Raw genomic sequence first — 55903 nt, 5'->3', positions numbered from 1 at the left:
TGGGAAAACAGTTTGTGTGTGAATAGATCTAGCAAAGCAAGTTAGGAGAGGGCAATTTCAAGAAACCCATCAAAGTAGGTGAATCCTATGAATCAAAATGCTGAGTTTATTGCATAGGTACATACAATAATGTTAGCATCAAAATAAAGTGGAAGCAACTATCACCACCATAATACCATTAAATAATTGCTAATTTGAATCAGTGGCTATGTAATTTTTTTGTAAGTTTACTTGTGGTAAAACAGATTTAATTTAATTGACATAAATAATGTTTCAAATTGATAAAGATTCATGGCAAAAAAGAAGATACTAATATTCATTGTAAAGCACATGTAACTATTATGATATTTGCATATGCAAACTGCAAAAACTTGTATAAGTGATTAAAAGATTAAATTTACCATTTCTTTAAAAATTCTAATATTGCATTTATTAGCACAAAGTGAACTACTTGTTCCTTTTGTATTTTTATTAGTTCACAGGGTCTGGTTCATTATTTCTCAAATAATCAACTATTACTTTGCAAAAAAAAAAAAAAACAGTGATTGTGCTCAATCAAGCGAGCATCTCTAGTGCCATTAAAAATACTAAAGTATATATATACAAAAGCAGAAAGCCAATTCAGTGAACCAATAATGCAAAAAAGGGTGTTGCTCCGTTGGTAGTTGCTGCTCGCCACTAGTACAAGGGATGCTCTGCCCAACGCCATCAGGCGCCCACAAAGGTTGTTGTGTCGTCGGCAGAATCAGTTCTACTGTCGGCTAAGAGGCTATGCCGTTGGGCCTGCTACTCCGACAACAAGGGTGTTGCTCCGCCAGGCAACATCTCCTCCTTGAGGTGTTGATCGGCTGGCCAAAAGGGTTGCTGCAGGTTGAGAAGATGTGCCATCGACCACCGCAACAAAGGTTGCTGCAAGTGGTGGTTCAGCTGCCTAACGCCTACTGAAGGGAGTTGATCTCGCCGGCTAAAAAGGCTACCGCCACCTAGCTTCAGTCCGGCTGAAGATAGCTGCCATCCACCCATATTCCACCTCCCCTGGCTACTGTTCCGGCTAGAAAGGGTTGTTGTCGGAACTTTGTCGGCGCTAGACCTGCTATCCCTTGTGAGTAGCCAGAGTTTTTGTTGAATCGGGTGGACCAGCTAGAGGGGGTGAACAGCCCTACAATCACAAATTAATACTTCTCTTGCTACTTATTTAGCAAAGACACAATTTAATTAATTAAAAACAAATAACATAAATAAAATAAGAATGGACTCTGGATTTACTTGGTTTAAAGTCGAGGCAATGAAAGCTCAACAACAATCTCCATTGTGAAGGCAGAATAACCTCTTACAAACTTTGAAAACACAAAAGGAAATATAGAAAATGAATACTGAGTGCAGTACAGGTGAGTTTTCAACTCCTAACTAGACTCGACCCTGGGCCGGGTCTGGCCCGGACCCGGCCCGGGCTCGTAACCGGGTCAACGGGCCGGTTGCCCGTTGACCCGGTTCGCCGGGTCGAACCGGAACCGGCCCGGCAAGTTGCCGGGCCGGTTCCGGTTCATGGGCTGTAAACCCGGCGAACCGCCGGTTAACCGGCGGGTTGAACCGGCGGTTCAGCCTCAAACAATTTTTTGTTTTTTTTAAACGGCTTGAACCGCCGGTTAACCGGCGGTTCATAGCCGTTGGAACCGCCGGTTAACCGGTGGTTCTTAGCCGTTGGGAGGGTTTTTTGGGTATTTTTTTTCAACGATTAGGATCATTTGACCGTTTTTTGATCAATGGCTATGATTTAGTCTTCGTTACTATCAAAACTCTATAAATAGAGAGCTCATTTCATCAAATCTCTACACGCTTTCGTTTTCAATTTTCAATTACAATGGAAGGAGGCCGCGGAGGTGCATCATCTCGAGCTCGGAAGGGTAAGCAAATAATGAATCCACGGGAGGAGGACCCCAACATTTAATCCACCGATGATGAGATCGAGCATCTTCCGAATCCGACACCCGAAACACAAGGAAGTACCGATGCAATTACTTCTAAGGTTCGGGAACTTCCTCCTCTAAAGTCTTCTATTTTTACTAAACATTTTGAGAAGGTCACTCTTCCGTCGGGAGAAATGCGTGCAAAATGTAAGCACTGCAATGCTTCCTACAAATTCCAAGCCGGCGGCGGCTATGGGTCGTTGAAACGACATGTAGAAACGAAGCACCCGACGGAATATGGACTCGACCGTTCTCAAACACAATTATCAAGATTTTCTTCAACTAGCGGTAGTACCGATTCCGGTTTATTTTTATATTCGGATAATAAATTAAGAGAATCATTAGCTAAATTTGTTTCCGTAGAACATCTTTCTTTTAGTTTTGGATCTAAATGCACATTTGAAGATTTTTGTAAAGAATCTCTTAATCCATGTGCTAAACGTGTTCCTAGGACTACACTTACTCGTACAATTAAAAAATTAGTAAAACAAGGAAAAAAGAATTTAATTGATGAATTTAGTAAATTAGATAATAAAGTTTTTTTATGTTCCGATATTTGGAGTGATCATTGGCAAACACATTCGTATATGGGTGTGACTTGCCATTGGATCGATAACTCTTGGAACCTCCAAAAAAGATTATTAGCTTATAGAGTTTTTGATGAATCACATAATGCTCATAATATCGCACAATTATTATATTTAATTTTAGAATATGGTTTAACTCATAAAATATTTTCAATATCATTAGATAATGCTAGTTCTAATACCGCTTGTATAGATGATCTAAAATTTGTTTGTCAACCTATTATTGGAGGTTTATTTTTTCATATTCGTTGTGTATAGACCCGACCCCGGGCCGGGTCTGGCCCGGACCCGGCCCGGGCCCGTAACCGGGTCGAACCGGAACCGGCCCGGCAAGTTGCCGGGCCGGTTCCGGTTCATGGGCTGTAAACCCGGCGAACCGCCGGTTAACCGGCGGGTTGAACCGGCGGTTCAGCCGCAAACAATTAACCGGCGGTTCGTAGCCGTTGGGAGGGTTTTTTGGGTATTTTTTTTCAACGGTTAGGATCATTTGACCGTTTTTTGATCAATGGCTATGATTTAGTGTCCGTTACTATCAAAACTCTATAAATAGAGAGCTCATTTCATCATTTTTCACACACATCTTCTCTACTCTTAATCTCATTTTCGTATTCTCTAATCTCTACACACTTTCGTTTTCAATTTTCAATTACAATGGAAGGAGGTCGCAGAGGTGCATCATCTCGAGCTCGGAAGGGAAAGCAAATAATGAATACCGCGGGAGGAGGACCCCAACATTCAATCCACCGATGATGAGATCGAGCATCTTCCGAATCCGACACCCGAAACACAAGGAAGTACCGATGCAATTACTTCTAAGGTTCGGGAACTTCCTCCTCTAAAGTCTTCTATTTTTACTAAACATTTTGAGAAGGTCACTCTTCCGTCGGGAGAAATGCGTGCAAAATGTAAGCACTGCAATGCTTCCTACAAATTCCAAGCCGGCGGCGGCTATGGGTCGTTGAAACGACATGTAGAAACGAAGCACCCGACGAAATATGGACTCGACCGTTCTCAAACACAATTATCAAGATTTTCTTCAACTAGCGGTAATACCGATTCCGGTTTATTTTTATATTCGGATAATAAATTAAGAGAATCATTAGCTAAATTTGTTTCCGTAGAACATCTTTCTTTTAGTTTTGGATCTAAATGCACATTTGAAGATTTTTGTAAAGAATCTCTTAATCCATGTGCTAAACGTGTTCCTAGGACTACACTTACTCGTACAATTAAAAAATTAGTAAAACAAGGAAAAAAGAATTTAATTGATGAATTTAGTAAATTAGATAATAAAGTGTTTTTATGTTCCGATATTTGGAGTGATCATTGGCAAAAACATTCGTATATGGGTGTGACTTGCCATTAGATCGATAACTCTTGGAACCTCCAAAAAAGATTATTAGCTTATAGAGTTTTTGATGAATCACATAATGCTCATAATATCGCACAATTATTATATTTAATTTTAGAATATGGTTTAACTCATAAAATATTTTCAATATCATTAGATAATGCTAGTTCTAATACCGCTTGTATAGATGATCTAAAATTTGTTTGTCAACCTATTATTGGAGGTTTATTTTTTCATATTCGTTGTGTATAGACCCGACCCCGGGCCGGGTCTGGCCCGGACCCGGCCCGGGCCCGTAACCGGGTCGAACCGGAACCGGCCCGGCAAGTTGCCGGGCCGGTTCCGGTTCATGGGCTGTAAACCCGGCGAACCGCCGGTTAACCGGCGGGTTGAACTGGCGGTTCAGCCGCAAACAAATTTTTTTTTTTTTAAACGGCTTGAACCGCCGGTTAACCGGCGGTTCATAGCCGTTGGAACCGGCGGTTCGTAGCCGTTGGGAGGGTTTTTTGGGTATTTTTTTTCAACGGTTAGGATCATTTGACCGTTTTTTGATCAATGGCTATGATTTAGTGTCCGTTACTATCAAAACTCTATAAATAGAGAGCTCATTTCATCATTTTTCACACACATCTTCTCTACTCTTAATCTCATTTTCGTATTCTCTAATCTCTACACACTTTCGTTTTCAATTTTCAATTACAATGGAAGGAGGTCGCAGAGGTGCATCATCTCGAGCTCGGAAGGGAAAGCAAATAATGAATACCGCGGGAGGAGGACCCCAACATTCAATCCACCGATGATGAGATCGAGCATCTTCCGAATCCGACACATGAAATACAAGGAAGTACTGATGCAATTACTTCTAAGGTTCGGGAACTTCCTCCTCTAAAGTCTTCTATTTTTACTAAACATTTTGAGAAGGTCACTCTTCCGTCGGGAGAAATGCGTGCAAAATGTAAGCACTGCAATGCTTCCTACAAATTCCAAGCCGGCGGCGGCTATGGGTCGTTGAAACGACATGTAGAAACGAAGCACCCGACGAAATATGGACTCGACCGTTCTCAAACACAATTATCAAGATTTTCTTCAACTAGCGGTAATACCGATTCCGGTTTATTTTTATATTCGGATAATAAATTAAGAGAATCATTAGCTAAATTTGTTTCCGTAGAACATCTTTCTTTTAGTTTTGGATCTAAATGCACATTTGAAGATTTTTGTAAAGAATCTCTTAATCCATGTGCTAAACGTGTTCCTAGGACTACACTTACTCGTACAATTAAAAAATTAGTAAAACAAGGGAAAAAGAATTTAATTGATGAATTTAGTAAATTAGATAATAAAGTGTTTTTATGTTCCGATATTTGGAGTGATCATTGGCAAAAACATTCGTATATGGGTGTGACTTGCCATTGGATCGATAACTCTTGGAACCTCCAAAAAATATTATTAGCTTATAGAGTTTTTGATGAATCACATAATGCTCATAATATCGCACAATTATTATATTTAATTTTAGAATATGGTTTAACTCATAAAATATTTTCAATATCATTAGATAATGCTAGTTCTAATACCGCTTGTATAGATGATCTAAAATTTGTTTGTCAACCTATTATTGGAGGTTTATTTTTTCATATTCGTTGTGTATAGACCCGACCCCGGGCCGGGTCTGGCCCGGACCCGGCCCGGGCCCGTAACCGGGTCAACGGGCCGGTTGCCCGTTGATCCGGTTAACCGGCGGGTTGAACCGGCGGTTCAGCCGCAAACAAATTTTTTTTTTTTTAAACGGCTTGAACCGCCGGTTAACCGGCGGTTCATAGCCGTTGGAACCGGCGGTTCGTAGCCGTTGGGAGGGTTTTTTGGGTATTTTTTTTCAACGGTTAGGATCATTTGACCGTTTTTTGATCAATGGCTATGATTTAGTGTCCGTTACTATCAAAACTCTATAAATAGAGAGCTCATTTCATCATTTTTCACACACATCTTCTCTACTCTTAATCTCATTTTCGTATTCTCTAATCTCTACACGCTTTCGTTTCCAATTTTCAATTACAATGGATGGAGGCCGCGGAGGTGCATCATCTCGAGCTCGGAAGGGAAAGCAAATAATGAATACCGCGGGAGGAGGACCCCAACATTCAATCCACCGATGATGAGATCGAGCATCTTCCGAATCCGACACCCGAAACACAAGGAAGTACCGATGCAATTACTTCTAAGGTTCGGGAACTTCCTCCTCTAAAGTCTTCTATTTTCACTAAACATTTTGAGGTCACTCTTCCATCGGGAGAAATGCATGCAAAATGTAAGCACTGCAATGCTTCATACAAATTCCAAGTCGGCGACGGCTATGAAACGACATGTAGAAACGAAGCACCCGACGGAATATGGACTCGACCGTTCTCAAACACAATTATCAAGATTTTCTTCAACTAACGATAGTACCAATTCCGGTTTATTTTTATATTCGGATAATAAATTAAGAAAATCATTAGCTAAATCTGTTTCCGTAGAACATCTTTCTTTTAATTTTGGATCTAAATGCACATTTGAAGATTTTTGTAAAGAATCTCTTAATCCATGTGCTAAACGTGTTCCTAGGACTACACTTACTCGTATAATTAAAAATTAGTAAAACAAGGAAAAAGAATTTAATTGATGAATTTAGTAAATTAGATAATAAAGTTTTTTTATGTTCCGATATTTGGAGTGATCATTGGCAAACACATTCGTATATGGGTGTGACTTGCCATTGGATCGATAACTCTTGGAACCTCCAAAAAAGATTATTAGCTTATAGAGTTTTTGATGAATCACATAATGCTCATAATATCGCACAATTATTATGTTTAATTTTAGAAGAATATGGTTTAACTCATAAAATATTTTCAATATCATTAGATAATGCTAGTTCTAATACCGCTTGTATAGATGATCTAAAATTTGTTTGTCAACCTATTATTGGAGGTTTATTTTTTCATATTCGTTGTGTATGTCATGTTTTAAATTTATGTGTTCAAGATGGTTTAAAAATTTTAGAAAGTTATATTAAACCAATTAGAATTGCAATTTCTTATTTATGGTCTCATCCATATATAATGAAACAATAGGGTAGGTTTTGTAAAATTAATGGAATGAGACCTAAAAAATTTCCACGTGATGTACCAACACGTTGCAATTCAACATATCAATTATTACAAGATTCATTTCAATATAAAGAATTATTATGTTCATTTTTTGCACAAAACACTAATACTAATATATATTTATTTTCACAACAATGGAATATTTGTAGTAGTATTTGTGAAATTTTAAAAGTATTTAATGATGCAACCGAACAACTTTACGGTGTTTATTATCCCACTGCTCAATTAGTTTTAGAAAATTTTTCTAATGTAGTATTAGTTTTAAATGAACATATTAATAATGAATCTTTATCTCCTTGCATCTTAGCTATGAAAACTAAATGGGAAAAATATTTTTATTTAATTCCTGAAATTTATTTAATTGCATTTGCTTTAGATCCTAGATTTAAATTAGAAGTTTTACAAGAAATGTTAACTTTATATTATGACGCTTTAATTCCAATTAAAGATTCTTCTTCCCCTGATCCAGTTAATATTATATATAATGTTAGAATTTATTTATATGATATTTATAATCAATATTATGCAAAATATGGAACACAAATTAATATTTCTGAAATTCAACAAACTACTAGTAGTAATTTAAAACTTACAAAAGTACAACTCTTATTAAAAGAACGGACAAAACGTCCACGAGGATCCTCAAGTTCCACACAGGAACTTGAGAATTATTTTACGACTTCTTTTGATTTTAATGAAGCAGATAGCGAAAACTTCGATATCTTAAAGTGGTGGTCACAGAAGGCTCAAAGCTTTCCCGTTCTCTCCGTGATCGCAAAAGAAATTTTAGCTGTGGAGCAGACGTTCAGTGCCGGCGGCAACATATTAGATGAACGACGATCAACTTTGTCTCCCGACTCATTGGAAGTCCAAGCATTACTGGACGATTGGACCAGAGCGGAGAAAAGAATACAAGGAATGCAACTTTCAGATGACGAAGTTGAAGATTTTGATACTGAAGGAACAAATACGACAGGAACAGGAAATGGAAGTGAATGAAAATGTAAAAGGATAAAAATGTAAAAGAACTACGTGGGCTTTGATTCCCCTAAAGGGATACATAGGCAACTTAAATAAGTGCAAGCACTTTTTTTAATAAATTTTAATTTCTAATTTTTAATGTTTAATGTTTAATTTTTAATTTTTAATTTTTAATTTTTAATTTTTAATTTTTTTTAACATATTAATCTTGAACCGTGGCGAACCGTGACGAACCGTGAACCGTGAACCGTAACCGTCTTGGGCGGTTAAGGTTAAGGGTCGACCTGCCTGGAACCGTCGAACCGGCGGTTCCGAACCGTCTAACCGGCGGTTCCGAACCGTCGAACCATCGGTTCCGAACCGTGGTCAGGTCTACTCCTAACCCTATGGCACAATTTATAGTGCACCTTTCAAAATGACTGTTTTGTTGACGTGGAAACTCGAGGCGCCTCCAATGGATGAATTTTAGCAATGTTCAGCTTATTTGATTGAATGGAGCTGCATCAGTTCATCAGAGATGCCTCGGCAGATGCTGAGTTGGATTCCAATGCTTATCCACTTCGCAATGATTCTTCATCATCAGAGGCACCTTCAATTGATCCGAGGTGGCTTTGCTACTATTCATCCGAGGCGTCTCTAATTAACAACGACGCCTCAGGTCTCTTCCACGGTAGCTAATTTTCTAGGCATCCGAGGTGCCTTAAGTTTTCGAGTCTTCATGGTCAACTTTCGTGTTGACCATTTTCCAACTCCGATCGCTAGGGCGATGCTTTGGTCGTCCAAATTTGAGTTCACCCGAACCCAACTCCAACCTTGTCATCGAGAAAACTTCCTCTCGGCTTCTCTCCCCTTGGATTCGTCGCGCGTATCCTTTTTGCTCTGCTGATGTACCCTTCCGCAGCTCCTCATCCCTCAGATGCACAGAGTCCATCGACTCCCTTTCCATTTCATCCTTCTCGCTCGTTGTGACTTCCACTTGACTTCTTGTGTTCCTAAGTCTCTTCACACTCAGACATAAGGGATCAAATACATAGGGTCTAACTTAACTTGGCTGATCATATCAAAACTAACCCAGGGTATTTACAATTGGTACGCCCGAAAGACCTTATACCAATGAAAATATCTTTATTTTTTAAACTCATGACATTTATCATATTTTTCCAATGTGAAACTTGGATTTTATTCCCAACGGTATTACCTTTAATGACAACAATAGTTGTTGCCATTCACCTCAATTTGTGTCGTCAGGTCACAATTGCCATCGAGTACAAATTGAGTCGTGATCCCTCTCTCAGATCGCTTCGTCTCTCCTCTTCCACTAGTACCGAAGAAGAGGCACGACTTATGACTTAGCAAAGTCACCTCGAAGATAATTTGACGTGGATACGAGTAGAGGTATGTTTGCTCATTGCAAGAAAAACACAGGTTTCAAGACCCAAAGTACTTTTCATTCCAATATCAACAATGCAAACATCGATCATTTATTAGATATGAAATACTCACTGTTTTTTTCCTGATCTCGATTAAGTATTCAACCTAATTAAGGATCCATTGTAGGCCTAAAGATAGATTATATGGTGGATGCAACAATATTATATTCCTCTCCTCACATTGCAGGACACGGTCCTTGCCCAGGACCTAAGCTATATAGCTATTGCTTCATCTCTTCCCCTGTGGTGGTTTCTACCCACACCACCTTTGGCGGAGCATGAGCTACTCGGTCTCTCCTCGAACCACTATGCATGCTTCGGAGAGGTACGACCTGGTAACTCGGCCTTTTCTGCACTCTCAGTCACCTTCATAAGACTAGCTTAGCTTCTTATCTCTCATGCCGACCTGGAATAGCATTCGCTAGGCTTTCAGTACTTATGCCACCCGACTAGTCCCATGTTGTAGACAAACCCCAATTAGTCCTTTAATCCTTGCACCTCGAAGGACTCCAGGTCACTGTAGCTCCGCCGCTTCTTCCCCTAGATCGCTGGTCTATCGCTCGGTGGGACAGAATCTTGGCATACTCGGATTCAAGGTCTCCCGGCCCATTGATAATTATATATATTAAAGAGCGAGCACTGGTATCAAAAAGAAATGTAAATGTAAATTGATTGCATCGAATCATCAGATTATGATCTCTTCAATCAATATAACGGCACGTGCAAAGTGAGGAACAATGTGTAATTCTGTGGCTTAATCATTATCATTACCCCTGAAGAAGAAGAACGTTGGAGTTTGGACTTCTTTGCTGACGTCGACCTCGATCGTGCTAGCCAGAGTACTTATAACTGACAGATAGTATTTCCCTAGCTCGAACAAACGGTGGTCGATGATTCATCAGCTAGATCGAGTTATGCTCGAATCCGTCAAGGACTGCGTCCGGAGAATAAGCTTAATTACGAGTCGTGGCTTTCTTCGGGACATGTCACAACGTTCTGACTCATCCTAATGCATGCCTGTATCTTGTCCGGCGAAGAAGGGAGAGTTGGTGGCGACGTTCAGTGGTTGCTTTATAACACGCTGAGGAAGAATCAGCAACGATCGAGAAGGTAAGGTCCACAACGTCCTTTAATTTATTCCCATGCTGATGCTGATCCAGGACAATGTAAGCAACAAATTAAAGCAGAGAGAGAACGTACAAGATCAAGAGAAGCTAGAGATTGAAGAACCAGGAGATCTGTTGGATATCGGAGATCATATTCAACTGGTACATCGTGCCATATTCCGATATTCGGGTGAGTAATTAGGAGCCACGTGATCAGATAAAGGGTTTGCAATAATGGATTGCACAATTGTTCGATGACTCGAAGATAGAACAAAGCAACTTGCAATTTATTACCAAGAAACACAATTTATTTATTGGATTTTCCAGTTTGCCCCTTTATTTATATATAGCACCATGTATAATTAATTTATAGTCCCGACGTGAAAGGAACGTCGGTGGCTGGTATCCACGAGTCGCCGGACAAGAAGCTTCCGACGGTGAATTTTTCAGCTTCAGACGAGTTATTGATCACGTGATGACCGGGCCAAGTCACCCTCCTACTCGTGTCGGCGCCGGCGCCAGTGTTCATGTACTCCCCGTAGTACAATGTGTTCGGCGCGGGGCGGTCGTCCCACTCCAACCACCCCGCTGGGTCGATCAAGTCGCCCAGCTCCGTCTTCATCACCACCGTCCTCGAATAGTTCCCCCACGGCCGACCGAGGTACGTCTTGAATAACCCCTGCACCGGCGCGAGGTCCGACGCTGCAGCCACGACGGAGTTGTGGATCGATATGCCGGTGGCCTCGTCCGAGCTGTTCCTGCCCTGAGCCGTCACGACGTTCTCCTAGCCGTTCATCGGCCGCCTCACGCAGAGGTTGCAGTTCTGGAAGACAACAGCAGCGTTGCCGAAGATGAAGTCGATGGTTCCGTAGACGTCGCAGTTTCGGTAGAACTGCGTTTGGGATTGGACGCAGAGGGTGTCCTGGTAACCCTTGAAGCTGCATCTGTAGAAGACGGACTGGTTGGACTGGGATAGGAGCGCCACCGCCTGTTCCTTTTCCGGCCCGGCCGTGTTTTGGAAAGTCATGTCGCGGGCGATGAATCCGTTGCCCGATACGCCTGATCAATGTACATTGAATTACAAACATTAAATGGATCCTGATCAATTTGAATAAATATTAATTAAATAGATCAATACGTAGGTTCTAGAAATTATTGATACAGTTGAGTTGACGATCGAGTAAAATGAAATCAAATAATTTTAGAAATTGTCGATTAATTAGAAGCTAGCAAAGTGAACATCTATTTCTTGTACGACTGTTTAATTTTGCAATTAATTCAACTAGTTCGCTGGTAAAAAAACTACAAACATATTAATTAATATGAGAATATATATTCTCATATTAATTAATTGTAAATTAAATCAATTGATTATTTATATATTCATAACTAACCGAAGGTGGGCGTTTGGAAGGTCCGGTAGCCATCTTTAACGCTCCTGTTCCCGGTCACCACGGTAGCATCTATCCCGTCGCCAGTCATCATTAAATTCTCCATCGAGCTAGGAATCCTCCATCGGCTCGCCGTAGCAGTGTTCTAGCCGTAGCAGCAGCAGGAGGAGGAGGAAAGCTAACAAAAAATTCGCCATGGATGCAGAATTCGCAGAAACTTGATGAAGAAGAATAATTAATTATATTAAACGTACGGCTGCATGCATGCTCTTAATTCGTTTATATATTATGAAATTGGATCAGTGTAAATCTATATATACCAAATTTATAGATATTTTATTTGATTTAATTGTCATATATATTTATATTTATATTTTGACGATCTCATTCCTTGTATAATTTATTTGTGCTTATCGGTCAATTTCATTAATAACATGCTCTTCATTTATACAAGGTAGGTTAATTCGTTTGTGCATCATCAATATATAATTATTAGATTGGATAAGTGCAAATCAATAAAAAAAATTATTGATATTTTATTTGATTTAATTGTCATATTTACATTATCTCATTCCTTGTATCATACATATATATATATATATATATATATATATATATATATATATATATATATATATATATATATATATATATATATATATATATATATATATATATATATATATATATATAATATATTTTGTTGAATTTATTTGTGCTTATATCATACAAAACAAATCGTGCTAATAACAGTACGGACTTAAGGGGGTGTATTCAATGTTGGACTTTTAATTACTTTGAATGACTTTTGTGGATTTTAAAAGTCTAGATGTATTCAATCTAGAATTTTATAAACTCTATAGAAATCTAATGGTATCCAAATTAGATTTTTATAGAGTTTTAAAAAGTCATGTGGTATTCAAACTCGACTTTTTAAAACTCCATGAAAATCTTTTGGTATTCAAAATTTTAATAGATTTTCATGAATTCTTTTAGAATTCCTTGGATATAAATTTTAACCAATGAGAGCTCTCCAAAATACTTGGTACAAGTTTAAATATAAAATAAAAAGTCTTCTCCTCACCCTTGAGATTTCTATAGACTTCAAATCATTTTAATTTTTTACGAATAAGTCCTTTCTCTTTCCGCTCCTCGATTTTGATTATTTCTTTGAGCCCCGTCCAAAGCCTACCAATACAATAGTATACAATACAACTTGACGCATATTCAACAAAGAATCTTCACCACCTTGATCAAATTTAACACTGTTCTCGATGTTATTCCTTCACCACCTTAATCACGTCGACGGTCTACCATAGAGATTACTTTAGGGATGTGTTACCCTCTGTTACAAAACTAACTATACATTTTTTTTAACTTTATTATTATTATTATTTTGAATTTTATGCTTTTTCTCTATTTTTTTTGTTTTTAAAGTTTACGTTTTTTTTTAATTTATGTTTTTTTTTAGTTTAGGTTTTTTTTTTAAGTTTTGACTTTACGTTTTTTTAGTTTAAGTTTTTTTTAAAGTTTATGTTTTTTCCTTTACATTTTTTTTTAAGTTTACGATTTTTTTAGTTTATGTTTTTTTATTAGTTTACCGTTTTTTAATTTTTCTTTAATTTTTTTTAAAGTTTACGGTCTTTTTTAAAATAAAATTTTTATTATAAAAAGTTTGGTTTGTGCCGGATTGTATAATTTTCTTCACAAGGAGTGTCGTTCTGATGAATTTCTAGTTGAACCAGATAATGAAGTTTCATCATCCTTACCAGAACAAGTTCATGGTGTAGATTACTTTGATCAATTATTTGATACTCAAGAACAACAACGAGCAAATGTCAATGCATGGAGAGATACAATAGCGGATCGAATGTGGAGCGATGTTTAATTATCATATTGGCAATAACGAAACGAATTTTTCTTTCTCATAAATCCACAAGTTTCCATGAAAAAGTTTATAAATGTATGTAAAAGTCTTGCAAAAAAAGTCTATAGAACTCCATAGAATTCTTTTCACAACTACGCGAGATTCTATATAAGTCAATAAAAATCAATCAACTGCACAAAAGTTTATCATTAAAAAAAAGTCAATGAAAGTCATTCAATCTCTTGATTGAATACACCCCCCTTAATTAATATTATTATTCTGTAAATTTTAATTGATTAGGCTTGACTCACTCATCTTATCGGACTTGGCATGAGCAACTTGGCCTAACTAGGCTTTGGTCATGCCCGATTGATTTGATTTGGTAGGATTGATTATGAATTTATCAAGTTAATTATTAATAGGGGTTGAGCTTGCATGGCCTATATATGTTACCTTATTGATGACTCATTATATATATCGATTGTTTAATTTGAGGTCGGTCCATGGAGTTCAAACAAGTACATCAGCAAACACACACACACACACACACACACATACACACACACATATATATATATGTTACGTGTTCGACTGTTGCTCCGGTCACTTGGGTGTGATTGTTTACTACTTTACTTGGTTCTTGTTGCATTATTTATGTACCTCGACTGCCCACGAGACAAATCATGGTAGTGTGGTTCGCTTGCAGTTAGTAGTTTATTTGTGTACCTTGACTACCCACGAGACAGGTCATGGTAGAGTGGTTCGTCTACAATCAATAGCTATATAGCTACTTACATATCCTGACTACCTATGAAACAGGTCGTGGTAGCTTGGTTCACTTGTTGTTAGTAGTTTTGCTATGTACCTTAAGTTGTCATGAGATAGATTATGATGCGTGGTTCATGTGTAGGTCGCGGGGCGGCCCGCACGACGAGGTGAATTCTCCTGAAATTATGATTATACCCTTCTTGTTCTTTCGACTTGAGTTAGACAAACACTTTAAAAAATAAAAATATAATGTGTATAAATAAATACGAGGCTATCGAAATTTACATAGTTTGCAACCGGGAATGTTGCTAATCCAAGGCAATGTAAGCACTGTTAGTTAGAGCCCTAGAGCCAATCATTTGATGATTGTATTATGGACTTGTTGTATTATATTCTTATATAAATAAAGGCATTTGTTTTTGGTTATTATACTTACTTGTATTGGTGCCAAATAAACTAAGTATAATAGCGTCCTTGAGTAGAAGGTTCTTACATATATCAATTGATTAGTTGAATCGATAGTAAGATGATATATGGAACACTACTCTTAATCATTCCTAGTCGAGTATTAACATTCAGGGACAATGTTAATGCAATAAAACTAGCATGTAGGTCAACTCGATGACTTGATCTCACAAGTCATGGATATAGAGATATCAAGTTGACACATGGGTATGCATTGGAGAATGTATACTGAATGACCCGCCATGAGAAAGTATCATGGATCGTTATATGAGTGTCATATACTTTCTCATGTGACTATTAGTATGACTACTAGTCCTTAGACCTGAAGTCACCATGGTTCCCTACATAAGGAGTTATGTACTTTGGTTTCGTCAAACGTCACCCGTAACTGGGTGGACTATAAAGGCGATTACTGGGTATGTAACGAATTATGCAGAGGGATGTGAGTGATGTAGATGGGATCTATCCCTCCTATATGACAGGAGAGACATCGATATTCTTGATAGAGTGAGACCACAAAGTGCATGACCATGCCCAAATGAGTCAATATGAGATATTGAGCTCATTTGATTTAGTGAGTCTACTTGGAGTTCAAGATTTAGATTGGTCACAGGATGACACGGTCTATGTCTCACATTGATCAATCTAGATGTCTAGGATAGAAGGACACTTGTCATATATTGTGAGGAGTCACAATTAGTAGTCACAAGGTGATGTTGGATCTCAACATTCTTGTAACTTGGGTAGTAATGATGTGTTACTAGATACCGCTCATTACTTATGCTCCTAAATGGGTTTAGGGGCATTGCCAACGTTACAAGAACCTATAGGGTCACACACTAAGGACAATTAGATGGAGATTAGGTTCATATGATGAACCAAGAGGATTAGATTCATGTGATGAATCAAATTGGATTAAGAGTAATCCTAATTGGGCTAATTGAGTTGGACTCAAGTTGATTCATGTGTTCAATGAGTCTAATTTAGATTATGACTCATTGAATCAATTTAATTAAATGAATTAGATTCATTATATTAAATTGGCTTGAATTAAATGGTTGGATTAGATCAACCATGAGAGAGATTAAGTCAAGTTTGACTTGACTTGAGAGGAAGAGGAAGAGTCAAGTTTGACTTGACTTTATGCCACATCATTTGTAACTTGGCGTTAAGTGGCCAATAATGGTGTTACACATCATCAAGTTTAGCACATGTGTGTGCCACCTCATGGAGGTTACAAATATCTTTAATGGCCACATTAAATGAGAATAGGGGTTTCAATTCCCATTGTGGCCGACCACTTATAGTGTTGAATGAGATTGATTTTTCATTAAAGGGATATTCATTCCATCTTCTTCCTTGCTCTCTCTTCTTGCTTTCCCTCTCCTCCTCTTGCCGTGACTGATCAAGGGTGCTAGCACACCTTTGTTTAGTTTTTCTCCACCCATTTGTTCGTGTGGATACTTCTAGAGGATCGTACGCTTGACGATCTCGAGATCCGGCACTTCCTTGGATGAGCGGGATTCGTAAAGGGCACGCATAAAGGGTAAAAAGTTTTCTCCTTGTAAATATAGTTTAGAACTAAGTCTAAGAAACTCGTACTCGTATTATTTTTTTTTTTATTTTACTTCGCACGGATCCGGTGACGGGGGTTTCGGGGTTTCCGCGACGTGAAAAAATAATTTTCGCGGCCCGAAAAACCCAACAAGCACTTGCAAAGTCTCCTTCTTCGAGCAAAGTCGGAGGCGGAGAAGCCCCATACAACGTTTGAAAGCATGAATTGTAAATACATAAAATAGAATTTTGTTGCGATTTTTCATAGCAGAATTCTGTTGCGATATTTTATAACAAAATTCTGTTATGACTTTACCGGATCTAGGATTTATGCATTATTTATAAGGATCATTGTAAACCTATTGCTCAACAATAATCACAAGAATCATGTAATGTGATTCTCTTGTGTAGAGAGAATTCTAATAAAGCTTCGACCATTTTTATGGAGTAGGCATGCCTCCAAACCACGACAATTCTTCTTCTTCCTCCTCTTCTTATTCTCCTTCCTCGTGTTTGCTCTCCTTTTGTGCGTCTTTATCTTGTTGCTCCATGAGATCTCTTTCTCTCTTCCACTTCTTTCGCACGTTAGAGGTTGAGAGGTATTGCCCCCTCTTTGTGCAACAAATGGTATCAGAGTCATGGTCCAAACCAGATGCCATGTGGGGTAGCCTTGAATGAAGTTGAGGGTAGGCCCGGAGCTAGTTATGAGTGACCGGATGCTCGTGGGGAGGCCCGAAGTATGTCAGGGGTGATTGGATGCTTGCGGAGAGGCCCAAAGCAGGTCAGGTTGACCGGATGTGGATGCTTGCGGGGAGACCCAGAGCAAGTCAGAGTGACCGGATGTGGATGCTCACGGGGAGGCCCGGAGCAGGTCAAGGTGACTGGATGCTCGCGGGGAGGCCCAGACCATGAGATTAATTGTGGTCCTTTGTTTGAGAGGAGGATTGTTGGGGTTCAATCAAAGTCTCACATTAGAAAGATTTGGTAAAGATCATAGGTTTAAAAGGATGTAGGATTTCTTCATTGGCATGAGGTCTTTTGGGGAGAGCCCAAGAACAAAGTCATGGGGTCATAGGCCCAAAGTGGACAATATCATGTCATTATGGAGATATGTGAGCAGCCTTTGGGCACAATAACGAGATCGAAGGGGAGGAATCCAGCTATGACGGAGGAGGATGGAAGCTTTACTTTTCCTGAACAGGGGCATTGGGGCTAAAAACTTTTGCTGTCATGTTTTGGCGCTCCCAATTTTCGACGGAGTTTTTAGGCATGATTAACACAACGGTTATAATTTTATTGACAACGGTTATAAACCATTGTGAATCAATTTATGACGCGAGTTTTGAGGTGGGAAAAACACATCACTTATAATTTTACTGATAATGGTTTATAAAATTCTAATTTAGACAAACAAAAAAAATAAAATTTAAGTTTCAAATATTACTGACGTATCGTGAATATTTATAATAGAAATGATGACTTCGGTTGATCATCAGCAACGCGGCTCAAAAATCGAAGGAATAAAAGTTTAATATTTTTGTGGGAACAAAATTTTATTTTTCCACTTTTGCTTTGAAGAGTTCAAAGAAGACTCTTTGCAAAATGTAGTGAGGCAAGGAAAAGGGGTGCTTGCTGCCCCGCTTATATAGGCATGGTCAGGGAGCTCGGACTGTGTCCGGGCACCTAGACCTTGTGATGGAGCGGGGCTCCTTGACCCCTATACCAAAAACCAAGGGTTGCATGGGGCAAGGCGCCTGGACACTATCCAGGTACCCGGGTTTTTTTTTTAAAAAAAAAATCGAGTTGTTTGAGTTCACATTAAGACTTTGAAAAAAATTTTAAGTTAAAAAAATTTAATTAAGTTATATAAAAAATTTATGAAAAAAAATTAATTAAGTTGTTGAAAGATTAAGTTAAAAATTTAATTAAATTGTTAAAAATCAAGTTAAAATTTTAATTATGTTGTTAAAATCAAAATTTTAATTAAGTTGTTAAAAATTAAAAATTTAATTAAGTTATTGAAAAGTTTAATTAAGGTTAATCTTGTCGAGGTGGCGCGCTAGCCCCGATGAATGGTGATTTCTGATGTAGACGACCTCTTGAAGATCCGGAAGAACTCCTCAAGGATACTGCGCATAGTGAGAAGAGCCAACAAAGCGTTCGTGACCTAAGACTAGGGTGGGGACCCCTGGCTAGGCCCTCCGACGCTCAAGTCAGTTCCTCTCTCGAAGGTGAAAAAAGAAGAAGTACAGTAATGGAAGTACTTAGAAACAGAGTTTGGATGCTAGAACTTGCTTCCTTGCCAACAGAGAGGATTCTCTTTTTCTACTATCTCATATAACCTCCGTAGTCATGCAGTGGTCCTCGGTTTGTTAGAGTTTGTTAGAAGATGAAGTCATCTTCTAGGCTTCGTGCAATAATCCTTTAAGGAATCTTTTTTAATTTGTACCCCAGATGTACCTCTTTTGTCATTTGTGACTCATATTCCTGATGAAGTATGCATAAGAACACGTCACTATAACTGAAGAAGCTTCTAGAAGATATTTCTCGCCAAATTTGTTAGGTTGTCATACTTATGTACTTTTGTAGAGCATGTCTCGACCGGTCATTTAGCCGATCACATATATAATGAGAATACCCTCTATTAAACATGTTATGGCCGGTCATTTAAGCCGACCGTATATATAATAAGAATACCCTTTGTTAAATGTATCTCGAGTGGTCATTCAAGCTGATCGCATATATATAAGAGTACATTTTGTTAGGTATGTTTCGGTCGGAAATGTACTATAAGCTTTATAAGGCAGAGCACCTTTATGTTCGGTTGGGCTTTGTCCGACCAAGCGTATGTGAGCACATCGGTGCTCGCTCGACCTTCACTCGGCCAGTAATATACTAAAATCTTTATAAGGTTAAGTGCCTTTATACTCGAACGGACTCTGCCCGGTCGAGCACATTGATGCTCGCTTGGCCTTCACTTGACCAGAAATGTACTAAAAGTTGTATAAAGCTAAGTGCCTTTACGCTCGGTCGAGCTTTGTCCGGACGAGCGTATATGAGCACATTAGTGTTCACTCGACCTTAACTCGGCCGGGAATGTTAAAAGCTGTATAAGGCTTAGTGTTTTTACGTTCGGTCGGGCTTTGTCCGGCCTAGCATATGTGAGTACATTGATGCTCACTCGGCCTTAACTCGACCGAGAATGTACTAAAAAGTTGTATAAGGTTAAGTACCTTTACGCTCGGTGGGGCTTTGTCCGACCGAGCCTATATGAGCACATTGGTGCTCTCTCAGCCTTAACTCGACCGGGAATGTACTAAAAGTTGTATAAGGCTAAACACTTTTACGCTCGGTCTGGCTTTGTCCGGCCGAGCATATATGAGCACATTGGTGCTCGCTCGACCTTAACTCAGTCGGGAATATACTAAAAGTTGTATAAGGCTAAGTGTCTTTACGCTTGGTTGAGCTTTGTCCGACCAAGCACTTGCAGAAAGCTTTATTTGGTCATCCCATATCCTATTACTTATCCACTCATCCATGACTTCTACATCATCTGCCGGGCCAGCGGCCTATCTAACCCATATCACCTGATATATACATGCAACGAAACCTTCCTCTAATAGCGGTCTTACATTCTTCATTACCAACATATTCTGACACTAAGACATATTCACACCTCCGTCGATACTTTTTTCTTTATGTCCGAAGTCCATTGTTCCGGATCATGTAGATTTCCGGAGTTGTCAACTGGTGCTCTATAGGCTTTTGTGACGCTGAGTCATTGGTCGAAGTCCGTCTTCAGGTAGACTTCCATTCTTTTCTTCCAGTACGGAAAATCATCCCCGTTGAATAGGGGAGAACGTACCGTACTGAAACCTTCGATCTGAGACATGATGACCCTGCACACAATAAAGCAACGACAAACAAAATCCCAAGACTTGGTCTTGGATTAGTAGTGCGGGAAGAATAAAGAATAAAAAGAACTAAATTGGTGTTGCACCAATTTAGATTTAATTGCAACGAAATTTTTTTTTCAAAAAGGTAATAATACCAGTTTGGAATTATGCGAAAAATTGAAAGCCGAAAACGAGAAAAAGGAAAGTTTCACCCCCCCCCCCCACCCCTTGTCTGATTGGACGTGGTTGCACCAAGTCAGAGCGGTACCCGCTCTGATACCACTTGTTGGATCGTAAGTTTCACTAGAAGGGGGGGGTGAATAGCGATTTAAAAGACTTTCGTAAAGAGTTTAACAACGGAAAAAAAAGAATAAGGAAAAGAAGAGCAAGGCTAACACAAGTTCTTTTATTTGGTTCGGAGCCTTTGACGACTCCTACTCCAAGGCTCGCACACAAGAGTGCTTTTGATGGACAATCACTAATAATTCGAAACTTATTACAAACTACATACAAGAATTATGTAGTGAAAGAAAACCGACAGTTAAGAAAATAATGCAGGAAAGAAAACAAAACTTCGTCGGAGATCTTTTCGCAGCGTCGCAGGAGCACACGAGAGTGAATTCTGAGTTGTTGTTGGAGCTTCAGCCTTAACCCTCCTTATATAGGAGGTTCGGGGCACCTGGAACCTTCAGGGCGCCCTGCCCATGACGTAGCCGAGCCAACCAGCGAACTCCACGTGGCACAGTGACGTTGGGGATAAAAGTTTGCCTCCGGGTGCCCGGGTACCTCCCGGGCACCCTGACCTCCGGGCACCCTGACCTCCAGGCGCCTGGGTACCTTCCGGGCGGCCGGACCTTGATTTCCAGCAGCTTCCTTCTTACAATAAAACGTTAGTCCGAGACACTTATATCTCCTGCAAAATAGATTATTAGCACAGTTATAATAAGCAGAAATAGTATTAATTAGATTCCGTCTCTCCGAGACCGGAATCTAGTCAAGATCTCGACTTAGAGTTTTGAAATGGTTCTAAGTCGGATCGACACCTAAGTTCCCTTCCCGGGAACGCGTCCTCACAGTCACTCTCCTCCAGTGACTTACCTCAACTTACCTGCTAGACATCCGGTCAGCCCTTCGACCCGTTTGGACTTCGTGCCAGCTATCCAGTCAGCCCATCGACCTAGCTGGGCTTTGTGCCAAAGTCCAGTCAGCCCGTCGACCCGTTTGGACTTCGTGTCAGCTATCCGGTCGGCCCGTTGACCTAGCTGGGCTTCGTACCAGACATCAGGTCAATCCATCGACCTGTCTGGACTTCTCCTGCACACTCGGTCAGAGTGTTAGATCAATAACAAAACTAACCTAGCCTATTTTGTCATTCATCAAAACCTGGGTTAGACCGTTAGTGTTAACTGCACCAACAGCTTAGTCCGGCCGAGCGTATATGAGCACATTGGTGCTCGCTCGACCTTAACTCGGTCGGGAATATACTAAAAGTTATATAAGGCTAAGTGTTTTTACGCTCGGTTGAGCTTTGTCCAGCCAAGCACTTGCAGAAAGCATTATTTGTTCATCCATCCTATTACTTATCCACTCATCCATGACTTCTACATCATCTGCTGGGCCGGCGGCCTATCATAACCCATATCACTTGACATATACACGTAACAAAACCTTCCTCTAATAGCAGTCTTACAATCTTCATTACCAACATATTCTGACACTAGACATATTAACACCTATTATTGCGGAAGTTATGAGAGACGGTATAAAAAAGGATCTTCTCCGTTAGTTAAGTACGTGTATGCATGCACACACATCTACAATACTCTTCTACTATTTTACTGTTCATCTTCTTCCCCTTTTCTAAGCTGATTCTGACTTAAGTGTATTGTCTTCCAGCTCAGAGTTGAGTCACTCACCCAGAGTACCACCGTCTCTAATTTAGACAGGATCGCCCTCAATTTCATACAGCAACATCAGATGAATTTCTCAGCGATGAAGAAACAGAACGAAGAAGAGAAGAAAGGAGGACTCGATTATATGTATGATTTCTTGATCACTCTGTGATTAAACCCTCTATCAGACCAGAATATATACTTCTTCTTCCTGATAATTAATTCCCTAGAACACAACCACCACCGGCCGGAGCTTGCAGCTTCTCCAGCTTCTTTTCCAGCTCCGTTTCGCGTTTCCTCAGCCGACCATTCTCCACCAGGACCTCGTCACGCTCCCTCATCACCGCGTTTAACTCCTCCAGCAGCCAGCGATTGGCCAACCGAAGACGCGCCACCTGCGACCACAGCTCCGCCAGCTGACTCTGCTTCCTCATCTGCGACCGCCGCGCCGACTCCCTGTTCGACGCCATCCTCCTCTTCCTCCTCTCCTCCTCCACTGCCACACCCCTCAGCCTCGTTTGCTCTTCTTCTGCTGCAGACATGCTGACAAAGCCAGTGACCACAGAGAAGTTCAAGCATTGCTTGAACTTAATCCATATCTCTAGATGTTAGAGGAAGAAAGCCCAGACCCAGAAATTTAGATGGAGCTTTATTCAGATCCTCGTGTTCTTCGAAGGGGTGAATATCAGTCAAGGTGGAGATTGTTTACGGGTGGCTGACTCATATTTGGATGAAGGTCAATGCGATAAATGCTATGGAAGAAAAATCTATTAAGATTTTCTGTAATAAAATTCTATTACGATTTTATATAATAGAATTTTGTTACAGTTTTCCATAATAGAATTCTGTTACGATTTTTCATAACAAAATTCTATTATGATTTTACCGAGTCTGGGGTTTATGTATTATTTATAAGGATCATTGTAAACCCATTGTACAACAATAATCACAAGAATCATGTAATATGATTCTCTTGTGTAGAGAGAATTCTAATAAAACTTCGGTCGTTTTTATGGAGTAGGCACGGCTCTAAACCACGGTAATTTTTCTTCTTCTTCCTCTTCTTCTTCTTCTCCTTCCTCATGTTTGCTCTCCTTTTGTGCGTCTTTGTCTAGTTGCTACGTACGATCTCTTTCTCTCTTCCTCTTCTTCTACACGTTAGAGGTTGAGAGGTGTTGCCCCGTCTTTGCGCAACAAATGACATCAGAGTCATGGTCTAAACCAGATGTCATGTGGGGTAGCCTTGAACGAAATTGAGGATAAGCCCAGAGCTAGTCATGAGTGACCAGATGCTCGTGGGGAGGCCCGAAGTAGGTCTAGGTGACCGGATGCTTGCGACAGGGCCCAAAGTAGGTTAAGTTGACCGGATGCGGATGCTTGTGGGGAGGCCCAGAGCATGTCAGGGTGACCAGATGCGGATGTTCGCTAGGAGCCCCGGAGCAGGTCAGGGTGATCGGATGCTCGCGGGGAGGCCCGGACCATGAGAGTAATTGTGGTCCTTCGTTTGAGGGGAGGATTGTTGGGGTTCAATCAAAGTCTCATATTGAAAATATTTGATAAAGATCATGGGTTTAAAAAGATATATAATATCTCCATTGGCATGAGGCCTTTTGGGAAAAGCCCAAGAGCAAATCCATGAGGGTCTAGGCCCAAAGTGGACAATATCATGTCATTGTGAAGATATGTGGACATCCTTTGGGCACAACAATGAGATCGAAGGGGAGGAATCCAGCCATGACAGAGGAGGATGGAAGCTTTACTTTTCCTGAACAGGGGCATTTGGGCTAAAAATTTTTGCTGTCATGTTTTGACGCTCCTAATTTTCGATGGAGTTTTTAGGCAGGATTAACACAACGGTTATAATTTTATTGACAATGGTTATAAACCATTGTGAATCAATTTATGACGTGAGTTTTGAGGTGGGAAAAACACATCACTTATAATTTTACTGACAATGGTTTATAAAATTCTAATTTAGACAAACAAAAAAATAAAATTTAAGTTTCAAATATTACTAACGCATCGTGAATATTTGTAATAGAAATGATGACCTCGATTGATCCTCAACAACGCGGCTCAAAAATCAGAGGAATAAAAGTTTAATATTTTTGTGGGAACAAAATTTTATTTTTCCACTTTTGCTTTGAAGAGTTCAATGAAGACTCTTTGCAAAATGTAATAGGGCAAATAAAAGGGGTGTCTGCTAGTCCTCTTATATAGGCGTGGTCTGGGCGCTCAGACTATATCCGAGCGCCTAGATCTTGCGGCGGAGCAGGGCAGCCGGACCCCTATACTAGGGGCCCCCTAACAAAAACCAAGGGCGGCATAGGGCAGGGCGCCTGGACGCTGTCCAAGTACCCGGGGTTTTTTTAAAAAAAATTGAGTTGTTTGAGTTCAAAAAAAAATTAAGGCTTTGAAAAAAAATTAAGTTAAAAAAAATTAATTAAGTTATATAAAAAATTTATGGAAAAAATTTAATTAAGTTGTTGAAAGTTCAATTAAGTTAAAAATTTAATTAAATTGTTAAAAATCAAGTTAAAAATTTAATTAGGTTGTTAAAATCAAAATTTTAATTAAGTTGTTAAAAATTAAAAAATTAATTAAGTTGCCAAAAATAAAAAGTTTAATTATGTTATTGAAAAGTTTAATTAAGGTTGATCCTATCTGAAACCTGCGAGGTGGTGAGTTGGCCCCGATGAATAGTGATCTCTGATGCAGACGACCACTTGAAGGAAGAACTCCTCAACGATCCTACGCATAGTGAGAAGAGCTAACAAAGCGTTAGTGACCTAAGACTGAGGTGGGGATCCCTAGCTAGGCCCTCCAATGCTCAAGTCAGTTCCTCTCTCGAAGGTGAAAAAAGAAGAAGTACAGTAATGGAAGTACTTAGAAACAGAGTTTGGATGCTAAAACTTGCTGTAAGATTGAAGGACTATGTTTGCAACCTTGCAACCCCAACACTTGCTTCCTTGCAACGGAGAGGATTCCCCTTTTTCTACTATCTCATATAACCTCCGTAGTCATGAGGTGGTCCCCTGTTTGTTAGAGTTTGTTAAAAGATAAAGTCATCTTCTAGGCTTCGTGCAATAATTCTTTAAGGAATCCTTTTTGTACCCTAAATGTACCTCTTTTGTCATTTGTGACTCATATTCCTGATGAAGTATGTATAAGAACACGTCACTATAACTAAAGAAGCTTCTAGAAGATATTTTCCGCCAAATCTGCCAAGCTGTCATACTTATGTACTTCTGTAGAACATGTCTCGACCGGTCATTTAGTCAATCGCATATATAATGAGAATACCCTCTGTTAAACATGTTCTGGCCGGTCATTTAAGCTGACCGCATATATAATAAAAATACCCTTTGTTATATGTGTCTCGACCGGTCATTCAAGCCGATTGCATATATATTAAGAGTACATTTTGTTAGGCATGTTTCGGTCGGAAATGTACTATAAGCTCTATAATGGTGAGCACCTTTATATTCGGTCGGACTTTGTCCGACAGAGTGTATGTGAGCACATTGGTGCTCGCTCGACCTTCACTCGGCTGGTAATATACTAAAAGCTTTGTAAGGTTAAGCGCCTTTATACTCGACCGGGTTTTGCCCAGCCGAGCATATATAAGCACATTGATGCTCGCTCGGCCTTCACTCGACTAGAAATGTACTAAAAGATGTATAAGACTAAGTGTCTTTACGCTCGGTCGGGCTTTGTTCGGACGAGCGTATATGAGCACATTAGTGCTCGCTCGGCCTTAACTTGGCCGAGAATATACTAAAAGTTGTATAAGGATAAGTGCCTTTATGCTCGGTCAGCCTTTGCCCGGACGAGCGTATATGAGCACATTGGTGCTTGTTCGGCCTTAACTCGATTGGGAATGTACTAAAAGTTGTATATGGTTAAGTGTCTTTACGCTCGGTCGGACTTTGTCCGGACGAGCGTATATGAGCATATTGGTGCTCGCTCGGCCTTAACTCGGCCGGGAATGTGCTAAAAGTTATATAAGGCTAAGTGCCTTTACACTCGGTCGGGCTTTGTCCAGCCGAGCCTATATGAGCACATTAGTGCTCACTCGGCCTTAACTTGGCCAGGAATGTACTAAAAGTTGTATAAGGCTAAGTGCCTTTACGCTCGGTCGGGCTTTGTTCGGCCGAGCATATATGAGTACATTGATGTTCACTCGGCCTTAACTCGGCCAGGAATGTACTAAAAAGCTGAATAAGGCTAAATACCTTTACGTTCGGTCGGGCTTTGTCCGGGCAAGCATATATGAGCACACTAGTGCTCGCTTGGCCTTAACTCGGCCGATAATGTACTAAAAGTTGTATAAGGCTAAGTACCTTTACACTCGGTCGGGCTTTGTCCGGCTGAGCATATATGAGCATATTGGTGCTCGCTCAGCCATATCTCGGTCAGAAATATACTAAAAGTTATATAAAGCTAAGCGTCTTTACGCTCGATCGAACTTTATCTGACCGAGCACTTGCAGAAAGTTTTTATTTGGTCATCCCATATCCTATTACTTATCCACTCAACCATGACTCTACATCATCCGCCGGGCCGGCCTATCATAACCCATATCACCTGACATATACACACAACGAAATCTTCCTCTAATAGCGGTCTTACATTCTTCATTACCCGACATATTCTGACACACTTATTATTATGAAAGTTATGAGAGACTGTATAAAAAGAGGATCTTCTCTGTTGATTAGGTAAGTACATACATACATACACATCTGCACTACTGGTCTACTATTTTCCTAGTCATCTTCTTCCCCTTTCTAAGCTGATTCTGACTTAAGTGTATTGTCTTCCCGCTCAGAGTTGAGTCACTCACCCAGCGTACCATCGTCTCCGATTTGGACAGGATCACCCTCAATTGCATACAGCAACATCAGATGAATTTCTCAGCGATGAAGAAACAGAACGAAGAAGAGAAGAAAGGAGGACTCGATTATATGTATGATTTCTTGTCACTCTGTAATTAAACTCTCTATCAGACCAGAATATATACTTCTTCCTGATAATTAATTCCCTGGAACACAACCACCACCGGCCGGAGCTTGCAGCTTCTCCAGCTTCTTTTCCAGCTCCGTTTTGCGTTTCCCCAGCCGGCCGTTCTCCACCAGGACCTCGTCACGCTCCCTCATCACCCCGTTCAACTCCTCCAGCAGCCGGCGGTTGGCCGACCGGAGACGCGCCGCCAGCGACCACAGCTCCGCCAGCTGACTCTGCTTCCTCATCCGCGACCGCCGCGCCGACTCCCTGTTCGACGCCATCCTCCTCTTCCTCCTCTCCTCCTCCGCTGCCACCCCCCTCAGCCTGGCTTGCTCTTCTTCTGCTGCAGCAATTCCGGAGATAGTGGCAGCGGCGGCGGCGGCAAAACTGAAGCATGGAATGCTACCGCTGCTGTGAGCCATGAGAAGCATCTGCCACCGGCGACTATTCAATTCCAGGATGCATGCTTGCAACTAATTCCGGATCTTGAAGGGTGTTGGAAATGATTTAAAAAGCTAAGAAAGCACCACGAGAGCTCTGCATTCTCTGTAAAGGCTCAGTCTTCACTACTGTTGAACTGCACCATGGAGCCGTATTTGTCTCCCAAACTATTCAAGATTTTATCCATATAAAATTCCATGCAGAATAGCATTAAATACTATTCGGATTAATTAAATCACTTTTTCACTATACTAAAAGGCCTCAGCCCTAATTGATTCCACAAATCATCCCACAAAATTTAATCTGACAAGTTATTGTTTGAGAGGATCATATATGGCTTACTTCAGTGTCACTGATGCAAATATATGAAGTCACTTTCTGTGAAGAGAAGACGCCCGTGAGGCCCCCCTAACTTTCTTAAACTATTGTGGAATCAAACTCACTAATGCTCGATCGTGCTAAGATTTCCATCTTATAATACTACTTGAGGTTATTAATAATTGTAAGGTATCTTTAAATTTGATAGTGAGGCCTTCTAGAAGAAAATATATGTTAAGAAAAGAAAGAAGAGTGTGGAAATTTTTGAGAATGCTTTTTATTTCATGTAAGTGCATTAAAAAGAATAACAGGGAGTACACTCATAAGTAGCTCAAAATAATCTTAGACTCATTTATATATAAAGTTTTGATGCAAAGTTGGAATTTCTTCCTTGTCCTTCAATTGGTCATGAGGCTCACCATAGTCTTTCTCTCCAATCTTCCATATATCTTGAGAACATTTAGATGCATCTTTTACCATGGTTTTCTTTGGTGGGTTAGGGATTTGAAATTGAAAGCCATTAGCCATACAGTGATCAATATCAATTGGTTGAAATATATATATATATATAAGAAGAGTTCAAACAAACTTGATCAAGAACCTTATTCTGGGTATTCTTGGCAGGCAGACTGCACATTCACACTTTTAAGATCATCTGTAATTAATGCTGTGTATCTTTTTGCTTCTAGACTTTGCAGATGCCAATTAGCTTTTCATCAAATCAGACTCCACTTTGCCTCATCGCTGTCGATGTATCTTATCATACCTGACACAAATTTTTGCATATAGTTCAGCATTTTGATTAACTTATTAATTTCTGTTGACTTGTAGTTGCAGCATCTTGATTAAGTTATTAATTTTGTTTGCTCAATTGGGTTTTTATTTTTCAAGTTTGTTAGCAGTCATTTTTAGCCACTGAATCTGATCTTTATGCTTCATGGTGTATTTAGTAAAATATTTACAAATGTGGATAAGACTGAATCATTTTCCTCCTTTCTGTTAAAATATATCCTTTTCTTTTCTCTTGCATGATACACGGAAATGCTCCAGAAGTCTTCTCCTCTTGTTTGTATGAAAGGTCAAAATGTATATCTGGATGCATTAGAAGAAGGGAAAATATTAAGAATGTTTTGGTTTGATACAAAACCAGTCCAGACTGTGACCTACTGCAACACACACAAGCTTTTGCCTTAGTCTTGCACACCATCTCCACTCCTTGTTTCCTAAAACTTCTCACATTTGAAAATTATTCAGAGGCAAGAGGTGCCCTACATGGCTGTAGCATTACGAGATCAATGAGACAAGATGTTGCTAATTTGCTAATGAGAACTGCAGTCCAGCTTTAGCATTTCTGGTTTTAAGTTCTTCCTGGTTTTTTTACAGTTTATTAATTTCCATTCAAAATGGAAATGAAGTTCCAACACTTATCATCACTATTGGCAAACACCATAGAATTGTCTGATGGAACAAGGAAACGTGTACATAAGATTAAGTAAAATAACCAAAACTACACCCCATGCCAAATGTTTTATTGGTTGAAAAGCAAAGGACATTCCTCAGCTTCTTCCAAAAAAGGAAAAGAAAAAGAAAAAGAAAGAATAATAAAAAGAAACTGCCCGACCAATAAACAAAGAAAACAAGCAACAATATGACCTTTAGATTTCCTTGACCTCTGAATGTGTGTCTTTCAAACAATCAATATTGCAAAAGCCCACCGATCTGATCATGTCTCCAATGCTGCCATCATTTGTTATAACAGTCAGGAAAGAACCATGCAAATCCACATGACACAATATTCAGATAGATTAGCAAAAAATAGAGAGGAACCGTAGCCAATTTTAAGTTTTGACATACCAGTCAATGCTTTTTCTTGGTTTTTCTACTTGGTTAGCAGGATCCTTCATGTGTTCAGAGTGATCAACACTTTTTCTTGATTTTTCTCTCTTGTCAGTGCTCGGTCTCGACTTTCCTCTGCCTTCTGTCTTCTTTGATTTATCTTTCCGGTCAGTGCTGGATCTGGACGATTCTGTTTGATCTGTGCTTAACCTTGAAGACTCTAAACAGTCGGGATTTGTCTTGGAAGCCTCTGTGACACCTGAGTTTACAATTTCTTTCAAGGAAATTGTTTCATCAGTTCTGGAAGGTAAGTTTTCTACGACTGATATGAACTTTTTTAGGTGCTTAATAAAATCAGGAAATAGTTCCAAGTCACAGTGGTTGCCCCCATTGATCCATAAAGGCTCATACTTTTCTTTGCAAAGTTCCCAGAGACGCTTTCCATGAGAAAAATCAACAATTTCATCTTTTGTTCCCTACATAAGCAATAAGTTATGATTGCAAATTTTAAACCTTTTGCATTTTGACAATACCAATCACCTATATAGTTCTCTCATAGTCAAATATAACAAATTTTCCTATATCATGGAAAAGAAGAATAAATAAATAAAAGGCAACATAGTTGGAGAAATAGTAACGAACCATGGATTCACTAGCTAAATATTCAATAGAAAAACAATGAGGAAAATCGAGGAAAACAGTCAATGGCTACCTGCAGAGTTTGGAAAAAGAACCTACTCTAAATTGTCATTCATTTGACCATTTAGTGCAAAATTAGAAACTACTCTTTGGATTTCAACAGTGATTAAATATTTAAAAGAGCAGAACATTCAGAACAATGACATAACTAGAATATGATTTAGAGGACACCAGTATAAAAGGCTCAAGAAAGTGTTTGAGCAGTTCTAGAATGTATCATGAAAAAATATATTACATACAAAAAAGTGACAGAGAGATGCAAAATTAAGTAATTAAGGACAAATGTTAGTTTCAAATACTCACATGAATTACCAACACAGGACACGTAACTAATGGAATCTTATTAATGTTCTGCAAGAAGAAGAAAGAAAGATTCATGTTTAACCCATTACAACAGATGAAGATCAATAAGTATAGGATAAAAGAATGATGAGAGATAACCTTATATATGTCAAACCAGTATGTCCGCTTCATAGGATACATTACATTGAGCCCGGACAAGATAGGGCTATGAAGAACAACAGCTCTTAACTGAGGCAATTGAGAAGCTAAATCTAAAGTAGGACCACTACCAACTGACTGGCCATATAAGATAATGTTTTCTTCCACGGCTCCATATGTCTCCTTGAGGCATCTGTAAGCAGCCTCGATATCAGAGTACGTGTTATGCTCACTGGCCTGGGAGTGCAATGGTTGTAGGAAAACAAAGTCATATGTTGATTTTCATCGCTTGAAGTTAACATCAAGGGTTAAGGTAAACATGTAACAAAGATGTAAGGCAAACCTTTCCAGATGATTGGCCATAACCTGAATAGTCATATCTGCAATTAAAGTATCAAACAAATTCTATAAAACCTGAATTTCCATAATGTGAATCAACAGGCATGGATTTTTGGTGCATTTCAGATGGCAAGAATATTAAAACAGCTTAGACAATGAGAAACAGTTGAAATAGCCTAGGAACAAGTTTGCTATAAGAGCTGTTGATTACCAAAAACTTAACTCTAATTAGGGGTGAACACATTTTGATCTATCAGTTTAGTGAAGAAAATCAAACTAAACTGGAATATCTTTGGTTTAGAAAATCCAAACTAAAACTGAATTCAAATTTCCGGTATGGTTCACTTTGAAACAACTAATCAAAAAATGAATATAATTTAACTTAAAACCAATTAAAACTCATTTCCAAACAACAATTTTATTGTAATTGATAATTAAAATTACAATAATATTACATCTTAGAAAAATCTGAATAGTGTGGTTTGGTTTTAGTAGTTTGTATAAGTTCAAATCAAAACCAAACCAAACCAAAACCACTAAGTGTTCCTAGTATGCAAACTGAAACTAAACTAATAAAACAAATGATTTAGTGTGGATTTGTTTGGTCTGATTTTGTTATCAATTTTGGGTTAGAGATGCTCACCCCTGCCTTTCATTGAATTTATCACTCCCTTTTTCCCTTAAATTGTCAATAGAGAAAAATTAGCACATACAAATCAACATTGTGGTAGAAACTTATTGATACCTAGCTTGCTACATCAGTCCAAGAAAAGAAGTTTCTGATGCAAACCAAAAAGAATTTAAACTTATCCTATTTAAATTCAAAACCATAAATATCTTTTGAATCTTTTTATTTTCAAGTTTAGTTAAATTGTCCTCTATGAAATAGAAATGAAAATTTGACTAGATAGAGTATTGGTTTATTAGTGCACACACTGCCTTCATCAGCAAAAGCGCTGTAGTGCACTCAATATCTGAGATGGTTTTGTTTCAGAAATGCATGGCTTGGTTCTGTGTAGGATGAAATGAGCACTAAAAGGAGGAACATTTATGTTAACATCAAAGAAGACATGCTGTAGAAGTTCAATCCAGTAAAGCTCATACAGAGAGTTCGCATTTACATCTATTCATAGTGTCTGCAAAATGGATTTTTTTTTTAGGTAGAATTATTAGGTCTGAGAGAAAAACGTGCACAAAATTCAAATTCATGAAATTTTCAACTAATTAGCCATCAATTTCCTCAATTTTGGAAAGGTTCTTTGATTCTTAAGAAGTATAACAATTAAAAGAGAGAATAAAGAAAGATAAAGTCTACACAAGGAAACAATAAAAAAAAAAAAACAGGCGAACAAGGTAATGGAAGAAGAAAAAGAACCGGTCAAGAACAATATCGATCGGCAGGCGATCGCCGAGCCGCTCACCCCATCAAGTTGACGCGAAGGTGATTGCTGAGACCGACGAAGAGCTCGTACATCTGACCCAGGTCAGCCGCATTCCCGTGGGAGTAAAGCACGGTGAGCTTCGCGTCCGGGTTGCTCACGTACAATGCCACGATCTCGCTCCCGCGAGCCGTACGCAGCCTCCGGACCTCGACGCCCTCGTGCGGCCTCACGCCGGCCATGGACAGACTCCCCGCCGCCTCGTCCTCCACCACCAACTCGTACGACGGCGGGTGGGGCGGGAAGAAGGTGAGCCTCGCCGCCATCGCCGACTTCACCCCGCCCATTTTTCTGATCGCATCCGAGGCCACTCGACGGAGATCGAGATTTTAAGGGGAAAAGGGCGGGGACTGAAGAGGAAGGAATCGCCCTATTTGGAAGCGTTTTTCCCGGCTAATGTTTCTGTTGCGGAAATCACGGCAAATATTTTTTTTCTCTTTTTTTTTTTAGCGATATATTAGACCATGCTCGTCTTATTGTATGCCAGCTATAATTACAATTTATTTTGACTCAAGAAATTCCATACAAATTCTTTTATAATCACCAAAAACGAAGGAAAAATAATAATTATAATAATAATAATAATGTCGGGCATCATTTTGATGTGCCTGCCTTTTTCTAAACAAGTGCTGTCTTTGTTTGCTGGCATGCTTTGATTGTGTGCAAGAGCACGCATGAAGCTTTTTGGTTGGCCTTCTTTGCCACTGCTCTACAAGAGAATGAATGTGCCTTGCAGCCAGCCACATCTGTTTACTCCAATTATCCCAAGATTAATACGAAGGAAATAAATTATAGATGATTATTAATTTTTGAAATAGTAATTAACATATATGAAAGATATTTATTTTAACTTTATCGAGATTCGAACCCAGACTTTATAGTAACAACACTTCATGTGCTAATCATTAGAGGTGACATTGACATCAGGATGAATGCATTATCTATTAGATGTTAACATGCTATTGTAATTGCAAATGAAATTTTAGGATGGAGAGAGATTGTTATGTAGGACACCACAAGCACACGAGAAAAGAATTAGAACGATTTAGTATAATTTGACATATATGACTCCAAATAAACAAGTTAAATTTATGTAGTAATATGAGAGAAAAAAATATAATAAATATTAAATGTATAACTATTCATAGCTTATTCAAAATATATGTTAATTTTAGGGGTGGTAATTTGACCTGACATGAAAACACGACTCGAACCGAACACGAAAAAAATCGAGTTAGGATCGGATAGTTTAGGGTTCGGATCGAAATCAGGTCGACCTAATTGACCTGATTAATAAACAGGTCGGGTTCGGATCAACCTGAAGTGACCCAATTACAACCCGCGAATCTGTTTATAAATAATTATAAAACCTTACCCCCCCCCCCCCACCATATACATGTATTTTACTAATCTTCTTCCTGTTGGCGACCGACGCAGTAGTCGAATTCTTGTTTCTGAAAATCAAACTCCTTTTAATCTTCCAATCTTCGATTCTTCTTCAGTTCTTCACCCTTCTTCATAGAATTGCACTGATGGTCGATGCTCTAACACCGTGAAGACCTAGCCCTGAGTCCCCAACGTGATAACCCTAGACATTGACCCCAGATGCCTTGACGCCCTCAACTTTGTTGATCCGATGCGGCGACCATCGATGTCGAAGCCACGATGCAGCGACGTCCGAGATAAGCCCTAGATATCGTCGCGGCCACCGAACGAGAAAGGTATCATCACGATTCACCTCCATTTCTCTTTTGACTTGAATGTCTTCTGTGTCTTCTCTGTTAGACGATATGTTTTTATTACTAATATATTTTTTATTAAAAGTTATTTTGTAGGTAAATTATGGAAAGGAACAAAGAAGATGAAATTTTAATAGATATTGAAGATGACAGTGAGCATTCAATTCCAGAAATACCACAAAGCTCACAATCTTCTTGCCATAAAGATAAAGCAAAAAAAGTTCAACCATCAACAAAAAAGAGAAGACTTTCATCTAGAGTTTTTGGTCGCACTTTAGTATGCTTCCTCGAAATTCAGATGGAAAACTCGAATGCAAATGCAAAAGTGTAGGACTAAGTATGCAACTGATAGTAAAAGTGGTACAGGTAATTTACACCGTCATATTAAAAAATGTGTGACAATGACTACAAAAGAAATTGGACAGTATGTAATTGCTACGGATGAAGGTCTGTGCTTAACCACAAGAACAATCTTTAGTCAAGATAAATTTAGGGAGTTGATGGTGCATGCAATTTTGAGACATGATTTGCCCTTTTTTTTTATTGAATATGAAGGAATGTGGAATATCTTTAAGTACTTGGAACCGAGAGTTTGTCATTTCTCTAGAAACACTGTAAAGTCTGACATTAAGAAGATTTATGGTGCTAAATTTGGTAGACTGCGTACTGAGTTACTTGCATGCCCTGATAGAATATGTTTAACCTCTGATGCATGGACTTCTATTGCGATTGATGGGTACTTGAGTTTGATTGCACATTATGTAAACAAGAATTGGGTGTTGCAAAAAAGAATTTTGAATTTTTCCTATATTCCTCCTCCACATCCAGGGGTTGCTTTGGTTGAAAAGATTTATAGTTTGGCTTGTGATTGGGGTATTGAAAAGAAGTTGTTTTCTATCACTTTGGATAATGCTAGTGCGAATGATGTTTGTGTTGAAATACTTAAAACTCAGCTTAGGTTAAAGAATGCTTTTACATTTGATGGCACTTTGTTTCATGTTCAATGTTATGCACATATTCTCAATTTGATTGTACAAGATGGTTTGAAAAAGATTGACATTGCTGTGGATAAGATTAGAGAATCTGTGAAATATGTTAAGGGTTCTCAAGGAAGAAAGGAAAAGTTCAAGAACTGTGTTTCCCAAACTTCTCTAGATTCTAAAAGAGCATTAATGCAAGATATTCCGACTAGATGGAATTCTACATATAGGATGCTTTCTAGTGCTCTTTATTATCGTCTTGCTTTTTGTTATCTTCAATTGAGTGATTCTAATTTTCAAAGTTGTCCAACTGTAGAAGAGTGGGAAAGAGTTAAAAAATATGTGGATTTCTTAAAAAATTTCATGATGCAACTGTGGACTTTTCTAGATCTCGTTATCCAACATCAAACTTGTACTTTCCTCATGTTTCTGTAGTCCAATTGAAGTTACATGAAGAGTCATCTAGTCAGGATTTGTATATGAAGAAGATAGCTGATCAAATGTTTGTCAAATTTAACAAATATTGGTGTGAATTCAATGTTTTATTTGCCATTGCTGTGATATTTGATCCTCGGTACAAGTTTCAGTTTGTTGAATTTAGTTATGGAAAGCTTTATGGTTCTGGGTCTCGGGAATTAATGAAAGTTAGAGAAACACTTTTTGGTATTTTTGGTGAGTATATGAAAGATTCAAATATTAATTCAGCATCATCTTCGCATTCTTAAGGAAGCAAAGGGCTCAATGTTCTTACAATTTAGGATGATATTAGTAAAGAATCTTCAAATGTTTTCAAGGTATGATATTAAATTTTTAATGTTAATAGTAATTTTAGAACGATGAACATTTTGATCGTTTTGAATTAGTTTTATCAAATATAATATTTTATTATCTTGATATGCTAGGAATTTGATGAATTTGAGGATTTTTGATGTATTTAGATGAACCAAGAAGTAAAAGAACATCTTCAATTAATGTACTTGAGTTTTGGAGATCTCAACAATTCAAATATCCAGAGTTAGCTAAATTAGCTAGGGATATTCTTGTTGTTCCAGTTTCAACAATTGCATCTGAATCTGCTTTTAGTCTTGGTGGTAGAATTCTTGACCGATATCGTAGTTCAATGTCTCCACAAGTTGTTGAAGCCTTAATATGCAGTAGAGATTGGTTCTTTGGAGAAAACGATAAATTTTCTGGAGTTTTAAATTTTTTTTTAATCTAAAGTTGTATTTTGTATTGTAATTTTTTCCTTTCTTTTTTGTGTAGATATATCTCCGGCCAAATTAGAAGATGTAACTCAAGACATTATGACTTTGGACCTCAACAAAGGTGAAGTAGAATCTAGTTTGATGAAAGGTGCAAATTCAAATATTGGGTAATTAGAAAATTTGTGAGTCAATATCTTTTCATTAATCTTTGCATCATAAGTTTATTTCATAAAACTTTTTTTTTTTGTCCAGAATTGGATGTTATAATGTTGTTCTATTTGGATAATTAATTTTACTACATTGAATTGTCATAGTGGACGGAGGAGTACATTTTATTCAGAGGTTTAATGTTAATTGTTGATCCTCTTGACCTCTTCTACTCAAAGGCGCTTCATCCTGTCAAAATATTTTAAATATTTTGTTATCTAAAATGTTGATGAATGTCCGAATTATGGAAACTTTATATTTCACGGTGACATTTGGAGTTTGGATTATGATTTCTCAAAGATATTTTTAGTTTGTAATTTTAATAATTTACATTATTTGCATATTTGACTGTCATTTCATTTGTGATTTGATATTATAGTTTGGAGTTTGGACTGTGATTTGATTTATAATTATATTTGATAGTAATATTTGGAATTTGGAGTTTGGATTATAATTTACATTTAATTTGTTTAATCTTAAACATATAGATGTGCTATTGATTACAATATTGCTATGATTTATCATTTATGATATGAATTTTCAATTTGTATACATAAATGTAATTTTTTATTTTAAATTTAATAAACAAAATTTCTTTATTAAATTCGGGTCATGTTCGGAGCAAACAAGTCAAATGGGTCAAATGGGTTAATAGGTTAAATAGGTCAAACGGTTTGAGTTCGAGTCAAGTGTAAATAAACATATTAGGTTCAAATTGAATAGTTTGACCTGAATTAATAATGATGCCGAGTTTAAGTTATCGTTTGTCAACCCGCCAACCGGAACCAATTGCTACCCCTAGTTAATTTTGACCCCAAACGTGACAAAAAAGAGACTTCTTATCTAGGAATCTTTTGATCTCATATTCTCAAACTGTTAATATAAAGCCACTCTTGTTCGCAGCTGAATTTCTTGAATTCACAAATAGCATCATTATGAAACCCTGAATATTTTGGAATGAGCTGCTACTGCTGAGACATCGCCAAGCGGCTGCTTTCGATGCTGGAAACAGCGAACTGCAGTAGCTGAAGCCATTTGGAGAAACAGATTCAAGCACGAAAAGAAATTGAGTTGCATTTTCAGATTGGTCATGTCACTGCATTTTAAATCCCTAAGCACTTGTCAACTGAATGAAGCAAATTATATATAATCAGCACTTGCACTTGAGCTCGATGCTACTTAAGGTCAGAAGCAATCAGTGTACATCTGATGAATGACTATAATCTGTTCATCAACGTATCAGTTGCAGTGTTAGAAACAATATAACGAGGATAATATTGCATTGTTCACATACCTGTATCATCAACTCGTAAGGTGTGATTTTTGTCCAAGTTCCACATTTCATCATATTCATTAAGCGCATGCTTTCCTCAGTTCAAAATGGCTGTAATAACTGATAAGAGTCTCAAGTATTGCGCAAGCATTTAAACGAAGATTTTAACTAGATAAGAACGCTTTGTTGTAATATTGATCTTATCTTCAATGTACAGCAGCTACAAGTGGGTGAATTCATGGCGTGTGCCATATCATCAAGCTACTACATAGATCATTAGGGATAAAGCTACACCCTTTATCCCCGTGAGGGAGACGGTGCTACATAATATACGTTGTCTTGGGATTCCTCTTTTGACTCTTTTTTCTGTGTCCCCAACAACCAAGACCTGCCCAATGCCGTAAGAAAGCCGAAGAGGAACATGTGACATCAAACAAGGCACCATGCTTCTATCATTCCATCAAGATATCTTATCTTTTCTCCTTGAAGTTGGAGAGAGATAATTTACTTTTAATACTAGGACTTGAGACCGTGCACCTGTCCATTAGGGTCAGTACCTTTTCAGTGGCAGCATCTATTATGGTGAGATGGGCAAAAGACTAGTAGGATGGTGTCACGGCACACATGATGAAGGGGATAACAACCGACCGGGGAGGTGGGGAAGGTGGGTTTCCACTCTTTAGGGCTGTGATGGTGGTGGCCTGGTGCCTTGCTTCCCACTTAAACATCAAGTTTGGTTGAAGAAAACTAAAGGTTAGCAAATCTTGACAGGGACAGGGATTTTTGTTTTATCTGGAGGGCTTGGTTAAGTACTGACTAACCGAGGCTTGACTGATTCAACATTGATCTGTTTTGGATGATGCATCTTATGTTTAATAAAATAATCTTGGGGCTTGGGATTCTCGTCTAATGAAAGCAAGAATAAACATCTAGGGACTAGAATATTCAAATTATCATGCAATGACAAAATTCTGAATAACTTGGGACAAGTGTGATACTTTGTAGAGCATCTGAAACAAGATGTAGAAAAATAGTTTAACTCCACCTGAAACAATCCAGGCCAACTCCTTGATATGTTAACAGTTTCACTTGGTAATTCCACTAGAATCTAAGGCTAATAGGAGAGAATCCTCCTCACCAGATAAATAGACAACGCAAAATAGATGGCGAGGGGATATACCTGCATGTGAATGTAAGGTCATTTAAGGAAATATCATCGTTTGCATACACAAGCCGCTCTTCCATAATCCCCCTGCAAAATGATAAACAGGGCGGTAACAGGCTTGATTCGTAACCTTGTAACTGTAAACAGATAGCAGTCACACATACCTTAGTAGCGGCTTCCATATCCAATGAAACAAAACTGGAGTATTAGATTGGCAATGATGCAGTGTGGAAAAAATGGGAGCAAAGCAGCTAAGATGCAAAAAGAAAATTAATCTTAAGAATCAGAAACACTGAACAAAAATCATTCCCCATTGCTTTATAAAGCCAACAAAAGTAACACATTAAAGCAACAGCGGAATACAGCATTTACACAGAGTTGTTTTTCAAAATAATATTTCCTGTCCAGCATCTCGCGATAGATACAGCGTACAGCTGGCCAACATGTAACAGAGCTTTAAGCAAGCATAAAAAAGATATATACAGAGGTGGTAAAACCGCACACCTCCAACATAGCCTTTGACCACCAGTCTTGTGGTCACCACAATGTTCTTATTCTCAAAAAAAAACACCTTCGCTGTTTACTACACCTACAAAGAAAAGGGCTGACAGACAACTGGACCTCAACAGCCTCTCGACTCTTAGAAACCATCTTCCACTCAAAACTGGCAAGAAGTGCCCAGCCTCTTCTGCTGTCTCTGGCCAGTGCAACAACTTTTCCGACTACGGAATGCATATTGAAGCAACTCCTGAAATTTCTCAAGAAATGCAAACCACTCATCTTCCCTCATGTCGGCAAATTTCACAAAGCTAACACTCACAGGCAACGATGATTCATTTGCACTTCTACTATTACCACCCTGCAGCTTAATGGCACCACCACTGTTATTAAATCTACTAGTAGAATAGCTAGCTCTTGGACAATGCTGGTTCTTTCTGGCAAGGCTTATATCTTTAAGAGAAGCAGACAGACCTGGAACTTGTTGAGACCATTCATAAGTAGGCAGGCAATTTTCCTCCACTCTGCTCTCTCCATTATCCTCATCTTCCTGCTCCTCTAAGCTCTCCTGTAATCGTGAAAGTGGGTTTTTGGATATTTTTCCCTTTGCTCCAAAATAGCAAAATGATGGTGATTTCGGAGTTAGTGTGTCAACTTCCTCATAGTCAATGTCAAATTGAATTGCATCATCATCCTGTGGGTTGATAACTGGAGAAAAAACAGCTCTTTCTGCTATCAGCTGTTTTGCCTCTATGCACACAACTTCTAGTTCACTTGGCTCTTCTTCCATTCCCTTGAATTCCCTGCTCATCATCTCACCAATCTCTGCTAGGCAAAGCCCAAAATCAGCTGCTTCCTTGAGAAAAATAGTTGACAGGATCAAAATTCTAAGACATGCTTCACGGATCATAGGTAACTCCATCCGAAGCATCTCAGAATCTTTCACCGGATCAAGGTTAGCAATATACTCAAGCTCATCCTCAGAGAAAGGAATTGATGCCTGTGGCCAGTGGATCCATTCAAAATAAGGATCTTCCAAACTTTCTGGCAAGCAAAGACCATGATCAATTGGAATAAGTTCTGTCTGAGCCCCAAATCTTCCAGTAGCTGATTGCCATTTCTTCACCAAAAGATTTCCAGCATGCCTGTCAGTATTGAAAATTCTAATATCAAGTATACCTATCCTGTGTACAGCCGCAACGGAGAAGCTAGAGGTACCATGGTCACTAGCATCAAAGTCATGTTTAATGAACTGCTGAAAGGATGCTATCTTGCTTACAGCTCTATGTTTCCTCTCGGTAGCTTTTCCACTGGTTCTGTAGTTAATACCTTCATTCACATTGAATACTGAGTGAGTGATCTTAACAAGGACAGTTGGGGGAACATTGGCAAAATGATCATAATCAAGAAGATATGCAGCAACTTCTCTGAATCCAGTCTCACCAACCCGCACTGATCTCTTCAATCCCGGAAGTCCAAGTGCCTTACCAACGAAACCTTTAGGATTATTTGGTGCAAATGGTTCTTCATCAGTAGGCTTTACAATAGCAACACTCTCTCCTTTAATATTCTTGAAGTAATAAGCACCGCCAAGACCACTATGAACAGGTATTGGATCAACACCAACTTTAATAGCCTGCACAACATCCTTGACCAGTTGCTTTGTTTGAGAGCAGCGGCAGCACACTAAGATTTCAATTGGACCACTTCGATCTCTTTGTTGGATGTCCTTTCCAGTAGGGGAGAGGCACGGAGTGGAAGAGCTTCTGTGCAGTGCATTCCTGGTAAGAAGTAAAGGAGAATCATTCCGGACAGCACTAAGGTCATTTTTCAGCACGAGATCACCAACTGTAAGAGAGCTCTCTTCAGTAGGCACATTGAGAGCAATTTGTAATCTTCTTTTTACAGTATGAACATTATCTCCACGATCAAGTTCAATACCCAACACACAGCCAGTTTCAGTTTGGACAAACACCCGTCTCCGGCCACCTGGCTTTCCTTCACTTTGATTGCCACCATGGTGATCGCTGTTGATTGAACAATTGAAAACTGAAACAGCCATCTGGGCCTTACTGGGACAGTCCAAGTTAGGGGGCATGGGATAAAAAGGACTTGCTTTTGTTGACCACGGAGGATGTAGCAAAGAAAATGTCTTTCTTTCTCCTCTTCTCCCTTGAGCACACGCCAAACACAAAGGCTGACGCGGTAGTAGAGAGAAGGAGATAAAATTCAGGTTCGTTCATTAAGAGGGAAGGTTGCACCGGACCAAGAAACCTTCACATTTAGAAATGCATAACAATAGAAGACTAGGTAGAACAACCGGCACTAAGTTGGAAAGGCCATCGCATTGGGCATTAGGCTAACGAAATCTGCCAAATGCAATATCAGGGTTATAACAAATAGAACGAACTACAGCAGTTTGCGATCAATGACATTAAGAGTTCAGGCAAATGGCGAACTATATTACAACTTTACAAGTCAAATATATAACGATAGGCAAAAGAAAGAATAGCAAGCGATCAGAAACCATAAGAAAGTCATATAAGACAAAGCCTCATGGAGAATGATTACTAAAATGTTCGAACAAAATATAGATAAGAATTGGCATGTCATGAAAACCACAAAAAAAACAGCAGTTGTAGATTACGAGAGCAAAGAAAAGGACGCAAACGATGCGTCATCAGGCGGGAATATCGGACAGGCAGAAGTTATTTCTACTTGCAAGTTGTAAAACTAATATCCCCAAGAAAAACAGTGGCCAAAAGTTTTCTCTCCGTTCTCCAAATGGTGAGACATCTTAAACTAAACAAATCAAATGTCCAAACGCCCACGACGAACTTGCCATCAACTAATTTCATAAAATTAGCGGAAATGTCTCAACAGAGGACTCCAGAGAGATCATCAAAACACAATGAAAAGGGGGAAGGATTCTCTACCATTTCGACGCCGGAAAAAAAAATTAGCAAACCCCCCCAAAAAAAAATAATGATGTGCTATGTTCATACTTACCCCTTATTGCGTTGGGCAGCAAATCCAGAACTTTCGTCTCGTAAAATGCCCAGAAAATTTAAGATGATAAAACACTGTGATCTAGGCGACAACCTACCAAGCCAAATGAGATCAAACCCCAAGCATTCTAACCAAATCAAGCCAGCCCTTCCATATCCCCACAGTTCCACCAAAAGAAACAAAAGAAAAAGAAAAAGAAAACAACAAAGCTAGCACAGATCAAGCGAAGCAAACGAGATCCGGAACGACCGCGCGACTTGATCTCAAGCAGAAGTCTAGAAAACCGATGAAGGGGTGCACCGCGATCGGCAGAGAAGAAGCAACTCACCGGTGGCGTAGCTCTCGCCGCAAAGATCGATCGGCCTACATCGCCATGCCGACCGACCCCGGATCAGGGATGGCCAGACGGCAGCGAATCGCGCCCTCCTCTTTCCCCTCCTCCCGCTCTCTGGAGCGTCGCTTGCTCCTCCTCCGGTGTTCAAACCTTCTTCAACCCTTTATTTAAGGGTTAAAACAAAAAATGAGGGTGGTAAAATAACCTTCCTCGGTTAAGGAATGGATCGGTGATTAATTGAGGATTAATGGCCCCTTGCATCTGAAGCCTCGTCCCGTCGGGCGCGGGTTAGAAGAAGACTCTAGAAGCGGGGAATAAGACATGGGAAAGCCGTTCGATCGGAGGGCTAGAGTAATCGGACGTACTAAATATATCCACGTGAGACTAGTAGATTGGATGATGATATCCGGTGCGGTCACCGCCTTGTACTGAACTGCCCTTGGCCGTCGATCGCGTCAAGGGAATGGATTCTTTTTCTCCCACTCGGGAAATCGTACGCGGTCAGGCGAAGAGCGCTCTTTACGCGTCCGACGTGGACATTGCCAGTTCAGACGAAGTGAATCAGCCCAGTGATCGTTGGCCCAAAGCCGAGAAGGGTAATAAAAAGTTAGAAAAAATTTATAAAGGCTTTGTTTACTTCAACGGAAACAGAAGGTTCAGATTCAGGAGTTGTTCGGTATTGTTAGGGGTATAAATGAGTCAAGTCATTTCTGAGTTATTCAAATTAGATTTAATAAAATTTTATTTGAACTCGTTTAATGAGACTTGTTAAGATAAATAAATTAAACTCAAGTTTCATAATATTTGACTCGTTAATTCATGAAAAAAATAATAATTTTAATATTAAATTTATAGATTTTACATTCTATTTATGAAATATATAGATAAATATATTAAATTTTTTTCATAAATAAAATTATAAATTTTAATAAAAATATTATAATTTTAATAAGAATATTATAAATTTTACTAAATTTTAATAATTGACAGTACAGTGGGACAACTCAATTTTAATAATGATTAAGAAATTAGGGCTCATGTAAAAGTCTAAAGTATCATAAACTTTAAAAAAAATCAAAATTTGAAATATCCTATTCTTATAAAATAAAAAAAATGAAAAACATAAAAATAAAATTATTCGCTTAAATAGACCAATTTATCAACATAAACTTTATTATCTTAAATTTAGAAAAAAAAAACTTAATTAAATTTTTTTATAATAATTAATACTCATAAATACATATTTTCAACCCTTTAAATCAATACATATTTTCAACCCTCTATCTCAAAATATTTCTACAAGATTAAAAAAAAACGAACATTAATTTTCAACTAGTCCCACAAATTACTAACTAGATTAACTAGTTAGTTAAGCATATGAACCCCTTCAGCTTACAACCATGACAATTTCTATGGATTCACATTAATTACACACAATGAACATAAACAAAGACATAGTCAACCTAAATTCACTTTGTTGGCAAAATGTTTAGTAGCCACAACCATAGCTTCCTCCGGTCGCCGGACTTTCGGTTTCACGGTCGTTGGTCGTTTTGCTCCGCTAGGATTACCACGAGAAAGGAATCGGAACCACAACGATCTCCGGTTCTTGTCACTCCCCATCACGAGTCTCTTGAGCCGAACAAGTCAAGCTTAATATACAAGGGATGGGAATGAATTGAATTTAACTAAGATTGTAGGTCCGTTGTCGAATTGTTTGTGTAGAGACTAGCGCTCTTCCTCTCCTGCCTTATAACGGAGCATGAATGCTTTAGCGCAGTTGCTTAGGCATGAAGCTCTGTTGAAGACTAACTCAGGACGAAATTTCCATAGACGTGTAGAGAAAGGTAAACAAAGAGACTCAGTCAACTTAAATAAATGGCTTTACTCGTTACTGGATTTTGGATTGTGGAAGATATCAAACTGATTGACTCGGTCAGTCAAATAAACATCGCGGATCTAAATGGACTTGGCTAGCTCCCATCTATAAAACATATATTTTTAAAATAAAAATAAAAATTAATAAAATTAGTAAACTAGTTGTTAGGAGCTAATCAACCAAATTTGAAGGGCTAGGTAAATCAATGACTCAATTAGACTAATATAGCTAGATAGATTAAGTCAGTTGGGTTGATCAGTCGAGTCAAATTGGGCGAGTTGGACGAGTTAATTATAAGATTTTGAACTTACTGAATTAGTAAGGTAGATATGATCGAACTAGGTGTATTGATGGGTCAATCCAATATCGTCGATAAGATGGAAGAAAGTAAATAACTAGAGATATTTTGTCCTAATACACTAATTTGTTAGGGAGGTCTAACACTTAACAAGACATTTTATATCTAGAAAGAATAGACTCCAAAATTTATTAGAGTAAATACCAATACAGGTAGGGCGGTAAATGAACCAATCGTTCGTGAACAAACTTGGTGTTCGGCTTGGTAAGAGCTTGTTTATGTTCATTCAATATACATAAGATTAATTAAACAAACAAGTTTGAACAGCTCGTTAAGCTAAACAAACAAGCTTGAACACATATGTGTTCAGCTCGTTAACGTTTGTAAATAACGTTCGTGAACAATGTTCATGAACCATATTTATTAATAAAACTCTTTTCGATATGCTAAATAAATAATAAAATTAAATTAAATAAATAAATAAATTTAAATTATAAATCTTAATAATCAATCAAACAATTAAAAGTTTCAAATAATCAAACAAGCTTGAATTGAGAGCTTGATAACATTTAAACGAACCAAGCTCAAGCCAAACTCGAACCAAGCTCAAGTCAAGCTTGAATTGAGAGCTTGATAACATCTAAACGAACCAAGCTCAAGCCAAGATTCAAACAAGCCCAAGCTCATAAAAAATAAACTAAGCCAAGCTTGAACACTCATTTCAAAAGCTTGGTTCATTTTAAGCTCGGCTCGGCTCGGTTATCTTATCAAACAAGCTTGAACATCCCAAAATTCGGCTTGACTCGGCTCATTTACAGCCCTGAATGCAGGTACATGAGCGCACAAGATTATCACATATCAAACATATGAAGTTCTTGTTTTGATTAAATTGTTACAGGTTTTCTGAAAGTATTGTTGAGGTCGTATAATTGAAATTTATTCCACCAATCCAGACAGCTTACAAAGCTTACGAGTTACCATACATAAAACACTTACAAGAAGAAAAGAAAAAAAAATAACCGAAATTCACTTTGTTGGAGAAATGCTTAGCAGCGGCAATCATTCCGACTTCCGGCCGGCTATCTACCGGCGGCATTGTCGACGGTGGTTTTACTCCACCGACATCATCAGAAGTAAATAACGACCGAAAACACGAGGCCAATACTGACCACAATGATTCGGAATCCTTGTTATGATGACTCTTCATCTTTGTTCTCCCAATCTATATCAATGGTGATCCCTCGAGCTTAATGGGATTTAAACTTCAGGCTTAATTAGCAGAGCTGAGAGTGGAAAGGAGGAAGGTGGATGGATTGAAGTCGATACTTTTCACTAGCTCAGATTGCTATATGGGAAGGCAACTTACATATATATAGAGAGAGGAGAATGATTGCTTAGAGAACAAGTCTTCTCTGAAGATTTCAAATGCTTGGGAAGAAAGTAGGCATAGTCAACATGGAGAGAAGTAACCAGGAAAGACCATTATTAAACATTTCTTGTAAACTCTCCATTAAGTCCACAATTTGACAATTATTAAACATTAATTTTTCACCTGGACTACTGGACTGGACAGGACAGGACATGCTCTAATTCAAGCTCCATGATAAGAAACCAAATAATTAATTGAAGGATCAAAATAAGAGACAAGATAAAGACTAAACTAGAAAAATGTCAAAGGAAACTACTCTGTCAAATTTTAGAAATAAAAAAACAAAGGTGTTTCAATTAACTCAAGGAAACTACACTGCAAATATTGCTATGGTACCATGCAAAACAAAACACGTTAGTTCAAGTAATAAAATTACCTATAAAATAGAGTTAGTATAATATAGATAGAATGATTATTAATTAAATTCTATCCTATCAAACTCAAGATTTAATCATGATCTCAATTTAGACATCCAAAATAGCTCTAAGCTGGACCAAGCCTATAGTCCCACCAAAACTCGTCCTCACTGGATCTCTCCTCTAGTAACTTACCTTCACTTATCAGTTGTAGACACTTGAGTTGCCTCTTGACCCATCAGGTCTTCCTTCCAGTTGTTAAGTTCACAGACTCAGCTGGACTTCCTGCCAGATATCAGGTCACTCCTTGACATATCTGGACTTTATATCGGTTATTAGGTCCTCAGACCTAACTGGGCTTCAACCTGGTGTCAAGTCCTCTGAATCTATCAATTCCTTCACACTTGGTAAAGAGGTTAGACAAATATAACACCTAATTTTAATCCATTTATCATTCGTCAAAATCTAAGTTTGACCATTTGTACTAACTGCATTAACAACACCAACATAGTGCTAATTTGTATACGTTGGTGTTGGTTTGCACACGTTGATGTTGGCTTGCGTAAACCAACACCAATTGTTGGTGCTGATTTACACACAGGAGTACTAACGTGGTACTGATCTATGCACGTTGGTGCTGGTTTGCGCAAACCAACACCAACGTTAGTGTTGCTTTGTACAGACCAGCACCAACGGGCTAGTGTTGGTGTTTAAAGAATTAGTAACTAGCATCACTTTTCATGCAAAAGAAAGAAAAGAATTATTGCATGCAGATGATAGAGAGACTAAAAAATTTGGATCAAAATCACGTCAGGTGGTCACGTAGGCTTTCGCCCATGGTTGCCCATATAAAGGTGTGCAAAATAAGGGTGCAAACGAATCGAATCAAGCTAAATATGAAGAAAATTTTAAGGCTCAAATTTGGCTCGAATTAGTTATATTCGAGTTCGAGTTTGATTCGAAACTCGAAAAGTTTAAAAATTTTTACTCGAATTCGACACAAATCAAAGCTCAGGTTTGAGTTTGACTCGAAAGATTCGAATATGTTCGTGAGATATTCAAAATTGCTTGAAAATAAGTACGCGAAAGACTCAAAATTTATTTATTTAATATATAATTATATTATATTAATAAAATATTACGGGTCGCAAGTGGCGCGCGAATTATCGAACTAAATAATTTGGGTTTAAGTTCGGCTAGAAAAAAAATTCGAATATGTTTGAGTTCGGCTCGAATTCAATAAGTTCGAATACAAATCAAATATTTATCGAGTCGACTCGAAAAACTCGCATACCGGCTCAATTCATTTACACCCCTAGTTCAATATATCAAAATTGATATAGCAGCAGCCTTGGACAGTAAATGTGATGCTCACAATCAGCGAAGCATTGAATTGTTCCTTTTAAAAAAAAAAATTAAGTTCCTGGTTATGTCAATAAAATTTTACCTTTAAAATCTAGGGATTGAATTATAGTATTAAGTAAAAAAATTCAAACTGGAAAAAAAATTTAGATGCTCACAGAATGCACAGGATAAGGTGTATATATATATGGTTTTTACCTAGGGTGATGCGCAAAAAATAAATTCAAAACAAAAACAATTTTGAAGTGGTCATGGGGTATACAACGTGGGGGGCGCACCCAACATAACCTCTTTTTTTTTATTTTCTTCTGTATTTTTTTAAACAACCGGTATGGTTATGCTAATCAGATTTTGTCTTTAGGATTTAGCGGTTGAATTATATAGTATTAAGCGAAAAAAATAAATCAAAAATGAAAAAAAATAGGTGCTCACCCGCGTTAGATATCTCCTACAACTGCTCAAGTAAAGCTGCGCAGGTATCATCCTTCTATATTTTTACCAACCAATGACATCCGACTAGGCGGTGCTGATTTGTAGAAACCAGCGCCCCTTGGTGCTGGTTTTACAAATCAACACCAAAGTGGATGGTGCTAGTTTAATGGTATTAGCACCACCTTGCATGTAATTAAATGAGAGAGAAGATCGTTGTTGCATGCATATGAAAGAGAGAAATAAAATAAATTTTGACCACATTAGATCATCCATATCGCATGTCACCCATGACTGCTCACTTAAAGGTAGGCAGAGTATCATGCTTTGATATATCTATAATCATTAAGATATTTCTAATCACTCCCATGGATTGACACAGTTGATTTATGCAAGGGTGTTACTGCTAATAAGTATATGTCAATTTCTAGCGGGTGCAGAATGCCTTAGTTACCTCAACCTCTCCTTGCATGTGTTGCTATTACTAGACGAAGTTTTTCATGATTTACCTCCCTTTCAGACACCCTGAAAGTCACCTAGGTAATGATTTCATCATTTTACTGTCAAGTAACATATTTCTAATTGTCCTCAATATATGATAGTTAGTATCTGTATAAATATTAGAGTAAATTTTAAATGGTAATTAATTAATTATAAAATATCTTATTGGGTCTTATTAATAAGAGACTGATTATTTTCGGTCCGATTAACATATTTCTAATTTATTAAAATAATAATAATACGATGGGTATGACTCAGTTTTAATAATTGACAGTACAGTTGAAATCGCACGAGACGACTGAGTTTTTAATAATGATTAAATAGTAGATTGATAAAAAAAAAAGTTTTAAGATTAAGAAATTAGGGCTCATGTAAAAGTCTAAAGTATCGTAAACTTTTTAAAAAATCGAAATTTGAAATATCCTATTCTTATAAAATTTTAAAAAAAATGAATGAAATTATTCGCTTAAATAGACCAATTTATCAACATAAACTTTATTATCTTAAATTTAGAAGAAAAAAACTTAATTAAATTTTTTATAATAATTAATACTCATAAATATTTCAACGTGTCCATACTTGTTATTAGAGTAAAAAAAAAAAAACCCCTTTAAATCAATACATATTTTGAACTATCTATCTCAAAATATTTCCATAAAATTTTTTTAAAAAAGAACACTTTCAACTAGTCACACAAATTACTAACTAGATTAACCATGACAATTTCGATGGATTCACATTAATTACACACAATGAACAAAAACAAAGACATAATCAACCTAAATTTACTTTGTTGGCAAAATGTTTAGTAGCCACAACCATAGCTTCCTCCGGTCGCCGGACTTTCGGTTTCACGGTCGTTGGTCGTTTTGCTCCGCTAGGATTACCACGAGAAAGGAATCGGAACCACAACGATCTCCGGTTCTTGTCGCTCCCCATCACGAGTCTCTTGAGCCGAACAAGTCAAGCTTAATATACAAGGGATGGGAATGAATTGAATTTAACTAAGATTGTAGGTCCGTTGTCGAATTGTTTGTGTAGAGGCCAGCGCTCTTCCTCTCCTGCCTTATAACGGAGCATGAATGCTTTAGTGCAGTTGCTTGGGCATGAAGCTCTGTTCAAGACTAACTCAGGACGAAATTTCCAAAAGCGTGTAGAGAAAGGTAAACAAAGAGACTCAGTCAACTTAAATAAATGGCTTTACTCGTTATTGGATTTTGGATTGTGGAAGATTTCAAACTGATTGACTCGGGCAGTCAAATAAACATCGATGTCCGAAAGTTTCGGAGAAGGACCATATTAAATCTATTATATTATATGTAATTTTATCTTTGCATTGTAAAAAAATGTTTCCTCATGGGTTAAAGCTGATTGACAGCCTCTTTTGATTGTTTAGATGTCTTAAAATTAACTATTTAAATGGTTTATTTAAAAGGATGAAATAGAGAAACATGAGGTTAATTTGAATGTGACTGCATTTTGATGTTTAGATTAAGGTCAGATCATCCATTCTAAAGAAGGATCCATTTCATTTTATCGATTCAAGATACAAGTAAATAAATCACATGGAACATTTTGTCCTAACACAATAGCTTTTTGCATAGGGAGCTATGACATCCGATAAAATATTTTACATCCTTTAAAATTTAACTCCAAGATCAATTAGAGTAAATAAGCGCGTAGTATATGGAGGCGCAATATTTCTGCCTTATCAGACATAAGAAGTTGACTTGTTTTGATTAAATTGGTACAGATTGTTTGAAAGTATTGTTGAGGTCGTATAATTGAAATTTATTCCACCAATCCAGACAGCTTACAAAGCTTACGAGTTACCATACATAAAACACTTACTAACAAATACACACAAGAAGAAAAGAAAAAAAAAAGTTAACCCAAATTCACTTTGTTGGAGAAATGCTTAGCAGCGACAATCATTCCAACTTCCGGCCGACTATCTACCGGCGGCATTGTCGACGGTGGTTTTACTCCACTGACATCATCAGAAGTAAATAAGGACCGAAAACACGAGGCCAATAGTGACCACAATGATTCGGAATCCTTGTTATGATGACTCTTCATCTTTGTTCTCTCAATCTATATCAATGGTGATCCCTCTAGCAGAGCCGGCCCTGGGCCAGGGCTACCAGGGCTCCTGCCCAGGGCCCATAAATAATCAGGGGCCCATTTTCAATAAGTTAAGATCTATATATATATATATATATATATATATATATATATATATATATAAAATCAACTTTTTCTTGCCGAAGCCCTCGTCGACTTCGCTGGAGCCCTCACGGAGCACCCACGATTCTCCTCGCTAAAGTGCCCACGATTCTCCTCGCCGAAGCACCAGTTCTCCTCACTGAAGTGCCCTCGCGATTCTCCTCGCCGAAGCACCAGTTCTCCTCACTGAAGTGCCCTCGCGATTCTCCTCGCCGAAGCACCAGTTCTCCTCACTGAAGTGCCCTCGCGATTCTCCTCACCGAAGCCCTTGCGATTCTCCTCGCCGAAGTGCCCTCGCGATTCTCCTCGCTGAAGCCCTTGCGATTCTCCTCGCCGAAGTGCCCTCACAATTCTCCTCTCCAAAGCTCTCCTCGCCGCGCCCTCGCTGCGACGACTATGGGCCCTAAGGCGCCCTCTGTGCGGCTGTAATGCTGGATTGCCTCATTATTTCACACTTCTGCAGACTCTAAGGTCATCATATTTGCTCTTCTGTTTTGATCTCTTCTCTTTCAATCAAACTGTACGACTTCGGATTAAAGATAGGGCTTATGCTCCCATAATGATCTCTTTTGTTCCTTTTTTTATGCGTAAATAAAAAAAATAATAGTCCAAGAAATTTTTGCAATTGGGTGGCTTTCTGTCAGGTGCAAAGGGATAATAATTGATGGCGAGCTTTGGAATTTGGATGAGTTTATGTGAATGCACTGTTTGTGCCGTTTTAGAGCTTTTGTGCCATATGTAGTTATTGTTTGCATTATTGTGAAATTTCTCAAGGAGAGGTGCTGGACATGAAGACAACTTTTATTTTGTTGAAATGTGATGTTATTAGAAATATAGATATGTGATGTTTCATGAAGATTGGTTTCTCTGATATGGGTTTCTGAAGTTTGATGGCTTTGTTCTGATATGAGTTTCTGATTGTTGATATGGATTTTCTGATATGGATATTTTATATGAAACCTCATGTGTGCAAGTCTAGCTTTTGAAGGCATGGATTTTAAGATTGCCATTATAGTTTTTATTGTTTTGTGTGGCTTTGTTTATCTCGGTTAGAATTTGAGGAAGTGGTGTAAGAATGGAGGGTGGTAGAGTTGTGTTTGAATTTGCTATAGGTTTTTGTTATTCTGTGACATATTGTGATTGTTTTGATTTTATGATGTGGCATGGGAGGACTTCTGATTGTGAGACTTTGTTGGAGTTTTGTGTTATGGTTTCTGATGAAGGTCGAGCAGCGAATTTTTGAAGGTTTTTGTAGTATGTTTATGTATAGCAATTTTTTCATGGATCAGACCTTTCCTGAATCTTTTCCTAGGTGTTTTTAATTCTTGGTTGTATATTCTGATATCTTGTTGAATGGAGTAGTGTATAGAATATGCCAATATGGTGATTCCAATGTTGCTTCCAAATGATGAAGAGATTTGAGGAGTTCAATGCTGATCTGATTTTGGTACGTTTGTGCAGAATTTTCTTGATGATTAGACCATGATGATTTTGGATTTGTAAATAGGTGCTGAATGGTTTCTTTATATTTGATATTTGTAAAGCAAATAGAGTTGGTTTGCTTTTCTTTTGAACTTAGTGTAAGTAAAGCAGTTAGTGTCTTGTAATAAATTTTACTAGAAGGTTAGGTTTTTCACTTTTTCAAGTAATGACAGGTCCTAGTTAGTTAAAAAAAAACGTCCTAAGATAAAAAATCTTGATTCTTTATTCCATTTCTAGAAATAAAATTTTATAGATTAAATTAATTGTAATTTAGGTTGATGGAAGGATAAAATTGGGGCATCATTAATAGTTTCGCCCAGGGCCTTTAAATAACAAGGACCGGCTCTGCCCTCGAGCTTAATAGGATTTAAACTTCAGGCTTAATTAGCAGAGCTGAGAGTGGAAAGGAGGATGGTGGATGGATTGAAGTCGATACTTTTCACTAGCTCAGATTGCTATATGGGAAGGCAATTTAAATATATATAGAGAGAGGAGAATGATTGCTTAGAGAACAAGTCTTCTCTGAAGATTTCAAATGCTTGGGAAGAAAGTAGGAATAGTCAACATGGAGAGAAGTAACCAGGAAAGATCATTATTAGACATTTCTTGTAAACTCTCCATTAAGTCCACAATTTGACAATTATTAAACATTAATTTTTCACCTGGACTGGACTGGACTGGACAGGACAGGACAGGACATGCTCTAATTCAAGCTCCATGATAAGAAACCAAATAATTAATTCAAGGATCAAAATAACAGACATGATAAAGACTAAACTAGGAAGATGTCAAAGGAAAGCATAAATTATGACAGCATGTATACGGAACCACAGGCAATAGTTCTGGCCCTGCATTAGTTCTAAAACAGTTCACAAAAACTTAAAATTAAAAATTAGAAAAAAGCTTACAACTGAAGGTTATCAGTAAGAGTTATAGCTAATCTACACAATCATTACAGATACCTCATTCTAAACAAAACTTGGACCAAATTCTGCATTTGTTGGTGCCTGACCAGCAGAGTCCAGCATCTGAACACACCACAACTTCATCCTCCCTTCTGCTGAGGCTTCCTTCTCTTAATCCTGTCAGTCAACAATCAACATAAACCTCCAGAATAACATTTGATGTCTTAACAAGACAAGGCAAATATGTCAAGTTCATTAGAAAGTTACCAGGGCCCATTTTTTCCATTAAATGAAAACTTCCGTTTTTTCTTTGCCTGATCAACAGATGTTGGTAGTGTTTTCTGATGAATCTTCTTACTAGCTATGGGTTTGATTTTCTTACCCGCATGTCTACCAGCATTCTTAATACTTGTATTAGATTCTTTAATTTTCTTAACAGTAGTCGTTGGCACTTCAGGGTTCCCATTCAGGATCTCAGAATCATTATCACCGGTAATAACTGCAGCCTCAGTTTTTCTTTCTGACTCTTTATTGGGTTGAGAGGCTGCTGGTTTGGAATTGCTTAGCTTTTTCAACTGCAGGTAGAATTAATGGAAGTGCCAGAATCAGAAACATACATTTTAAGAATTATCACAAACCCTTTCATAAAATCAATATGGAATAACAATAATGTGATGTTTGGTATAACTAAGCATCCAACCCCACAGAAGACATGGATAGATAAACTCTCTTCTGAAGAAATGCTAACAGTTGATTAATTAGGATAAGATTCAAGGGTGCACATTAAAGGAAAATCAAATCTCAATTACATGCATAACAAGATAGACAAGTTAAATACGTCACACACACCAAAGAGAGTTGGCTAGGTCTAGTGAAATTCAATTGTGTACAGGACAAAACCAAGTCCTAGAGTTCCCTAAATATCAAAGACATGGTACACAAACTTTAATTAAAAAAATTAAAGGAATTTTATCATATTAAGAATGACAACAATTTTATAGCATGACTACAAATCATGAACTGCACGACCTACAAACAGATATGCAGAGTGGCAACGAGTAACAATTTTCCTAGTCACAAAAAGAACAAAGTAATTGTGACATTCTGCACTTTTATTTTAATTTTTACTAAAAAAAAATTTAAAGAATGTCTTATTGCATGTCACTAAAATTGGAGGAGATTGCATCTCTGTATCAGGAGCCTCACAACTTAAGAAAATTGATAGTGAGTTGCAATGCATAAAGGAAAATTATACCTTAGCAACAAAAAATCCTTCCATGTTATTTACATGTGGATAAAATCTCCTTGTTTTCTCCAAAGATGGATGAAATCGGTGTTCCCTGAACCTTATGAATCTGTTGGGGAGAAAAAAAAACACATCAGGAGCAGTAATGACTATGAGACACTAGTCAAGTAAATATTATTAGGTCATACCCTGGGCGACCAAAGTCCAAACCACAAGGCACAACTTTTACGTCCCTCTTTTTAAGTGCATAGTCTATAATAGCTTCATTCTACAACATGAACAATAGACGATAAAAAATCACCATATTGGATATTGGCATCAATTTCACTGACACTTAATATTTTGCAAACCTCATGAACCAACATGGAGCAAGTTGAATATACTATGTATCCTCCTGTCTTTGACTTAGCATCTACTAGATCAATTGCTGCTATAATGAGTTGCTGCAACAGATGG

General features: G+C 38.2%; 5 protein-coding genes and 1 pseudogene across 5 annotated transcripts; 1 reads left to right on the top strand and 5 right to left on the bottom strand.

The window, feature by feature from the left end:
• Window positions 1-10938: 10938 nt before the first annotated feature.
• LOC122037249 lies at window positions 10939-22946 on the bottom strand (annotated as a pseudogene).
• Window positions 22947-27440: 4494 nt separating this feature from the next.
• Window positions 27441-27842, bottom strand: LOC122037248 (basic leucine zipper 43-like). The gene has a single exon (XM_042596689.1). The coding sequence runs from the start codon at window positions 27840-27842 to the stop codon at window positions 27441-27443; it is 402 nt and encodes a 133-aa protein (XP_042452623.1).
• Window positions 27843-29604: 1762 nt separating this feature from the next.
• LOC122037245 (alpha/beta hydrolase domain-containing protein 17C-like) lies at window positions 29605-33306 on the bottom strand. The gene is made up of 6 exons (XM_042596686.1): window positions 32907-33306; window positions 31490-31526; window positions 31147-31383; window positions 31009-31056; window positions 30025-30482; window positions 29605-29907 (listed from the first exon to the last, which is right to left on the bottom strand). The coding sequence occupies exons 1-6, from the start codon at window positions 33209-33211 to the stop codon at window positions 29826-29828; spliced, it is 1167 nt and encodes a 388-aa protein (XP_042452620.1). The 5' UTR covers window positions 33212-33306; the 3' UTR covers window positions 29605-29825.
• Window positions 33307-35064: 1758 nt separating this feature from the next.
• On the top strand, window positions 35065-37134 carry LOC122037246 (zinc finger BED domain-containing protein RICESLEEPER 2-like). Its single transcript, XM_042596688.1, has 5 exons — window positions 35065-35110; window positions 35219-35911; window positions 36079-36315; window positions 36907-37015; window positions 37101-37134. Exons 1-5 carry the CDS (start codon window positions 35065-35067, stop codon window positions 37132-37134), a joined length of 1119 nt encoding a protein of 372 aa, XP_042452622.1.
• Window positions 37135-39786: 2652 nt separating this feature from the next.
• Window positions 39787-43514, bottom strand: LOC122037256 (phosphatidylinositol 4-kinase gamma 6-like). The gene is made up of 2 exons (XM_042596696.1): window positions 43329-43514; window positions 39787-42360 (listed from the first exon to the last, which is right to left on the bottom strand). The coding sequence occupies exon 2, from the start codon at window positions 42087-42089 to the stop codon at window positions 40152-40154; it is 1938 nt and encodes a 645-aa protein (XP_042452630.1). The 5' UTR covers window positions 42090-42360; window positions 43329-43514; the 3' UTR covers window positions 39787-40151.
• A 10576-nt stretch (window positions 43515-54090) lies between these two features.
• On the bottom strand, window positions 54091-55897 carry LOC122037264 (25S rRNA (cytosine-C(5))-methyltransferase NOP2A-like). Its single transcript, XM_042596706.1, has 5 exons — window positions 55798-55897; window positions 55636-55715; window positions 55457-55556; window positions 54469-54776; window positions 54091-54378 (listed from the first exon to the last, which is right to left on the bottom strand). The coding sequence occupies exons 1-5, from the start codon at window positions 55810-55812 to the stop codon at window positions 54342-54344; spliced, it is 540 nt and encodes a 179-aa protein (XP_042452640.1). The 5' UTR covers window positions 55813-55897; the 3' UTR covers window positions 54091-54341.
• Between the last annotated feature and the right edge of the window lie 6 nt (window positions 55898-55903).

Source organism: Zingiber officinale, unplaced genomic scaffold, assembly GCF_018446385.1.
Source record: "Zingiber officinale cultivar Zhangliang unplaced genomic scaffold, Zo_v1.1 ctg249, whole genome shotgun sequence".
Lineage (NCBI taxonomy): Eukaryota > Viridiplantae > Streptophyta > Magnoliopsida > Zingiberales > Zingiberaceae > Zingiber > Zingiber officinale.
This window is presented reverse-complemented; position numbering and strand designations above follow the sequence as displayed.

Excerpts from the sequence above, each read along its gene's own strand:
- LOC122037248 (XM_042596689.1), bottom strand. The coding sequence starts at position 27,842 with ATGCTTCTCATGGCTCACAGCAGCGGTAGCATTCCATGCTTCAGTTTT.
- LOC122037245 (XM_042596686.1), bottom strand. The coding sequence starts at position 33,211 with ATGGGCGGGGTGAAGTCGGCGATGGCGGCGAGGCTCACCTTCTTCCCG. Across the intron at positions 31,527-32,906 it reads CTTCGCGTCAACTTGATGGG|ATATGACTATTCAGGTTATG; the intron begins GTGAGCGGCTCG and ends CTTTAATTGCAG. Across the intron at positions 31,384-31,489 it reads ATGGCCAATCATCTGGAAAG|GCCAGTGAGCATAACACGTA; the intron begins GTTTGCCTTACA and ends TTGCACTCCCAG.
- LOC122037246 (XM_042596688.1), top strand. The coding sequence starts at position 35,065 with ATGACTACAAAAGAAATTGGACAGTATGTAATTGCTACGGATGAAG. Across the intron at positions 35,111-35,218 it reads TGTAATTGCTACGGATGAAG|GAATGTGGAATATCTTTAAG; the intron begins GTCTGTGCTTAA and ends TTGAATATGAAG. Across the intron at positions 36,316-36,906 it reads AACACTTTTTGGTATTTTTG|ATATATCTCCGGCCAAATTA; the intron begins GTGAGTATATGA and ends TTTTTTGTGTAG.
- LOC122037256 (XM_042596696.1), bottom strand. The coding sequence starts at position 42,089 with ATGCCCCCTAACTTGGACTGTCCCAGTAAGGCCCAGATGGCTGTTTCA.
- LOC122037264 (XM_042596706.1), bottom strand. Across the intron at positions 55,557-55,635 it reads TTGGACTTTGGTCGCCCAGG|ATTCATAAGGTTCAGGGAAC; the intron begins GTATGACCTAAT and ends TCTCCCCAACAG. Across the intron at positions 54,379-54,468 it reads AATGGAAAAAATGGGCCCTG|GATTAAGAGAAGGAAGCCTC; the intron begins GTAACTTTCTAA and ends GTTGACTGACAG.